A 62,983-nucleotide genomic window follows, 5' to 3' on the forward strand; every position below is an offset into this window, starting at 1 on the left:
GTAAGGTTTTTTGTTGCCTTAACCAGGGATCTGAATTTATACTCTTACTTTAACCTCTGCTGCTCAGCAGGCAGGAGTGGGACTTTAGTTTAATGAACACAACATGCAGCCAATCACATGCAAGAATAGACTAGGACTTTGAGATTATGTGAAAGAAGGAAGGGAGTACACTGAGGACTGTGAGTATAATGGTACGGGTCCAGTTCACAGACTGACAGAGATAATTAGGAAACCGGATTCAAATGTAAGTTAACAGAGATTACAAAACACAGAAATTATAAAATGTATAGAAAGGTAAAAGGGTGGTACATGAAACTGAAATCTTTTTTTTAAAAAAAAAGTATGTAGATCTTAGGCAAATAATGAACTGGGGATTTTCTACAACTAACTAGTCATAATGTAAAATATTAGGCAAATTTGGTGAAAGTAAATGGTCAATAGTGCTTTTTTTTATCAACAACTTACTTGGGAAGATCCTACACTTTATGCCTTTAATCGCTGTTGCACAAACCTATTTTAATGATGATGAAAAAAACTTGCTTGCACAGTCGTCTCATTTGGTGGTTTTACAACCTCGTCATAAAACGTAAACAGTTTGGACAGATATTCCATCCATCCATTTTCTTCCGCTTATCCTGAGTCGGGTCGCAGGGGCAGCTGCCTAAGCAGGGAAACCCAGACTTCCCTCCCCCCTGCCACATTCACCAGCTCATCTGGAGGGATCCCAAGGCGTTCCCTGGCCAGCCAAGAGATGTAGTCCGTCCAACGTGTCCTAGGTCTTCCCCGGGGCCTCTTTCCAGTGAGACGTGCCTGGAACACCTCACCAGGGAGGCGTCCAGGAGGCATCCTAACCAGATGCCCGAGCCACCTCATCTGGCTCCTCTCAATGTGGAGGAGAAGGGGCTCTACTCTGAGCCCCTCCCGGATCACCGAGCTTCTCACCCTATCTCTAAGGGAGAGCCCGGCCACCCTGCAGAGAAAACTCATTTCGGCCGCTTGTATTCGCGATCTCGTTCTTTCTGTCACTACCCACAGCTCATGACCATAGGTGAGGGTAGGAACGTAGATGGACCGGTAAAACGAGAGCTTTGCCTTTTGGCTCAGCTCCCTCTTCACCACGACAGACCGATGCAGAGTCTGCATAAATGCAGACGCCGCACCGATCCGCCTGTCGATCTCCCGCTCCATCCTCCCCCCACTCGTGAGCAGGACCCCGAGATACGTGAACTCCTCCACTTGGGGCAGGACCCGGAGAGAGCACTCCACCCTTTTTTCAGCTGAGGACCATGGTCTCGGATTTGGAGGTGCTGATTCTCATCCCAGCCGCTTCACACTTGGCTGCGAATTTCTCCAGTGAGAGCTGAAGATCCCTGCCCGATGAAGCCAGCAGAACCACATCATCCGCAAAGAGCAGAGACCCAATCCCGAGGCCACTGAACTGGATCCCCTCGACACCTCTGCTGCGCCTAGAAATTCTGTCCATAAAAGTTATGAACAGAATTGGTGACAGGGCAGCCTTGGTTGAGTCCAACCCTCACTGGAAACGATTCTGATTTACTGCCGGCAATGCGGACCAAGCTCTGACACCGGTCGTACAGGGACCGGACTGCTGGTACAAGCGACTCCGGCACTCCATACTCCCAGAGTACCCCCCACAGGAGTCCCCAGGGAACACGGTCGAATGCCTTCTCCAAATCCACAAAACACATGTAGATTGGTTGGGCAAACTCTCATGCCCCCTCAAAGACCCCGAAGAGGGTGTAGAGCTGGTCCACTGTTCCACGACAGGGACGAAAACCACACTGCTCCTCCTCAATCCGAGGTTCGACTATCCGACGGACCCTCCTCTCAAGCACCCCTGAATAGACCTTACCGGGGAGGCTGAGGAGTGTGATCCCCCTGTAGTTGGAGCACACCCTCCGGTCTCCCTTTTTGAAGAGGGAGACCACCACCCCAGTCTGCCAGTCCAGGGGGACTGTCCCCGATGTCCACGCAATGCTGCAGAGGCGTGTCAACCAAGACAGCCCTACAGCATCCAGAGCCTTAAGGAACTCTGGGCGGACCTCATCCACCCCTGGGGCCTTGCCACCGAGGAGCTCTGGTGGACAGATATTATCACTCATATAGGCAGTTGGTGAGGTGATGCTGTATGAATGCTGCATATGATCAAGAACATGGTGATGTTGATGTAGAACAACATATAGTAGACATACGTAACACGCTACATTCACATGCATATTAAGGTTCACCTGAATAAGGGTCAGTTCATGCTAAATATTTGTTCAATTTCATTGCCTATATTTGTGGTGTCACCTGGCAGGGCCAGATAGAGTTCAGAGTTGTGCTTGCTCTTTCAATCAAACCCTCTGGCCCCATCCTTACATCCTGGGTGACAGTTGGAAGTCATCATTTCAGTCTGTGCTCATTACTTAATGATGACTTCAAGATAAATGTGTAGCCTCCAACACAGTCACATCAAATTCAATATGAAGAACTAAAAATTCATGCCTGAGTTATAGCTGTTAGTAACAAATTGTGCTCCCTTTAAAACATACAAACAACAAATACCAGAAATGCACTTGGATCCAAACCAGTTGGATTTAACTTTAACTTTCAAAATAACATTATGGTTTACAAAGAATAGCTGGTTTTCATGTGTTAGAAAAATGTGTACAATTTTCTACTTTTTCTTTTTTAACTTTTTTTTAAAACTGTAAATCAGACATGATTACCAACATGAACTTCTTAAAGTGTGTTTTATATTTTAAAAAATCAATGTTATGTAACTGAATTACATGTTTTGGTCTAAACTGATAAATTTGTTGACATATTAATGAATGTTTGAATTAACAGTGAATTATTGTTCATGAATATATGATCTGTTAAGGCTGAAGAAGTCACATGAATCCACATTGAAATCAACATTAGTTCATGATAAGCAACAGGAATTAATGATAGTGATCATGGATTAATGATCCAGCACTAATTAGTGCATTAGCTCATCATTAGTTACACATTAGTTACATATATGATTTGCAACATTATTGTAAAATGTTACCAGATAAACCATTTAATGGCATCAACATTCAAATGTTTTTTTTTTTTTTTTTTTTGTAGAAATGTATATTATACAATTGAGAATTGTCTTGTTGCCTGAAAGAACTTAGTCAAAATGCATAAGTGAGAATGAAGACAAGGGCAGAACAACAAGCTGAAAAATAAATCTGAAACACTGAGTCAGAGAAACTGAAAGACAAGAGCCAGCACAGAGTAAAAGAGCAGTTGAGGTTGTTACTCATTCATCCAGCCTCACAAACAATAGAGTTACAGACTCTGAGACAGACGAGGCAGATGTGAAAGAAGAAGACAGAGCAAGGAGGATCTTATTCGACAGAGAAATCACAGCTACACAGATCTACTTACAGATTAGTAATGGCTCTGACAGTGTGTGCATAGTGTAGATGAGTGTACTGCAGGCACCAGCGATAACGATGTCACACACCTGCTCCTGCCTCACCTAGACTTGCACAAGCAAAGCACACATACCTTTGCCCAGTTATGTTCATGTCTTCTAAGAACAACAAATGGACACATGGCAGTTTGTGGTTACTTGACCGCAGGAGTTTTTGTGCTATCTATAGGTGAGAGTTTGAACACAAGAGTTTTAGTTTTATATTTGGGTTCAAGATGCACATACTAACTCTAGCTTGAGCAACAAAGGGAACACATGAAAAAAGAGAGAGAAAAAAAGGTAATTGCAAAACCAATAGTAAATTTTGAAATGATTTTTTTTTAAAGCATTGTGTGTGTGTATGGGGGAAATGGACAGTCAAAAAGAAAAACAAGATGATAGACAATCCAGAGACATATGAATCAATAATGCTGATGAGGAAACAATAAGATATAATACAACCATCTCGCCACAAAAAATATTCTCTTAAAATAAGCAAAAGCAAGAATTAAATCAACAATGAGGGTATTATCTCTGGATATTGTGGGCTGCGTTAGGTACACAGAGGCTTGGTTGAGCAAGAGTTGGCAGAGTTTCAGTTCTTCTATTTATGATCTGCAAGGTATTTGTTTTTATCGCTTAAAAATCGCCTCCCCAAATTAATTTTTTTTCTTTTTTTTTTTTTATTTGGTAATGTTCTTGCCTGTTGGAGGCAAAATATTAATAATACATATATATGCTGCTAAATGAAGGTTTCTTGGTGCATTTCATCTAATTGCAGTATGTTATGAAACTCCTATTTCATCACAAACAAACATGTTATCAACCACATGCGGGCTTTGAATACACACAGTTTATTACAGTAACTGTTTAATAATTGCATTCACTCATTTTCATGTATTTTTGGCTCTTCACAGAAGATTTTTGTTTCATTTCAGGATATGCCAAATCTGTATGACTGAAGTCGTGCGATGCAGAAATGGATGTGCAAGCCAGAGTAAAAAAAAAAACACAATAATTATGTTATGCACACATGATCATTTAGACATTGTGTGCTGTTGACTACACTCTACAATTTTGAGAACATCAGCAACACAGCAGGCAAATAGATGTGTTTATGCTGTAAATCAAGACTTTCATCTGTTTCTTTGTCATAACCAGATAGTAAATTTCATATTAGATTATAATAGCCATCATCACAACTCCCAGATCTTTTCACCACCAATTTTTGTGATTCTTGTTGCAGAGAGATTTTTTTTTAGACTTGACGCACAAGAAAAAAATAGATGCTATTGTGCTGTAGCTGCAGAGATGAATACAGGTTAGATGCAATATCAACCCAGAATAGATTTGCTGCTTTTTTTTTTTTTTTTTTTTTTTTTTGGCTGGAAAAAGTCATTTAGTCTTCTTCCCCTGCCTTGGGTGCTGCCTCCAGGGTCTACTGCTGAGTTTCCTGTGTCACCAGTTTGTTCATCTGCCCTGCATAAATAGACTTCCTCTCAAATACTACGTTAGGACAAAGTATAATTGTGACCTACATCTCTAACTGCTGAATATTGTGTTGTTTTGAATAATACCAGATTATTCAATGATTTCAGTACTTACAAGACTGCTCAACAGGTAAGGCCAAGCAGTGTGTAACATACATCATACAAGCAGCACTAAAACCTCTTAAAGTAAACAAAGATTAATTATGCACAACACAAGGGATTACACAATTGTTGTACGTGCAAGAGTGTGTCACCAAACAAATATGAGCTTGATAATTCTCCTGCTACTTAAACAGATGGACTGAAGTGGATATAACTTGCAAATGTATAAACTTTTAATGCTTTAAGTTTTGCATTAAGCAGTTTCTTTAAAAAAAATGAACATATTGCTCCAGCTCTCTCCAATAATCTAAAGACATGCAGGTTAAATTAAGTGAAGATCATTCATGGTGATCATGTTGGCCTTGTGGTGGACTGGCTCACCTTTCCAGCATACACATCTCTCATCAAATGACGGCTGGGATGAACTCCTTTAAAACCATGTGTAGGTACAGAGAATGGATGGATGGAGTGATGAATATTCTACTGATTTAGGATTTTAATGACAGAATTTTGATGCTTTTTGGTTTGCATTCTTTTGGAGAAAGAGATCTCCTGAAGTGTGCACCTAGTGGAGTCACTTCACTGGCTCATTTCTAATAGAATAACAATATTCATCTTTTATATACAGTTTATGCTTTGACTAAAAAGGGTTTATTGACTTTTTTTTGGCTTCTTTTTTTTATTTTTACTAATTCCTTATTTTGGATGTTTCTCTGAAATGTAAGCAAATGTGTGGCATGTGGCAGGACGTGATCTTGCATTCGCTCATACTGTAGTACAGCTAATAAGGATCCTGCCAGTTGAAAAAGACCTTTGATTTTCCAGCATTTGTCATCAGAGGTTTCTATGAGTGAAAGCGGAGCCAAGAGGAGGAACTGACATCCAGTTTAATCTCAGATCCCTTATACAGTGAACTAAAAGATTTTTTATGACATTGTCACCCAGTAATCTGAAAAAAATATTACTTGTTTGAAGCGTGTTTGCATATGGAAGACATTTTTATATTGCTTTTGTTACTATATGTTATGTAATGCCAAAATCCTTTGAAAAGAGGTTGTTGAATGGAAGTTTTCTGAACATGAATAATTCAGTTTGGTAAAAAAAAAAAAAAAAAAAAAAGAGTATAAAATAATGCTATTGGACAAATAATAAATTACTGAACACAAAAAAAATGAACATTAAGTCAACAGGAGACAAAGTGTTTTGGTCATTGTGTAAAATATTACACAGGGGGCTGTGTGGGAGTGCAAGATTAATTCATTCTCTACTGGTTAAGACCTGGATCAAGCAGTTGTAAGTCTTAATCTGATGGAAGCCTATTCAGCAGTTGTCTGAAATTTCAATCTTTTGAGAAGTTATTTTCAAGTTAGCATTGCTCTCGTTTATCTGTTGGCTGGGTGGGAGTTGGGCTGGGTTGCTGAAGCGATCACTCTCCTCCCCAAACTGCTCAAAAAGATAAGAGCTGAGCAACCGCAAATGTGTCAGAAGACACCACAGTTCGCACACATCTTTACAGAGACATGCTTATTTACAATGACAGATTCACAGTCACCGTAGATCCAGGCTTATTCTCTGTTTTTTTAGTATAATTGAACAATCTAAATTTACTGTTTTTAAAATACAGGACTATAACTGCAGGGTTGGAAATGTCTTCCAGTGATGAGAAGCTGAGAGATGAAGAAAGTGGGAGTCTTACAAAAAGCAAAAAGAATCAAAAGGGAGGGAAAGGAGAAGATGCTTGGAGGCCAAAAGGACCCAAAGACCCATTTGCCATGGTTTGTGTCTTTGTATGAGCGAAAACTGCTTCTTCTCTCTGTTTTTTTTTCTGCTGGTTGGTAGATAACTCCTAAAAACTGACATTTTTGCAAAATGAAACAGTCAAATGTTTACTCTTCACTTTACTCGAGCTGATGTACGCTGCTGCTGTGTGCTACCTTGGACAATTTATGGTAAGCTGCCCTTTCTATTCCTGTTTTGTGCCAGCTGGACAGTCTGCCGGAGAAAAAACAGCAAGAGATCCAGAGAGCCCTTCATCTCTTTTGGGGGGGGCAAAATCTGCCTAAGACCTTGCAACAGGCCAAAAAACACACCTACCGCTTCTGGGACACACAACCTGTTCCCAAACTGGGTAAGTAGAAAATAATCCTAAAGTAATATAAAAAATGTTCTTTTCTTTACACTGAGTTTGAAGTCCTGAAAGGACTGATCAATAGACATTTCTTGAGAGGGAATATTTGTATTTACGATTAAGAAGCAATACTCCATGAGACAACAACTTGGTGCTCAGTGATCAGTACCTTTATTATTGAAGTATAAAAATAATAATAATAATATAACAAGAAAGTTTCTGGAACAATGGTGGTGGAATTGAAGAGGTTTGAACCAGCCTTTTTGTGTTGAACGGGTTCTTTCCATGTGATTTGATTTCCTTATACAGTCCAAAGATATGCATATTTGGTTAATCTGCATTTTTAAATTTTCCAGAGGAGTAAGTGTGAGTGTTTGTTTGTTTCTATTGGTCATGCAGTCGACTGGCAACCTGTCCAGGGCATAACCTGCTTCTCATCTAGTAGCTGGTGGGATAGGTTCCAGCCACCATGACCTTGCTTTGAAATTAGCTGGTATGAAAAAAAATATATAAAAACAGATGGATAGATTGTTAACATTTCACCCTTCACCCATTCATTTCTATCAGAAATGTGTTCTTTGTATTTGTACTGATAACTATCTAACCAAATGCAAATGTCAACAAAGTGCAAAACTCAGAAGAGGATGTGACTCACATTTCCATGCATCCATCCTGTAATTTTAACAGCAAGTATGGTTATGGTACTCATCAAAGTGGGAGAACATCAGCACAGAGGCTCTATGCTAGTGCTTAAGCAATTATATTGTAAGCAGTGAATGGGGATAAAATGCTCCCTGGAGACCCACCACTAACACACACATTGATTAATCACTACTGCAGACCTCCTGTTTTGAGAGTGTGCTAGCTACATTCTTAGCTGAGGATGAAACTGTACGTTCCCCAGTCAGTTTCTTCTTCTTTTTTTTGTGTCCTCAGGTGACAGTCCTACTACTCATGGTCCAATTGCAGAGGGTGAAACCAGTTGTCGAAATGAGCCCTACTCACTACCTCAGGGTTTCTCCTGGGATACTCTGGACCTGAGCAGCCCTCTTGTGGTAAGCTATTCCCTGTATATAGAAGATATTGATAGAAAACAACAAAGTTTTCTCCTGATACTAGACTGCAAATCTGTCAACTTAAGTGTTTAATTTCAGTGTGACAGTTCCTGAAACCTAATTGATTTCTGTTCAGAAGAGTATTTGATTTTTTCCCAACCAATCGCTAGTAATTAACATATCTAAATAGAAGTTAATGTCATTTTAATTTGTGACTGATGGATAGACATGCAAACATATCTGTTCACTAAATTTTAGCAAAGTAAACTGAGAAGAGTCTGGCATATACTTTCATTTGCCGACCTGAAGCCAGGCCTCCAGAGCGCTGAAAAAAATTAGCACTTCTGAAAACATTAACAACAAAGTCATCCTTGCCTGTGGTGTTCATTGGCTAATCAATAGTTTTCCACCTGGGCTTGTGTGCAATGGTAAAACAGTTGTCACTATGCCAAACTGAGTATTCAGCTTACTGGAGTGGACTGATTGATGAGGTTTAGACCCTGGCAAGTAAAGTACAGGATTAATGCATGTTTTAAATTTTTATTTTTTCTTTTCTTTCCTTTTTTTATCGTTTCAGCTGAAAGAGCTTTGCTGTCTATTAAATGAGAACTATATGGAAGAAGATGACAACACCATCAGATTTGATTTCTCTCCGGAGTATCTGCAATGGTAAGCTCCAAAAACATGCTTTTTTTTTTTTTTTTGCAGATTGTCAATATTAATACATATTCTGACTTTTTCTTAATGTACTGGACATGAAGGGTATTTATTTAGCTTCAGCAAAACCCTGATTAATGTTCAATAAGTTTGCAGATTCAGCTCTTGAGGTGTAATCATTGTCCATTGCTTTTAGCCTCTGTGTTAAAGCTTGGCGTTTTATAAAAGGACAGAATTTTTTTCTTTCTTTAATCTGACTCAGTGCATGATATAAGTAACAAGCCAGCTACTCTAATATCTCTATTTATCTTTGCAACTTGTTTTGAACTCCATAAATGATGCAACCTTTCTTAGGGACACTTTCATCAAACATAACATTTTGAATAATGAATAATTAACATAGCTTTCCATGGCTCTGAGAATAAAGAAAACTACTGATTTCATTTTGGAAATTTGATTAATCAGAATGTATTATTCAGAGTCATGCTACAGTGTCAATGCTTTCCTCCTAAGGGCTTTCCAACCTCCAAATTGGCTGCTTCAGTGGAACTGTGGTGTGAGAGTAGACACCAATAAGAAGTTAGTCGGCTTCATCGCTGCCATTCCTGCAGAAGCTCGCATTTATGAGACGTGAGTGGCTCATAAATATATGCAAAGATGTGTGTTGTGTAAAATCTGATGAGCAATATTAAAACTCATGCATAAAAGTAAAGCAGTTTCCCAGTCAACGTCCCAAAGGTAAGACTCAACATGTTTTGCACAGGAAGAAGCAGATAGTGCAGGTCAAATTCCTTTGTGTTCACAAGAAGCTGCGCCTCAAACGGATGACTCCAGTTCTGATCCGAGAACTCACCCGGCGTGTCAACCAGGAGGGTGTCTACCAGGCGGTCTACACAGCTGACGTAATACTTCCTACACCACTAAGCTCCTGCAGGTAGTAGCTTCTATACACAGTCAATTTGCATTCAGCTTTGCTTCAAACATCAGATTTAGCCTGATGCATAAGTACCTAAATACCTTCAAGAATTTTCTTATCTGTGTACATGGTTCATTTCTAGTAACACCATTACAATGAGGTCTATAAATTATATGTGGTTGATTAAATAAAATGAACAGAATTGTAATTTTTCAATCACAAAAACTAAAACGATTTAACCGTGCACACTGACAATGTGATATGTTGTCATGTTGTTCCAAATGAGATTATATATTGTGCAGAAAGACTAATGTTAGGTACCTTTTCCCTTTTTGTTGTTTAGTATTTTTTGTTTTCCCCAGAGGTAACTCTTGTCCTTGTTCCTTCCAAATAAACAATCTAATCCTTTTAGTCAGTGGCATCGCCCTCTGAATCCCCGTAAGCTGATGGAGGTCAACTACCCAGGTTTAAGACTGAACATGAACCTGCAGAGAGCTCTGAAAGTCAACCGCTTGCCAAAGGTTAGTGTGTGCTGCCACCTGGAGACAGGAAGTTATTACTGCTTCTGCTGTGTGACTCTGCCTTGTGACCAAATATTTATTGATATATGCATAAAAACTTTATGGAAAGACATTGAATTTTCTAAAGGAATTTGTTCTCTTTCTTTTCCAAGGTGACAAAAGTGCAAGGTCTGCGTCCTATGACCAGGGAAGATACCCCAGGAATCTATTTGCTACTCCAGAAAAACTTCTGCAAGTTTCACCTCAGCCCTCTCTTATCTCTGCCAGAAGTGGAGCACTGGTTGTTGCCAAAGGAAAATATGATTTACACCTATGTGGTGGAGGTCTGACCCTATTGTATTTCTTACTTTAAGTTTCTTTAAAGCGGAAAAAAGTTTCCTGTGTTTGATGAATTGATTAAAATCAGTTGACTTTCCTTCCTCACTCACAGGGTGATGATGGCACTCTGACAGATGTGGTGAGTTTCTATAGCATCTCCTCCAGGGTGCTAAATCACCCCGTCCACACTGGTCTTAGAGCAGCTCATCTTCTTTATGTTGCCACGACTACCACAGATCTGACAGAACTCATGGAGGACACGTTGGTCTTGGCTAAATCTGTAAGTATTTCTTAATACAATTTAATAAATTAACGAGATTTTTGAGCAAACAAACTAAATACATTTATTTATTATACCCAAACATGATAGAGGTTAAAGCTAGTAAAGTTAATGTTGTGTATGTTGAATTAAAACATATCTTTTTATCAACAAGAAGATTCACACATCACCTGAAATCCATCAGTTATTTTTGAATGACATTTCCTCCAAACAGCATGCCTCATGAGAGCAGATTATTATAGATCCTTTAGAAAGAATTGCAGATTTGATTTTTGTTCATTTAATATAAATGTTCCTCATCTCTCATAAACAGAATGGTTTTGACATCTTCTCTGCTCTCAATGTGATGGATAACATGACTTTTTTGGAAAAGCTCAAGTTTACTGTCAGTGACAAGATCGTCCATTACTATCTGTACAACTGGATGTGCCCTCCCATCAGCCCAGACAAGGTACTCAGATTAGCAATATCCATATGTTGAGAGACATTGCTGTTTGTCTGCACAGTCAAAGATCTTCCATTTTCCACCCCTCTACTAGTTGTGCCTGCAGCTGATAAAATACTCTGCCAAAATTTGATTCATGTGTCTGAACACTTATGAATTTGGATTTTTTTTTTTCAAATGATACTGATTTAAGTCACCAGGAGATGATATTAATGGGTGTTTGTTTCACAGATCGGCTTGGTGTTACCTAACTAACTTGAAGTGCTGAAGATGAACAGACCAGAGGAACTTGCAGGACAGAGGATGTGAACATTAATGAACATAAAAGTTATAAACTAAAAAACAAATTAAGAAAAAAAATGGTTTTTACAATCACCTTAATGGCTGTTAAGTGTCCCACCATTTGTTTTATCATGAGAGTGTTGGGTAAACAGATTAAAGCAGTTCACCTTGTGCATCCTAATTTCCGTGTGTGATGACATGACACTTATACTTATGAAGAGTGCAAAAAACTAATCAAAGGATTACATGCACATGCAATGCAGTATTGCATGTGCATGTAATAATGCAGTGGACATGCAGCAGATGATAATGCAAAGTGGAAATGCAATTAAATAAAATCTCATGCAGACATAATGGTGTTATAAGTGTTTTAAAAGTAAAAAAGACTATATTTCAGTTTAATTTAATTTAGACCCCAACAGTGAATCACGCTGTATAAACTATAAACTAACATATACTTATACTTTAGTTTATAGTATAAAGTATACAAAAGGCAATAAAGTATTTTTCTTACAAATATAAGATATCTGGAACATGGCATTCTTTTATCCTAAAAAAAACTAATAATATTACAGGAACATCATTCTCAGTATCAACTTATTCAGCCTTGCCATTTATTAGAACAGTCACACATTCTTTGGTTTAGGCCTGGAAACAGCCAATAAATGTCATAACTAAACTTACCACTGTGTTTCAGTCATACAGTATAGGCCTATTTTAAAACCAAGGGGTATAAAAGTATTTGCACAGTTTAAATTTTAGCAGTAGGAGGCGCTGCAGCAACACATTGTTGCAAAAACTTACACCGGAAACAACTACAAAGCTGGCCTGTTTGAGAACAGATTATATGATATACAAGAAAAATCCTTAACATAAATCATTTTTTTTGTTTGTATGTGTGATAAACAGTATCACATAAAGACAAGACAAAGAAATACTGAGAGAATGCCAATATTTTTTTTTACAAACATCATTCATAAAGGTAAAGCAATTTTACGGCAATTGAAAACAATCCTTGCTGTTACACAATTATTAGCAATTAAAAACAGATATTAAGAAAATTATCTGCAGCATCACTTTTAAAAAAATCTCTTATAACTAACAAGCAAGTAACATGAATTTATCTGTTAGCAGATGGCAAACTTAAACCCTGTTGTTGAGAAAATGGGTGACCCTCAAATGCCTAAAAGGGTTGTAAGAGCTAAAACAAACTTAAATTCTTTCTTTCTTTCTTTCTTTCTTTCTTTCTGAAATTTTGTGATGTGCAGAAGGAAATAACTACTTTTATGGACTATTCAGGAAGTCAGGCTGATCATACATTATTCTCGTGTTTAAAATGATGAATATTTGGGAATCTATGACTGCTGTACATTGAAAATATTAATTTACTATTTTAATTATATTCGTGTACTGCATTAGTATAAGTAGCTCAAACACGTGATACTAAAAAGAGTACAAGTAAGCGTTTATGTAGAGTATTTCTGTTCTAAATGTATCTAATACGTTTTCATTTAATTTTGGCCAGAAAATCCGCAAAATACTGACGTCACAATTTACACTTCTCGGACCGTCATCATGGAAGAGAGAATTTACCGGGAACACGTGAACGCAACGCCCTGTTGAGCTCCGACCAATCAGAATCGAGAAGGCATTTTAAGTTTGAAGAGACCGGACCTGCCTGTAGCAGTCGTTGCTGTCTTAGCAGTCTGTTCGAGCAGTACGGAGTTTTGCGTGTCCTCTAAATTTCAGTAGAGAATAAATAGTAAAAGCCGGACTGTCTTCTGAAGAAGACAAGTATAGATTTTGCTTCCTTTTATTGCCGTCGAGAACAGGCGCAAGGTTTGACTGACGCCGCGACGTGCTTAGGTTAACGTTAGCTCAGTCACGAACTTTCCAAAACACGATTGAAGTGCTTTTAAACTGTTGTGGTTTCGTCACTTTTACGTAAGCAACTGCCTCATGGGCGTCTCATGATATTAACTTCGTTTATGGTGTATTTGCTGATGCTGTAGGGGACCTCTACAAAGCACTGCAGGTATGTTGTGGCACTATTATACATTTTTGTTTATAAGTAGTTTATTGCGCTGTGACGTTTGTATATTTGTGTGAATGCTGTTAAGCATTCACACACTAGTTGCAACATTGAAGCCCATGTTGTGCGCTTCCTATTACACTTTTTTGTATTAGTTAAACTGGTTTAAAGTACTGAATGCAATTTTTAACCCCTATCAGTTATCGTTTTCTTACAAATGTTGATATGATGTTTTGTTTACTGCGAAACAATGTAATGAGCACACGCCGCAGCTGTCAGTGTAGTTTCCTTCTCTAATCATTGACGTTGACAATTTGCTTTTTGTATCAATTTGTTACAGTTTTGTACACTTTTATATAGACGTTAAGACAGATAAAATGACAGCCAACTGATCTTCTCCTTTCACCCCACTGTCATAGTTTAGAGGATCGGTCATCATGTTGAGTGAAGTTCCCCTGCCCTCTTTCCACAGCCTGCACCCTTTTCCTCAACAGCCCCTTTGCAAACAGAGGAGCAAACATGTGGAGATGTGCTGTGCAAAAACAGCTGTGAAAACAGAGTGATTGTAAAAACAAAATGAGGAAAGCTGAAATAGCATCAGGACCCAGTTCTGTAGTGGAAACAGTTGCAGTAATACCAACGCAGATAAAAAAAAACGTTTGCTGCAACTCGTTTTGAATCAGTGTTTATCTGTGTCAGTGTGTCATGGTTAAAAACTTTTTTTTTTTTTCATTTTACCTCTACATAGTTGAAAATGATATACTTTTAGGAAGCAAAGGCATATATCCAGAAGTTGATATTGCTACAACTTCTAATTTTAGTTTGCAAAACGCTATCTCCTTTACCTACCATACTCACAATCTCCCAAAAGGGCTATTATTTCTTTTAGCTGAACCATCTATACCTTCAGGAGTTCATATCCAAGGGTTATGTTATTTAAGGCTTTCCAGACAAGTCTTAATTGTTTGTGTCAGAACAGGCTTCCCAAGACCATCTTGATCCAAATGGTGTTGAGCAAGGCAGGAAAGGAAAACTAAAACACGCCTTAATAAGACTGTCAGCACAGAGCATGACAGCACATGTTGAAGGCACCCTTCACCTCATTAATAACAATATGCTCATTTGTAAAGCTGTGATTGTATTGGGAAATAACAGAAAGTTTGTGGACAATACAAAGTAGTCAATGAGTAATAGCTACCCCATGTAGTACACTGAGGACCTGGAACAGGGGGTGTCCATACAGGAAATGACTTTTCCATGTCTCATCTACATAATTTTGCAATTCTGCTCTTTACCTGCCTTTTCTTTAGACCATGTAAAGACTCTAAACAAAGAGACTATTGTTGTTGAGCCAGTGTTAGTGTTATGTGGTTGTAGTTGTTATTCACCTACACGGCTTGTGTAAGCCGGTGGGCAGTGTTGCTTCGCCCTTGTGAGGATCCCATTTCTAAACATACTCAAGGGTGCCTTCAGAGGGTGGATGACTTAGTCTTGGTTGAAGGCTTTTGTTGCAGAAACATACCTTGCTATTTCCAGGAACAGTATTTTTCTTTTTCCTTTAAAACAAGTTATGTCGACTTTATAAAAGAATTTAGTTGCAATTCCTGCATCACTAGTACAAGATGTGCAGGGTTCTGAATAATTGGTTTGTTCCTATAATGATTCTGAAAATATGAAAATCACCATTTTATGTTTTTGCCACACAAGCCACTGTACTCCATATAATTACTTCACTCTTACCAGATCAGTTGCTTCTGTTCACATGCATGTTTACATTGTCCTGCATTTAACTTTCAAGTGTTGCGCATCTTGTTCATATGAAAAAAGTTGACATAATGCTGTGACATGCATGGTATACATTACATTTAGTTATTACTGCAGATATTGTTCTGTCTGCTCACTAAGATCTAACGATAAGCATTCTAGGTGCAGGTTGCACATTGCTTAATAATTTAGTACCATGTAGCAGCTGAACTGTAAAAGTTGGTTGCAGTTTGTCAGGTCTTTTCACCCAACCCCATCTCTTCCCTCTTTTTGGGTCTGACCTATCTTCTCCCCTCAGTGCTCAGTTGGAGTTTGATCTTAGCTGCACAGCCAAGAAGTTCTGCAGTACAAATATTTATATAAAGCAAAAGGATGTGACAGTGCGAGCAATGGGAACTCCACATGGAAGAGTGTGAGGGGTTACCCTCAGGCTAATCTCTGCTAAGACATATTTATAAACTTAGCTAGCTGTTGCTGTTAGAATGGACTGGTTCTAGCTTCATCTTCAAACTGCCAACTGTATTTGTTCAGTTACTTTGCCACCAACTAAGGCCCAGTACCATGGCATCTTTAAAACATTAAACTAGCTTGATACTTTCAAGGCATTTAAACACATGGTTACATTTCCGATTTTTTGTTTGATGATACATGATAGTTTCCATGTGAAGAGGCAATATATGAACTTTCTCCATATTGCATTTATCTTTGTTTTAGCTTTGTGCCAGAGGAGAATTTCATCTGACTGTCAAGCCTGGATACTTATCCACACACAAGTTACTGAAGTCTTTTAAGTAAGTCTGTTGACAGAAAACAAAGCGTTAGAGTAAAACTGTGTTTTTAGTTTGTACTCAAAGCAAGCAAATTAGAGGTACCAAGCTCTGTGCTTGTCTTCTAATTTTTTATTGCCTTCATGCTCACACGAGTGACAGATGTTGCCCTGAAGCATCCATGAATAAAACATGCATACTCTAATGTATAATTGGCAAACCATATGTTGTGACTGTGTTTAAAAACACCGACTCTTTAGAAAGCATATAGAAAAAAAGTGGTTATATCAGTAATGGAACAAGTTTACAAAGGAAATTTAAATACCGGCATTATTGGGATATTATTCTTGACTTTAAAATTAAACATTCATTCTTTTTTTTTTTTGTGCAGTTGTGTCAATATGAGCCGGGCTTATAATTTGTAGTTTGAAAAATGTGACTTAAACTAAGCAACCAATTGTATTTTAGGTTGAATCCATATATCTGTTAAAGAGAGTGATTAGATTATTTTCCCATTAAAGGGAAAACATCAGTTATATCACTGAAATAATCTAATGCAAATGTTATATAATGAAAAACCAAACCAAATGCTCTTTGGTGGACCTTAAGACTTGACAAGAAGTTTGATACCACAATTCTGTGGTTTCTTTTGCTTTGAAGAGTTTTGATTGTCTGGCGTGAAATGGTTAATGCTGCTACTGTTAATACTCTATGTCACGGCCATTACCCATCCCCCTGCAGGACAGCAAACCCCTTAACTCCTCCACCCCCTGCTCAGTTGCATTCCAGCTAGCCAGATGGTGTCTGCTCTGCACAGTGGACACCAGAGAGCTAAGAGGAAGAATCCCCACAAGCAGGACTTTAGATGAGACATTCCACCCCACTGATTTTAACTCATGTTGGCCTTCTCTCTCTGTGTTCAGCTTTGTTTGTGCATGTATTTTACAGGCTGTCATTCTGGGAATGAAGTCCGTGTTGATAAGTTGTTGGCAAGTGGTAAAATCTCATTATAGTTTCTACAGGATTACAACTCTGTAGGTACTATGTAGTCCACTGTGAGAATGATAGTAGAAGTAAAAACATCTCTCTGTGTCCATGACAGAGTTCCTCCCTGATGCTATAAGCATAGACGTGTGTGCATACACAGGTGATCCCACTGGATATTAACTGTGTTTTTTTTTTGTTTTTTGTTTTTTATTATCAAAGCATTTCTGGCTGTGAACTTGGAAGAAACACTGACTGGTAAATGTAGACAACAATCTTTCAAATATCGTATTTCAGACATGTATGTAGACATGTCAGATCTGATTATTACAATTATCTGAGTGCTCTCATTTATCTGATTTTGGACCCTGGAAAATCCTTGAATGGCACATGGAAGAGAAAGGATGTACATCACTACATCAGTATGCGTCAGTGGTGTAACTGTAAGTGCTTTAACTGTAACTTTTCCTGTACATATGTCTTCTAACAGCCTGTGTGGGTGTTTGCCTCTGGCCTGCATGCTGCTTCAGACAAGGATCCAAATCTCCACATGTGTGTTTTGTACATGCATGCATATGATCCCCCTGGTTAGATAAAGCACCATAAACCCAACCCTTCCTTCTCACCACTCTGGCTTCCATGATTGCAGGCCTGTTGGAGAGTACTGTGTATTTCTCTTTGTGTATTTTTGTGGTTTTCCTGTTGTAAGTCAGTCAGTGTGTACTACAGTGTGATTGTGTGGTTGTTTGTTTGCTTTCCCATACGTCACATTTAATAGTTCCCTTGAATTCAGTAAATGGAAAGCCGGAAGACTGGCACAAAGGCTGAACCTGTAAATAGAGGAAAAGGCAAACATGTTCTTCTGTGTTTACTTTTTAAGGCCAAATTGAAGGCACTTTCTTTGTCTTTTTGGTGACAGAGGTAGCTCAGGCCAGAGCAGATCAGTAGGTTTTTACAGTGTCGGTTACAAATTCAAAGCAGAAAGCAGGCACGAATACACCAGGGGTTATTATGTCAACTGCCTTTTGGGTGACTGGTTATAGTCAGCAGATCTTCTGGTAAAAGGGATTTGAGGGAGTTTTTGTGAGACAGAGAAGGGGGGGAGGGAGGGAGATAGATTAGTCTCGGGCCCTGTTTTTGCCCATCCTCCTCCTTGTCTACAGTGCCAGATCTTGTCCCCCTCCTCCATAGAGGCTAGAGCCCTTTGGCACCCAGAAAATGTATGCCCTACAAAGCCATCACATCCACCCCTACTAAAGCTAGTTCTATCTAGCTTTTTTTTTTCTTTCTCCCTTCTCTGACCTCTGCAGTTCTCTTCATTTTCTAGTTCTTTGGACCTTACTCTTTTCTCTAAACTCTTTTTATTCTCTGTTGTTTGCTGTGTTATTTTTCTTTCTGTGTTACTTCAGTCCTGTCACCCCCTTTTTTCCCCTTAACAGCTCAAAGCTAGGGGAAAGTTGAATCATGTCAATGAAGAGCTTGTGCCATGTTAGACAAACACACCCTCCTGTCAGGATCATCCTTTGAAGCTCTCTATTAGTGGAGGCACATTTCTTTCAATGGGATGGAGTGTTGTGAGACCCAACAATTGCAATTAAAACTTAATTTTGCCAGTTGTTGGTGGCAGGGTACTTAAACCGCCTTAAGTACTGAAAGATTGCTTTTTAATGAGAAGCATGTTGGCCACTCAGTATGTGGCTGATTGTTGTACGTGGGTTGCTTAAATATATGACGCTCTACATCAGCCCCAGCCTGGTTATTTTCTGATGCAATTGTTTTGTTTTGTTTTTTTTCCTGCTAGGATAAATCTATTTAAAGCCAGTTCTTAATATACAGTATTTAAGCTAGAGTTATTGGATTGGGGACTGATGATCCATACTCAGGTCTGCCTGCTTTCAAATGGTAGTCACATAACCTGATTAAAGCCTTACCCATGCAGACAATCACGTGAATACTGTTTACAGAACAAATCACTGGATGCACGCCTCTTTATGTTTCCTAGCAGTGTTGTGATGATAGTAAAGAGTGATATGATATTTCAATTTCTCATGTTTTTAAACAGGAAAAAGGTAAGAAAATATGTCTTTGTTTTGTAGCTGCCTCTATAATGCAGGATTTGCCCCAAAATTGTACACAGTGTTGCCATTTCTGAAACCAGCTAAAAATTCTCAGAGCTGCACCAGCTGACATTTCCTTTTTAAAAATGGATGTCCAGTTTGTTTTTGGACTGGCACCTGGTTTTCTCAGCAAAGCAAAGTTTCCACTCTCTCCACCCTGTTCCCTCAGGAAGAAAGTGTGTCAGCAGCTGGCTCTCTCTCAAACTGCCTCCTGCCTCTTTGTCCAGTGACGGAAAGTTGTTTTTTAATGTTTCCCTGATGCTTGTGGCTACTTTATTTGGATTTCTTGAAGGTTGTCAGTGGCAAAATGTTGTAATGATACAAATAATATATAAATTGTGTTTTAGCCATTTCAAGGGGTAGAGCAGCTCTGCATTGGCGCACATTTTAAACCTAAAATGTGGCAAAAGGCTGAAGACTTGATCCATGGAGGGTTAAACTTAACCAGTGCTGAAAAATGACTGTTTGTATCTGCTCTGATTGTTTGTTTAACATATGCCATTAGTGTCATGACTGATATCATTAAATTGATGACTGACTTTTCACTGTTTGCTTTACAATGCTTGCTGGTGCATCGCTTGGTTGTAGGCTAGTGGAGTGTTTGCGTTGTGACTCTGCTTTCAGGCTGTATCGTGGTTGGTGCTTACTTTGTGTCTAAGTCCTCAATTCTTTCTTTATTTTTTGTATTTGAAATCCCTAGCCACGTCCTTGTGAATCCACTGTTTATAAGGAGGGTGTCGACCACATTCCTGTTCTGTGATTTCTGAAAAACATACACAGTCTGTTGGGCCATAGGTCAGCATTTGCCTTTGAGGCAGCTTTCTATCAAGCCTTTATCCTGGAATCAATCAGAGTTGGTGTGTTAAGCCTTGTTCCCAACAACGGGTGCAGGTCGTGACGGGTAGGGTACAGATATGGTTTGTAAACTGTAATCTCGTTGCGTTTCCACAGCCAACCATAACCTTTCTTGAGAGATGGAGTATCAGTCGGATAGCGATAGATGCCTCAGCTATGTAGTAACATGACGTCATTGAAGCACCTTCCTTAAAGTATAACCAAAACATGACTCAGAAACAATGGAGGAGAATGGCGGTCATCAAACAGTTTGTGTTCTTTCTTCTTGGCGGTGCTTTGTAATGCCATTTTAAACAGAGATTTAATCAACAAAAGGAAAATCTGTAGCTCTAAACAAGGAGCCATTCCTGCTTTGTTTTTATGCCAGGTCGCACGTGAAGTGACTTTTCTTTTCTCAACCAATCAACAGATTGCAGTGTGTCAAACTCCACCCTTTCAGGTCGGGTCGGTTAGATTTGTACCCCAATGAAAGGGTACTAACAAAGTAGGACAGGTTGGGTCAGATATTAGGGTACCCTTTCCTAGTTTTCACGTGTGAAAACACAAAAAAATATGTCCTGACCTGCACCCGTTGGTAGAAACGGGGCTTTAGTGGGTTCTACGGATCTGAATGACAGGTATTTTTTTCCCATACAAACTCTGGTTATGTTTCACACCTGTACATAATGACATCAGCAAATTATAACAAAGACTTAACTTTAACTAAGTGACGCCGAAAAGCTTTAGTTAACTCAAATCAAAATTCTATAACAAACTGTAAATGTCAACATTACCATCCAGTGGCACATGCTCTTTAATTGTATTCAGCATATTTTACACAATGAATAGTATTTTATGACATAAGTGAAGTGTTGCAGTTTCTCCCTTAATGTTGACTAAGATCTGAATAATTCATGTCTCTGTAGTACAAGTACGTATCAGAATTTGCATGATAAAATTCTCATTATGCTTTAAAATGGTTTAGATGTAGTCACTTAAAAGGTAGGCTAAAGTCATTGTGTTGAAGAATTAACTGCTGTAAAATGAACTGTTTTTGCAAACTAGATTCTTTTTTAACTTTTTCCAAAGATTCCCCACCAATATTACTTCATAAACAATTCATTCAGAACAGAAGATGCTTTTACGTGTTCACAAATGTGTCAGTATCAAATGTTAAAGTTCATACTTATAATACTAAAAATACTTTATTACTCTTTTTGCATGTGTCTGACAATACATCTGTGCTTTCTTTTTGAAATGATGAACTATTTTTACACTCATCTACTTCTGTGTTGTGTGGTGGTAAATTCAGTTTATAATATTGAGTGATTACCCTACGCATGTGGCTGCTTATGACAAATTATGTTGTCTGATGCTAAATACTACTACCAAACAACTTTGGGGATGAATGGCACATCAGACTGAATATGTTCAAAAAGTCAAGACATAATTTTATGTGCATATGTGTATTTATTGTTATGAAACATACCACAGCATTAAAACACAGCAAAAGCTTAACTTCATGTATTTTGATTAATGTATTTGTATATTTAACTTGAGAAAAGATGTTGTAAATCTGCTTAAACATAAATGATGTTGACTACAAAAGGTTAAATCATTTTATCTAACCGAACTGTTGGCGTTCAACAAATTAAGCTGGATTTGCACTACTACATTATCGCCATGTCTAAACTATCTGGGGGTTTGCAACTTCTGCATTTGTGATATGTTGCTGCTGGTAAGCCTATACAGTTATTATGTAATCTTAAGTAATTGTGTGTAATCACTTGTGGTTTTTTCACAGAAGTAAATATTTACTCTATGCAAGGCCTGGTGATATCTTTATTTTTTTCTGGTCTCTGGTCTATTTCTGAGGATTTATAAAACATGTTTTTCTGGTCCGTTGCCTCCACCATTGGTGAAAACTGTGACAGAAACATCTATTAAACTTTCCACATCCACACCGAGGTCAGGAGGTGGAGAACAGGTGATTACTCCTGGGTGAAGCTGTAGCTAGCTTCGGGGTTACCTCCCTTCACTTTACCCAGCAGTGGTGAAGCAGACACGGGACTCTGCTGTATTAATTCTGCAAGGTGTCGTTACTTGTTCCGAGTCTGAGTTCTCCAAAAAAAAAAAAAAAAACCCAGCTCCTATTAAATGACATTAATCGATAAAATCAGTTTATCACCCAGCCCCAACTCTATGACCACTTTTAGACTGAAAAGAAGAAATACTAGCATTTAATGTAATTTTAAATGTAAAGATGCTTTGCAGTTAACAATAATTCCTCGCCGTCTTATTGCCTTTACCAATCCCAATGCTCGAGAATATTTTTTTGAACATTTGCTTGTTTCAAGAGCACCTGCTCTATTTAAGTTTTTATGAAGAAGGATTTTTGGTCGGGAAGTGACACATTTGGCCTTTGTTGAGACAGATCTTCCTCTCATAGCCAGCAGCAACTCCCAGTGGAGCAACAAAAGTCAAGAGTTCACTCTCGTGATCGGAAACTGAGGATTTAGTTTGTTTGCATACCCTAAAGGAGCAGAAATAAAATCACCTATATGAGCTGGCAGGTAGAACTGGTGTGACGACATAGCATGCAAAACAACTTCGACAAAAGCTAAACTTGTTCAAAGATATTTTCTTCCTTATCAGCATTACCTTTCTCATTAAATGCAATGCTGAATGCTTTTTTGCTTGCTCAGGTTTAACCAGTTAATTTACCCTTTCTAACGTTATGCAGAAAGAAGCAGGTGGTTTTTTTTTGTGTGTTTGTTTTTTCCCTGTCCAATTGCACATCATTTGCAATGTAACCTACCTTGATATTTTTTAAACTGCATGTTTTACTGTCTGCATTTAGGAACAGATGATCTTAAATAGGTATCAGCAATATTTAGTGTTTTGGTGACATGAATCAACTAAAAAAACAAATATCCTGAGTTTGTCTTCAATACTGATAGCAGTGATGATATTTAATGTATGACTCATGGCTGTGGCTTGAAATAACAGTGACAGCTTCCAAACAAAGCACTCTGATGTTCTGGGACCACATGAACAAGCTTAAGTGTGCTGTGTATCAGTCCTTTTATAGGTAGAGACCAAAGTGATTATGTAAGTGTGTGCAATGTGCATAGTCCTGAAATCAACAACCCAACTTGGAACGTTTTGCCTTCATAAGGCAGTTCGCTGACTTTTTTTTGGAGTGCCCATCAGTTCTCAGTTTTGCTCTTCAAATATTGCAATTAGTTTTTTGATGAGGAAAATTACATTTGTCCAAGACCAGTCAGGGGCCAAAGTTTATTTGCCCTAATTTTATTTTATTTTTCTTTAACATATGCAAATTATTGACTATATTCTAAAGCCAAAAAAAAAAAGATCCCTTAAAGGAGAAATTTCAGCTTCCATAGTCTCTTATTGTTAAACTGTGGGGCTCCAGAGAGCTACTGGCTTGGTAATAGTGAATTTAGTGCCTGTATATTTAATTGACCATGTGGTTTTCATAGTATGTAGTAAACTTAACTTAAAAGCTTTAGCCTCATCTAAGAATCTGTTCTAGTTCTAATTTTGTCTGAGTTTAATAGTTATAGATGTTTGTCCCTTAAAATAAAAAGGAGTTCAACTGTGTTGATTTGTCATTTTAACAAATGGTGGGTGTTTTTGGGGGGAAGGTGGGTAGACATGGTATAAAACATACATTTCTATTATCAAATGACTCATAGACATATTCAAAACCGTATTTAAATGTACACATGAGCGGCACTCTGACTCTTCAGTGTTTAGCCAAGCACTTTTATTTAATGGATGGATGGGAAGAGAGCTTACGTAACATTCTTTCTCTTCCACACCCACATTCATTCATGGACACACACTAATCTATGTTATGTTTTTAAGCTGTATTTTGTTTTTTAAAGGAGCTGAGAATCCGGCTTCTGGATCAGTATTTATGGACTAGATATGGTCATAAAGAGTCCATTTGAAGTTTCTTCAAGATTTTGTTGCAAAATAGTTTCTTTCATTGACCCAATTTATTCAAACTTATTTGTCATTTTATTATATATTCTTTATTTTCTCTTTTTCACCTCAACCTCTTCATTAGTAACACTGTCTACAGTACACAGTTCTCACTTATTTTTTGTTCTATCCTTTGAATGTGAGTGGTATGTGCTAAGTTAACTCCTGCCCTGTAATTTGAGGGAAACCAGGGGGCTACATTAAACTTCTCTGTTCCTCTGTATAAATAAAGCTGTCTCTTCTCCGTGACTGTCCTAAAACATCATAAAAATACTTATCCTGTGAGAAACGTCTGCAGAAAAGCCCCTGTGCTTGATGTGTAGAGGGTTCGAAAACGACACATAATGATTATTGCTGTTGTCAGCTGGCATGCAGTTAAGTGAGTACAGTTTTCAAACTTCTTCTTCTGAGCCCTTTTGTGGTTTCTGCTCTGAGAATATTTAATGGAATAAAGTGACTTCAACGCTGCCTTCTAATTTTTTTTTTTTTTTTTTTTTTACTTCATGAGTGAAACTCTTTTAGTGCAGTTTTCACTGTGCTAAAATATGTGACAATGGGATGTTTTTTTTTTATCAGTTTTTATTAACAGAAGTACATGACGGATGTGTAGGTCTGATAGTCAATATTACCTGTGACAGGGTGCAAGCCTGTGACTTGGATAACATGTACACAGAAATACATTTAGTTTAGTGTTTTCTGTAGTGAATTTTATGTAGTATATTGAGAATAAAAAAAAAGGTTTTGCCTAGATACAAATCCTCTACTAAGTAGGAATTAAAATGGGATGAAGAGTTGTTTTGATGTGTGTTTCTCACTTTCACCCCCTGCTTTCTCTCTTTTTATCACCTCACTAAAAGTGAGTCAGTGGAATAAAGCTTATGAGTCTCACTGCTGTGGTTGGTTGTTGTTTTTTTGAGCTGGTTGACATCATTTTTATGAGGGAAGTAGGGGGGTTGAAAGTGTAGGGCTTGGCTTTTGGGATCTCTAGCTAAGCCCGTTTCCTATAAAATCTGCAGAAGCATATATCCTGCTCAATCAGGTTGACACAGCTGTTTGGTCATTCATCAAAGCTTATAGCAAACTAATGATGTCTTCCTCTGTTTGTTTTCAGTGCTGCAATGCTTTCAAAGAAGTGATACAGTGCTTTGAAGGGCGCATCTGCAATTAAAGTTGGAAACCATATCTGTTGGAGGAAAAGCTTTAAGTTTGATCTCTTGAACAGCGTTGACCTGCATAATGGACGGAATAGACACCTTGCAGAGCTCTGCACCAGAGACAAAAGCTGAGAGAATTGCTCGCTACAAGGCAGAAAGAAGAAGGGAGCTGGCCGAGCGCTACGGCAACACAGATGAATTCACTTCCAAATATGTCAAAAAGGACAAGAAAATTGCAGAGACATCTGAAATGGCATCATCAGCAACCGGGGAGACAGAAAAACATGAGGATAATGCATCAGAGCCATCATGTACCAGGAGGGGCTTCAGGAATAAAGTGGCAGACACTGTGGAGAATGTTGGTGATGATCTTGCCCAGGAAAAAGAGAAAACTACTCGCCTCAGAATAGACACAGCTTCATCCTCAAAATCTGAGATTGTCTCCTCCACAAAGATTTCTTCTCATTTAACGTGAGTTCATTTACAAAGTTTAAAACAAACACACACTTCTTTTGGCCATTGTTTGTACAGAACAGTCTGTGTATCAAAAAGTTATCAGTAGACAAAACAGAGCTGCAGCAGGCGCTGGGTTTGAGAAGGCAAGTGCAGACGTTTCTCCTAAGAATCATGTGTTATTTAAATATACTGATATCTATCTCTTGCTTGCTTCCTCCCAGTTAGTGAAGAGGAGACACATTCTGGCCTGTTCAGGGCACACTTAGTGCTACTTTTAAGTAAACACAGAGGCAAACTCTTCCAAAGTTGGCCTTGCATGGAACGGAGAGGAGCACCACTTTCTTTTTCTTTTTTTTTTTCTTCATGTTATATTTTAATGTGATGTAGTGACTGCTTGTTTGTCTTAGATTTTTAACTTTTAACCGTCTTGTTATTTTTTCACATACAACAAGACGGTAAGGGTGACTTGGAAGACCTAAAAGTATGCTATTTGTTAACAGGATTGCTCCTCTGAGAATTGTACCTACATGGAGGAAAACATGTCCAGTCGAAGGTCTGTGGATGTTTGGGTAGTAATGAAGCTGAGGATTGCGTTGTGTGCACATAGCTGGACGTGTCTGTTCCTGAAGATACTGCCAGAGGGACTGACAACAGAGAGACCAGAACTGAGATTGACAGAATGTTGAGATAATGTCAAAGTTAGGGGCTTGGAGGCAAATAGTTATTAGCCCAGCTATGTTTTAATGCCTGTTACTTAATGAAGCAAGATGCAAAGATACTTGTGAGTGATTGCCTGCTAGATTTTATGCATTGATTATTTTATGGGTTTAGCACAGACATGTCTTGTATTATAGTAGACCTTTTAGAGTACATTCAACAAGCATTTTTCAGCTAGTCTGATCAGTCAAGCCATTTGCTGAACCTATTTAAACTTTTTATTTTTTTTTTTCTAATTGGCAGTGCTATTGTTAAACAGCATGATTACAAAGGTCTATCATTAGATTGATTCAGACTAAAAAAATATATTTCTAGCAATAATAAAATTAGATGTTTATGTTTAATTGTATATATTTGGATAAAATGTCTTTCATCAGATCACTGGTTCAACACACTATAAGGATATTTTGCATTATACAGTCCCACACAAAGTTCTAGACTAATAATTAGACGTGTTATTTCTGGCATGCATGCCAGTCATTTTTACTACTGAAGTTGTCAATGTTACGATGACATGAACTGCATGCCACAGTCCTGTTTTTGCAAATTACAGAAGAGACAGAACGCTATTGTTTTTAGTCATCAGCTGATGCTAGACATTACTCGTTCTAGGTGGCAATTGGAGTTGTGTCAAAATATTCTTATAAATCATTCTAATTTCTTCAATAAGAGTATGTTAAATGATGTGTAGCTTTGCATGCATTCACAGACCTTTTATTAGAAACTTGTCTGTCTGTTAAAGAAATAGCTTACAGGAACCGGACCCCAGCTGTCACAGTGATAATAAAACTGTCAACGAATCTATCTGCGTCAGACAGTTACCCTTCCCTTGTAAAGTTAAAGCTGAAGGGTGACATTCCAAAAAAAAGGCTAAGACTTGGTGCCAAAATGAAAAGCAAGATCAGTTATCTGAAATTATTACAGCTACAATAAGAATGGTAGCCGAAATGTGTATTCTGTGTTGACAGTGCCACAACGAGAGGTAACGCAACTAATTTGTTTGACCATTTACATCGGCAACACACAGCTCAGTATGACAAATGCAAAGCCAGATCTGAGTGTTGTCCAAAACAAACAAAAAATAAAAAACTTGAAAGCCTTTGCAAGTGTTACACCTAATGAAAAAGGTTCCAAATGGCAGAAAGAAATACCAGATGCTATCACGTTTCACCTGGCTAAAGACATAGCATCCATTTATGCTGTTTTCAAAGATGGTCAAGAAAAATGATCAGCTATATTGACAAATGGTATGTTATACCAGCGGTTCCCAACCTGTTTTCCTTGGGTACCCCCTTCATGCAAATACTAAAAAGCCATGGACCCCCTGCCCCACCCCCTGCTGAAACCTTGCTCTGTCGTATGCTTTCAAAAGTGAGCTTATTCTGGCTGAGTTCTGTCCTTCTATAAAGCCTAAGTTAAATTAATAACATGTGGCCATACTTTTTATTTTTTAAAATGGGTACACTGTGTTGACATTAATCACAATGGCTCTGAATGTGTGCTCCCCCTGTGCTCTGTAGGGGACCCCCTGTGCTCTTTAGGGGACCCCCTTGGTCATGCACTGCTGCTAATGAAAGCTGCCGCTGTCAGTGAGTGTTAAGCTGGGTGCATAGAAGCAAGGATCCTGGATTTCCCCATCATAACATTGCACTGAAACAAAAATGATCCATGTTACAATTGTAACTGCTGGTTTTGCTGTCAAATACCACTATTTGAAGTAATTTGTAGGTGCAATACTAATGTGTGTGATTGTTTCTTTGGAGATACCTGCATGTAAGGCCTTTGCCAGCCAAGAAATTTGAGCAATGGCCACAAAAGCTGAAGATGATGAAATGATATCAAAGAAAACTATTGTGCTATCTCAGTGATGTGGAAATAATGCAACGCTAAAAACGAAAAGGATCACATAACGCAAGATTTATTGGAACTAAGAGTCCTGTTAAGCTTTAGAGACAAAAATCTGCAGTGGAATGTGAGACTCTTCACTGGTGTCAGGTTGCATGACAAGACAGGGCTTGAAAGAAACGATAGGATTGTCTGTGTTTCATATCTGGGTTTTTAAGATGTTTAGTAATATACTAAATGTGTCCCACAAAAACAGAAATACACCCAACTATTTATCCAATGAAACACATGTTAGAAAATACTACAATATATTGTGAGAAGGAGTTCTTTTACTCTACAGCTTGTCATCATGACTGGTCTCCAACTATTTTTGAATAAAGTGTCATTTTAAATGAACAGATTCACTAAAGAGGTTTAGTTTTTTAAATAAACTTGGTTCTATGCAAGCAATGCCAATCACGCAGTGCCCAGCTGGACCCATGTCGACTGTGCAGCTTGCCACTGTCTGCCCTTCCTCAATAACCTTTGACCCTTCCCCAATGTCCTTTTTGATTCTCTATTGTGCGTAATATAGCAGTCTCCCCTCCTCCTGTTACATCATCACTGCTAACCCACAGGCAGCCGCTGTCTACATCCATTTTTAACACCCATTACTTAGAGATGAATGGCCACCTTCAGATACTACACAGGCGTTGCTGTTTCATCACAGCACATTTGCAACTAGAAGAGAAATGTGTGTAAATGTTGTATGATTCATATCATGTGAGGCACAGTAAGTGGCTAGCTGCTTTTCTCCTGTTACAAGCTTACATGGGATCATTTATATTAAATGAGTGTGAATGCATTTTTAGACTTTAATGGTTCAAAACTTTTTTTTTTTTTCTTTTTCTTGTTTTACAAGCGTTAGTTGTAACAGACATATAATTTAATTACTTAATTATGTTTGCGAATGACCTCATTTGTCTCTGTCTTTCTCTGCTAGGCTGCTGGAAACTGATGACACAGAGGAGCCTATGGGTAAGATGAACCCTCCACTTTCACTGCACTCAGGTCATCTATTGTTCTACAGAATGCTTTCTAATTCAAGAGCTTTCGATTACTCCCTCTCAAAGGAATACTGAGCTCATTGTTGATGTCGGATCACCTATTTGGTTTATTGATGTTGGCTTTTTAATACTCGTGTACAGAGGAGTAATGGAAGAAAATAAATGTAGCTCTGTGCTTGACTCAGTTTTGCTGTTGAGAAATCATCAGAAGTGAAGGATTTAACCCCTATCTAAAGTTTCGTATGAGAAAATTAACATGAAGAGTTACACAGTCAGCTTAATTTACAGACTGGGAGCTGCAAGTGTGAGTCTAATTTATTGTAAATCCGTTTATATTATAATTGAACTTAAAAGCATAGATGTATTTGTGTGGTATTTTGTTTGTTCTAAGACAAGATCACAGTTTCCTATAGTCTTAATGGGAGGCTTTTCATTCACTATTTTTATAATGGTAGCAGAAACCTAAAAAAATCAATGATGGCTTGTACCCAAATTCTGTAATCTGGCATTTTTATTTAAGATATGTACAGACTTTTCAAACGACAGACCTATTGTGTCATGTGTAAATAAATTAAAGTCTAACCAAATGCTGAGCGTTTGATTATGGTGCTTACACACCAACTTGAATAGCTTATTCATTGCAGTAACTCTGGTTCCAGCTTCTTTCCAAAAAAAAGCTATGATGAGGACATGTAATGTAAAACAGCAAAGACAGAATTGGACAGTCAGTGCCTTTTAAAGCAAATTAAACTAAATAAAGTAGCTGACATTTGTCAGGTGACCTACAGTAAGTGCAGCGTGTCCAAGTTAATATTCCATCTGACTTTTGTTTGTGTTGGAAAAACATCTCCTTTGATCTAAGTCTTGCCATGCAGATTTGATGTGTTGCACCATTCTTCAGGGCCTCTTTGCTTATATTTACATTTGGTTGTTGCCAGGTCAAAGGTCCATCCCATAAGCGCTTACCAGCTTTAAGAAAGACGGATGCAAACCCTTACAGAATAGTCTATGAACTTAAGAGGGTTTTTTCCATCTCAAGTTTCTTCTTTTGCTGACTGTCTCTAGTTTTGACCTTGGATGGTTGATGATGTGAAAATATTGGACTGAAGTCAAAACTGTGAGTGCAGCCTGAGTTGAGTCACCAGTCTGCAATGCTTAGTGTTTCATCACTTAAACTAAATCATGCTAAGTTCTGGACAGCAGGGATTCTTTAAAACATAAAACAAAATGGGAGCTTTTGTTTTTTCTTCCATTGGAAACAAGCTATTATTTAGGCAAGAAATTTCACATTGTCGAGGCAATAAAAACAGATTTATGGGGGAGAGTGGATTCAAGTGGGATGACTGAAGAAATTTGTGTTGTTTTGGAATACCATCAAATGTAGTGGTTTCCTCTTGTTCAGATTAGAAGATTATATTCTCAGGTCTGTTTTTCATTAGACAGTTCACATGAGACTTCATTCTCCTTTTCTCTAGCACAGATGTTAAACATGATGAGAATTAAATCTTCCATACAAAAAGTCAAATATGTCTCTGTTGATCTATTGCAGTGACGACTTACTGAATCCACTGTTGCTAAGCAACTTTCCAGATGCTACCAGAAGCCAGTGGACACATTTAACGTTTCATTAACCTTCTAGTTCCAAAGACGTTTCTGAAAAGCTAGTGAAGCTAATAAAATAATTAGCTTCATTGCCTAGCTTTTAAAAACTGTAGTCCCTCATACCGTCACTTAATCTCTTGAAAAGCATTTGTGTCTTTTTACATACGTTTGCATTTGTGTGTAATTCATTGTCATTTTTAGTGCATCATATTCTGAGAGGCAGATTAGTGAGGAGGAGTTTGCCAGAATATGTTTGCATTATGTGCTTTTGTGTGATCAGTGTTTGTGCTAATATTGCATAAACATGTGGGTACCATCCATCTGTGATCCATCATAGATGGATGGATGGAACAAAGCACACTAATAATAATTAGTCTGTTTTGACTCTTCAATTTCACATGTGTAACTTACAGGCTTAATAAACAGAATGTGAATAACCTTAAAATCAGCTCTGCTAAGTCATGTATTCATCAATTCTAGCCGTAACCTACCCATATCATACGGTGTGAGTATGACATGTTTGGTAATAACATAATTATTTAAACTTCATGTAAAAGCTACGCTAAGCTGTAAAGTCACATTGAATTTCCAAACTTCTTCGCAGACCTATTTTTCATAAATGACCTAAATGCAATGGTAAACAGTTTTTAAATGTCCTGATGAAGACTGTTTCATTCAGTGGAGTTGCTCTAAATATTCTTAAAATTCAGGTTTCAGATAATGTGTGGATGTTAATAAAACCTACAAAGAATATTGGATCCATTTTAAGCCGTAATATGACTCAGAAAATGATAAAATGATGGTAGATTCTGCCTGTTTAGTTGTGCATGCTACCATGATGGACATGATGTTCTCTGTGTAAAACCAACTTGTGACAGCACTGTATAAAAACCCAGATCAAAATAAATGAAAGTGACGTTCTAGTGGGGCGTGGGTCTTGTTGGGGTCGCCGGGGAAACACTGATGTTTAATATTGTGTATGTGTTCTTTTCAGCTGATAAGAAGCCTGTGGACTTGGGCAACAAAGGTGTCACTTCCAAGAAGTCTCATTTTAAGGTACAGCAGTTTATTTTGTTTCACTTCTCTTTGTGACTGTGACTAATGTGTCTGTGTTTGTTTTCCCATAACAGGGTTATTGTAATTACAATCTTTTGTGCTCCCTGATGAGGACCAAAATCACTTTTTTGGGCAAAACACAATCATTTACTCAATGTAAATCATTATAGTGGGTGTAAACTCTTGGTTTACAGTCAAGCTAAGGCTAAATTTAATTTAGATTTTGGATTCTATCTTCAGTATAGAATTATGAATCTAAAATGCTTTTCTGGTGCTTTTTGGTTGTGATTGTCAAGTCAGGATTGCTTTTCTCACTACTGTCCTCCAACCTTGTTGCAAATATTTCATTAGTTTACTCAAAGTCCAGTTAGCATACAAGAGGTCAGGATGATGGGGGGTTTTTAAAGTTCCCTCAGCTGGATCTTTAGGTAAAAGTATTACAACACGTCACTTGTTTTTATTGATGATTTGAATTTTGATTTAAATGTAAATGTGATTACACTTCTATTTATTTACCACATTTGGACAAATATTTGAATTTAGAATGAAAAAGAAAAAAATATAGCCTCATGAGAAACTTTTCCAACCCTGTCCTATCCAAGCTTGTGTTTACTTTAACTACAATAACTCCAAAAGCATCAAGGTGACAGCCAAAACCCAAGCTTCCAAACTTGAATTTACTCATTTCCAGGGGATGTCACAGTTGGTACATTTTTCTATAGTCTGCGGTTAATTCGTTCATTTTGCGTGCAGACTTACTCAAAGCCTTTTCCAGTGCAGCTGGTGCACACTTCAGTTCCTTTCTGGAAGTTTGCTCCATTAATAACAAATTGAGCCATTCCTTACAGCTCTGAGCTGTCCTGCACCTGGATGCAAGCCTGGCCAAAGTCATGAGTTCAGCACACACAGTCCATGGAAGTCTTAAACCAATTGTGGGAAGAAAAGTTTTCAGCCTATAAGATGGACTCTGGAACAGAGACTGGAGAATGTCCCTGATCCAAAGGGAGATCTTCACATCTGAGCTTACAAATGAAGAATCTGGTTTTCCCAGGCTGCTTAGGTTTCAGAAGTGGTTAGGTTTCGTAATGTTAGATGTAAATAGCTGTTCTAATATGGCATTTGCAGGCCAGGACCAGTGCCAACTTGGCCAAGTGAACCCAGATGGTAGCAAGTTGCTCCAACCAACAACCTTCTGGGAAAACAAGCTCTCACTGAGACTGACTGAAGTTTGTTGACATTCTACATCTCACAACCTTTCAAATGATATCTTACACTTACAACCACAATACTCCTTCCTATACATCTTTTATTCTAACCTCAATCTCTTATTTAAAGGTCTTTTATTCAACCGTCAACAGCAGCCACATATATATTTTTTCTGTCTTCACTTTTCCCCAATCACTCATTTCCCCTCCACATTCTCCGTTTAAAACCGGTGAGTCAAAGTCTCCATCAATACAGATGGAGTAAGAGTGAGGTTACAGTACGTCTGCTTTCCACCAAGAGATTTGGGCAATAAAACAAGTACTAGAAGACTTTATGAGAGAGACACAGCTCATTTATATGTCAAATTTCCTGACTGAATTTCTCTATGCAAAGGAGAATAAATCCTGCTGGGTGGAAAATAAGTTCCTTCTTTATGATCAGTGAGCATCACTTAATTCATTAGAGGCTTCTCTAAATTTTGGGAAATGTTTGCTGTGTTCCTCACAACTGGAGATCCAATTACTTTCACTAGGTCACCTCAAGGGGTCCATTACAGTGTTTACTCACAAACATGTTTTACTCTGTACACTGATTGGAAGATTTCTCACTAGTACAATCTATACAACACAAAGTTTAAGTCAGATGTATGGTGTCTGGCTTTTGTTTAGTTTCTTTTTAAACAAATTATGCTGTTTTTAAAAAAAATAAAAATACTATTTCTATTAAGTTAAGTAGTTGAAGAACTGAGTACACTATCAGTCGGCTTGTTATTATTATTTTAACCTGTTGTCATCCATGGAGATTTAGCTGCATATTAAATGTCTTGTTAGACTTATGATGTGTGGATCACTATTATTGGATAATGATTTGACAGGAACGACTAGGTAATGCACTTGTCAAAACTTTGTAAATGTTGTCTAGAGATAAACTCTTGCCCAAAAAGTATTAGAAGGTTTCAAGCTAGATAAATTGTATGAAAGTGTGTTCATGTAACTGTTCCTCTGGGTCATTTAATTGAGAAATGGTGGTTATGCTTAAGAAGAAATTGATAAATTGTTGTAGACCAAGAAAACTTCCTGAGGAATGTGCTTAGAGAATTGTCAGAAAGCAAAGCAAACTCGCAGTTTGACTGAAGAAAACCTCTAGGAGGATTTTGTTTACTTTAGGGTGGCAGAGACACCCGCACAGAAACGACTTTCACCAAAGATTCATCAATAGACAAAGTCTACTATGCCCTCATCACAAAATTCAGCAATATGAGTTTATATAGGGCTTATGGTGGGTGAATCTTGCATGCTCTTCTATCTCTCACACTTACTCTTTTCCAGCTACATCCTACCTCACAGTCACACAACACCACCCTGAGCTCTAAACAGCTCTGATAAAGTGTTGCAAGGGTTAACTGCTTTTCTTAAATGGGTGGAGCCTTATTTATTCACTTCCCTGATCAAGAAATCCTTTACAGCTGGTGTTGTAAGGCTTCAGCAAGATTTCTATTAAACTTAAGCATAATACATAAGTTCAGGTCTCTCTCTCTCTTTCTCTCTCTCTCGCTCTCTCTTTCTCTCTCTCTTCCCCTCTTTATTTGTAGGAATTTGAGGGGATGGATGACGGAAGCAGCGGCCAGCCTGGCGATGAAAGAGTAAAACATCAGCTAATTAGCAATGATGAAGAGGAAAATCATACCAGGTGAATGATTCTGACTGATTCCCTTGCTAGCATGCTCGGATCATTTTGTTAGACTGTATTAACGTATTTTGCTCGCCTGCAATGAAACCTGTTGACTTTATTGCACACAAAACAAGCAATCAGATTGCTACTAGCAGACACGTGTAATTACAGATCACTTGAAAGGGTGTTGAACATTGTAAACAGCTGCAGAGATAAACTAGATAAACCTGCAAAGCTCGCCTTTAGCAACACACATTTCTTATTCACACACACATAGACATACAGACACTCAGGTGCCTGTTGTAGTAGTAGTTGTATCCATAATATTTCAAACCAGACAGTGAGAGTTGGAGGTTACTTAGCACTGTAAACTTGGTAGAGTGTGCATCTGACTTTTGAGATTGTGTGGTTACATTAAAGATGTGACTGGTAATATTATTGTCTGCATAGAGTGTGGATGTCTGCAAATTGTTCTCAGTTTCCTCACAAATCAGTCAACTCAAAATCAAGATCACAAGATAAGCAGGAGCTCATCATTTTCCAGTTTTAATGTCCAAGTATCTCTGGGTAAGATGCTGAAACTAATTGCTCTCAGTCTTTAGTGTATTATGGACAGACAGAAGTGCTGTATAGATGTGTGTGAATGTGGATCATGCTGTAAGTGTACTGAGTGGTCGATGAGACTGGAAAAGCTCTGGATAAATGCATTCTATTTCCCATTAGAAAATCTTTTGTTAGTTGTTGGGTAAGATTATGCTGTGCGATTTCCCACATGAATTAGAAATAAAAACCCTTTATAATAGATGCAATGACGGAATTGTCTTTGCATTAATATTTTACATATTGTTTCCATCTTTGTGTCTTTCCACAATCTTTGTCCATTTTTGCTGACATATCAGCTGCCCTAAAGCCAGTATCAGAAAGGTAACAGAGAAGTCCACAGATGAATCTTCCTGGAAGGAGACACTTGGACATTCTGCCACCACAGAGGAAAAGGTCAGCTTTCCCTTAAAGTGATGTATTTTGCAGAACAAAAGCTCTGAAACTTATCATCAGGATAAGAATCGGTTTTCATAAATCAGTTGGCTTGTCTGTATAAAATGTCTCTGTGGCTTTTGTTTTCTACCGCTGCTGTTACACTGAAAAACACCATATGTAAGCTAATTCCAAACCTCTTACTCATCTTACCTTTGGCTTTGTTTTTCTTCAGTCTGCTTTAGTTTTAGTTTTCTGCTTTTGAACTCTACTTACAGATTATAATTCATGACACTAACATCGGGTTGGAGGATTGACACACACACGCACGCACATGCTCTTTTCCTGTCCGGACAAAATATTATTACTTTACCCAAAACTTAAACCAATCTCCACAGGTAATAAAATTATCACCACATACTTTTCTTTCCACACAAATGCCTAGATGCATTATGCACTCTGGTGCTCATTAAAGCAGACCACCAGGTTACCATGCTCTGTCACACCCAGCCTGGCCTCACAATCTGCTTCTCCTTCTAAATCAGCACGCCTCCCCAACCTTTGGCCTGTCAGTGAGATGCCTGATGCTGCTCCAGCTGCTGTTGTTTCTTTTAAGTGATAACACATTGAACACACACAACACATACATCATTCAGAGTGTATTTTGAAGAAAGTAATACTATTTTAAATGCGTGATTACAGCTTCAGTGTTGGATATTTTCAGTTAGTTTGGTTTGGAAGCATCTGTAAGCTATTAAAGACCCTAAACATGTCTTACAGATTTCCTGACAAATGGAAAATCCTTTTTTAATCCTTCTTGACACAATATTAGTTTTTTTTTCTTTTCACTTATTAAATCTTAGAATAAATGAGTGTAATCTTTTCTGCCTTTTTTATGGCTTTACTGTGTCTAACCCATTTTTCTCATTCAACACATTCACATAGTCTCTTGTTAACAGCAGTGGGTCACTGAAAGTAAAAGCAGCAGTTGTGAATGGAAGTTTTTTTTTGTATATGTGAAATATGAAAATGTGTTTTAATTGTTTTTGTGGAAACTAATAGTAAAACCAATTTTAAAAATGGTCTTTTTGAAGAGTAACTTGCATTAATCCAGTATCCACTTCCAAGTTTGTGTTAGACTTGGTAATAAATTTAAAAAAGTGTTTTCCAAATAATAAAACTGTAATGGTCTCTGCTTCCTCCTCCCTCTTAGCCTTCCAGTATCCTGTCAGATAAAGCTCTTTCCTTCACAAAGAACAGCGACTACTCCCCCCCTCCTAGTTCTCCCTGCCATTCTCTGCCCTCCCTGCAGCGCCAAGACTCTGGGCCTCAAGGCATCAAGGGAATCCTAAAGAAAAGCCGCTCTACCAGTGTGGAATCAGAGCACAGCGAGTGCTCGATGTCTGAACATGTGCCAACCCGGCAAAGCGGTGTAACCCTGAGCCACTCTGAGAGCAGGGAGGAAGAGGATGAGAAGGAGGAGGAGGGGGAGGAAGAGGTGGAGGAAGAAATCAACGGGCAAAGTGACAAAGAGGATGAGTCATTAGCTGATGATATCACAGACGGTGGGAGCTTCAGCATGGACAGAGAACAGGGGGATGGTGGCAGCAGCACTAGCAGCAGAGGGAGTTTTGAGGAGATGCGGAGCCCCTCGCCCGATGAGAGCCTGGAGAAGACTTCCACAATGTCAGAGGATGTCGACGAACTAGAGAGCAGTTTGGATGGAAGTCTGGGCTCGTCACTTAAACAGAGGTCAGGATGTACACAAATGGGAGCATAGTAATAAGGCACTAAGTCTAAAGCCTAAATGGGCAATAAAACAAAGAGAACAGAAACATCAAATATCTAAAATGTCAAGTTTCACAAAAACTCATGTAAGCTGGCAAATGGCATGCATATGATCAGTACTGCAAACAAAGTAAAATAAAAAGATAATCTCCTTGTTTTTTGTTTACTTTCATAGGGGTTACTTATAAGACCAGATTCAATAAATAAACAACAAACAAATACATTTGATATAATGACAAAGACTAAAAATTCACTTTAAAAAATCCTCTGAATCTTTCCAAATGTATATAAAGATTTTTTTTCTCCCCCCAAAAGTGAACAAATCATTTGGAAGTGGGTGTATGAAGTGAAGTGTTTTTTTTATTTTTTACAAGAAAAAAATGAGAACATACTTCCCTGAGAGCTAAGTAGGTTAACTAGTTCCAAAAAGGACTCTGATCTATCCTTGAATAACTGAAAAGTTCAAAAGTGAGAACCTGAGCTTATTAAGTCTGAAATGGAAAAGAATCTCCTCTAACCAGCAGGCATGTGTTGTGGGAGACTGTTAAACTTCGATCAAGAAAGACCAGTCTCTGGGCTAGCTGGGTTGGAAGGCTAATTTTTAAAAAAAAAGGCTAATTTAGTGTTTGTATAGCAATTCTGAATTCTGTGGAGGGACACCTGAGGCGAGATTAAACCAAAGGTAGTTTCCCCTTATAATTCATATTTAGGTCACACTCCCACGCTGTCTTTATAAGGGTAAGGTATGTTGAGCTGACCATAGACAGTTCTATAAAACATAGATGCATTTCTTTTGTTTTGATTCCGTAGCCTCTGGATCTTTATCTCTCTGAAAGTATGTCAGACATATCTGCTGACTGCTTTCTGTTTAACTCCATTACAGTGCAGCTGTTGACGAGTGGCCATGTTAGCAATACATATCTGTCTATGATAATGTCCACAATCTTAATGTGTGGAAAATGTCACATGGTTTAGCTCGTTCCTCCTAACCTACAACACAATCTCAATTCTGTGTCCATGTTTACAATATTATAATGAAACTCTGATCAACTTATAGACAAGCTCAGAAATACTACTTTCACCCCTACACTTAAATCCAAAGTAAAGATAGTAAATTCATTAATTATCTGTACTGCTTTGTTCATTAGTGGGAGGAAGCCGGAGTACCCAGAGAGAACCCATGTAAATACGGGGAGAACATGCAAACTCCACACAGCAAGGCCACCTGCCCCCAGTTTGAACCTCCCCACAGCCGAGGCTCGAACCAGTGACCTTCTTGCCAGGAGGCCACAGTGCTAACCACCACACCACTGTGTAGCCAAGGTTGTAAAGTTGTTCATTTATTTATTAACAGACTGGCAGAGGTGACGGGTGAAGAGAGTAGGAGCAGAGAAGGACTGAAGAAGCAAAAGCATTCTGAGGTGATCCAAACATCATTGGCTGATCGCTTCAGCCAGCTCCAAGATGCTGAAAATTCCTGGAAAAAAAAGGTTAGTTCTGTGTACTCAGCTCACGTTTGTGTTCTGCTGCAGAGTTGAAGACTTGGTATATTTTAACACTTGTGTTAATTTCCTTCTAACTACATGTTAGAGAATCATTTTAAAAGAACAAAATTTCAATCAAATAATTTGATGCTGGTTAACTTTACAAACGTTCATTTGGATACATAGAAAAACTTTAGTTGCATGTGAACTCAAGTCATTTGCAGTGCTAGTAAAGCTAATTTCGGCTGATCTGAGTGCTATCAATTGGCATCTTGTGGGAACATGCCTGCAAGCTGTCAAACCAGAGACATTTTTTTCAGGATTTTAAAATCAAATTTAAACTTTGCCATATTCTAAATCATTCCCATCATGCTGGGTGGTTATTTTTCTGCAATTTGACAAACCCAAACCACATATGTATCACAGTCTTACAGAGAGAGATAAAAGCCACTTTTATTGATGGAGCATTGCTTTTAAATCAGCCACAAAATAAAGAGTTATCTGTTTTTGGGGGGTTGGAGATGTGGCAGTAATGAGGTAAGAAACTAATATTGTTGCTTCTCCTCAGCTTTGTGTTGAGCTGAGGAAAGAAATTGGCTGCAGACACATTTCTTTCTCTGCTGAATCAGCTTACTTCCCGGGGTTGCTGCCAAGAGGGTGTGTGGTTAGGAAGGCTTGGGGGTTGCAGCAGATTTGGGACTAAAGATCCAGAGCTTAGTTAGCCTCCCAAAGAGAATCAAAGACACACCTACTCGCTTGTAAAAACAAAATCCTACACCATGACCAAACACCTGCAAGCTTTCCAAGCTAATGCTTCCTTCTTTTATTGGTTTTTGTACTCCCTTTTTCTTTTCTCATCTCAAAGCTGCAAAAATAAACAAATCCATAAGCAAACGGTCATGTTGATCATAGTTTTCTTTGTAACAACTGTACCTGAACATGTGCGTCACACAAATTTCCACAGGTCACCATAGGTGATCAGAGTGTGTAAAGACAACTGAAATACTACCTGCACAATGGAACACTAGGTTATAACCTCTCCATGGATAGCACCCCTGTGTTCCACATGGAGATCCCAAAAACATTTAGTTGGGGTGATGTCATGTATTTAAACAGAGCATCTTCTGGCCTGATGTCTGTCAAGTTCAGTGAACCTCCTTGGGGATTTCTGGTTTGAGTTCATACTTCATCCCAAGATGAGCTAACCTCAGACTCACTCAAGACTGGAAAAAGCCCCTCTATAAAATTAGAGCAATTCCTCAGTCAAATACTGATGTATGATGTCATTCTATATTTGTGTGGTCTATCTTCGTAACATTTAATCAGCAAAAAGACCATAAAGATTTACTGCATTTCCATTAATGGCACATAAACTACATCTTCTACACTTGCACACAAAAACAAGAGCCAAGCTGTTATCTACATGTATCTATAGTGGTTCTAGCTATTTCCTATGAAGTGGAAACAGATATTTGCTGTAGTTGCTTCTGTACAGGTTTGGGAAACTTGTTACTAATGTGGGAAATGCATAGTTTGGCTAAATTACAGCTATTAATGCCATGTCTGCATAAAATCAATCTTGTTCTTTTTTTTTGTTTTGTTTTGCTTATTTGTTTGTTTTTATTTGCTTTGTTGTTGTTAGATTTTAGGAACAGCAATTGGTTTTCATATTATCTTTTCGGAGTTTGCACATTGAAGTGAGATGACTGCATTTTGGTAGAGATGTGAGAGAGTGTTGAATGTAACCTGTATGGTTCAACCAATGATCATGTCCAGATGTTTCCTGTCAAGCCTGCAAAACCTTTCTGTGCACCATGGTGTTGTAAAGTGATACCTTGCTGTAAATTTGATTTAAAGAGAGTTGGCTGTGTCCTGAGGAATGGCTGTTAGTCATAAGTTGTGTTGACCAATGTCAGCTTTCTCCTTGTTAACAAAAAAAAAAAAAAAAAAAATTCCTGCTTTGTGTGCATTAATACAGCTCTTGGATAACACTAGGTTGCACTCTTTTTTAGTTCCCTTTACTAAATCCAACGTTTAAATAAATAATTAAGAAATTCCTTCCAGTCTTTGAAGAGTGCTAAATGTCTGGGTTTCATATTCCAGTGATGTCTCAACAAAGAATTTGTCATCTCTTCAAAAGTTAGAAAAATTCACAGTGCAGCTCCCACGCAGAGACTGAAGTGTGTTCATTATTAGTTGAAAACATTGGTCTTGGTGTGGTCATTTCCAGTACGTGAATTGTATATATTTAGCTGAAGTTAAGTTTAATATTTTGAAGTAAATTGTCAATGTAGCCTTAATCAGAACCTTATCTGGGGGACTTTTTTTCTTTTTCTTTTTTTTTTTCTTGGGGAGGGGATTCCCAACATCAAATATACCAATGGGAAAATGTATGTTTAATTAACTAAATGGGAAGGTCACTTTTAGACCCATACACTTCAAATATGAATGATTTATTTGTGCTCATTGCACTCTGTAATTATTTGCATCTCCTTTTTAAAGCATTGATATAAACATTCTCATTCCAGCCACTTTTTCATCTTCTGTTCTATTTACACTCAGCAAATGACCTAGAGATCCTTTGGTCACAGTAACTCCAGCTGCTAGAGTCTAATGCTGCCCTGCTTCGTCCCTATTTTCCGCTTGTAATTCTCCTGTTTTCTTCTTCTCTTCTTGTATTCCCTCTTCTGTTTACCGCTGTCTCAGTTTCTACTGTCCTCTGCGTTCCTATGGCCTCTATATACACTTGCAGACTCCTCCCCTTTCTTTGACACCTGCCTGTCTTTCCCCATTCCTTCAGGTGAGTGTGTACACATGCGTGTTGCATGTGCTTGTTTTGCATGGGCTTAATTTCTGACAATGTTTTTAATCTTCCAACATGTTTCCTGAACAGTATCTCACCTTTTTTTGTTTCCCACTAAGCCAGAGCTCACCTGGTGTTGCCCCAGGAATGATTTTTCTTTTTTTTTTTTTTTTGCTGGTTCACAGGTGGTTGATATCTGTGTCAGTGGTTCAGCTGAGGAGCTGTTTACACTGTACAGTACTGCAGGGTTGAAAAAAAATGGTTTTCTGGTGGTTTGGGGCTTTTTCCTCCCCTCTCTCTGGGGTCCTGTCAGGCCAAAGTATTTCCCCTGTCTGATTGACTCCAGAGACAGGCTTCTTGCTTGATGGACTCTTAACAGAATATTATTGCGTGAGAGGGCTTCAGGACAAGTACATGTGTTAAGAGACTGTAGTATAATGTAGAACAAAACTGGTGTGTTTTTGTTTTTTGTTTAAGTATTCAAAGGTAAATTAAATGGGATTCAACCAATCCTGGTGTAAAAAAAAATAATACTGGTACTCAGTAGGTGGAGAAGGTTGATCATGGAAGCTTTGTTTCCATTGGTGTAAGAGAGTGTATGTGTGTATAAAGGAGTGACAGCAATTTGCAGTCTTTCTTTGTGCATACAAGCCCTCTTAAATAGAATTCCTTTAACTTTTGTCCCATATCTGACCATCAATGCAACATGTTTGACATTTAAGTAAAAAAGAAAAGATGTTTGCACAGAGTGAGGGAGACATGGAGAAATAGTATCTGCTCTCCACAAAGATTGTGCGTTTTCCGTATAATGAATATATAGTTTAACTGCTACTTGCTTCTGCTTAACAGGCTTAACAGTTAATCCTTCTTAAAATGAACTTGACACATGAAAGCTCAGAGCTTTTTGTTTTTTTTTTTTGTTCTGTGGACACATGGGAAGAAATGAGTACAAGGTAAAAACACATGCAGACAAAACATTTGCCAGTTAATTGAATCACTGGTTTTAGGTTCTGGCTTCACATATTCTTGGTAATGAGTCAAACGTCGTTTCGTTTGTTTGTTTTGTTTTGTTCTTGTCTGTTTTGTGTTTAGTAAGTAAAACTTGTGGAGAAAACTTCCTAGAGGTAAAATATCACCCTCTTAGTGTAAATTACATTATGCTTGGGACATCTAATTTGGCTGAGTACTCAGCTGACTTAGAGATATAGCTAAAGATAATTATAACCTTAACTCTGTGTTAAGGATGAGCAACTTATTTTTTCTTCTGATTTCTCAAGCTACACCGCTGCTCAGCAAAGTTTCAGCCAGACATCTTTTTCTCTTTAAAGCCACTGACATCTGTAAATGTTTAAATTGACTCTACGGAGCGTGAAGATGACGACAGCCAGCAGATTACACAGATCATCATTCATCCACAAGGAAAAATCCACCATAGCTTCACTGAGCCGTTTGGTTAAGGGATTCCCTGCCATTTGTTTGTCTTTTACATAAACCCAGTGCTGTAGGATGCACATCACAATTGCCACAAGAATTTGCTGCAAGGATTACAATTTGTGTCAAAATAGCCTTTCTTTCACTTGAGTTGACATTTTTTTACAACTGTCTGCAACAAACTCTTTTATTTTTGTTAGAATTGATTTCTGCAGTCATAATATAAAGATACGCCGATTTTGCTTGAGTATGTGAAAGTTGCCACTCGTGGTGATTTAGCCACACTGAAAAGCTCATTATTTGTCAAAGAGGAATCAGTGGCTGCAAAATTCTTTGTTGGAACATAAAATGCTTCAGATATTTAGGACCATTATTTACTGTAACACAGTTCCAGTGGGACAGGGGGGCAGTAAAAAGTCACTGGTTCATTTTTACAGTTGAGTTCAGGTGTGAAATTGGCAGCAGGAGTAAATCACACAAGGAACACTATTTAACTCTACGGATGGATGGTAGTGATACATAAAAACTGTCTAACCATCAGGATTCAAGGTTCTCCGTGTTTTGTGTTTATATAAATACAGTCATAAATAAAATCGCCTCAATATGGTTGCTTTTGGACAGAGCCAAGCTTCTGCAAAATAAATTAGAAAGTCATGGGACCATGCATCCTTCTAACTGTTCCTGTGTCCCGTATAGCTTGTTAATAACACTGTTGCAAAGTTTTACAGTGGTTTTGTATTTAAATCCAACAGAAGTCCGGATTTGATCTGGAGCCCAAGATGTCATTGGCTGAAAGGATGAAGACCCTCAAAGACAAGGAGGAACAGTGGAAGAGCCGTGGCAAAGGAGCCGCCAATGACTCAGTCCAGTTCACTGTGGCTGGACGAATGGCTAAAAGAGGTGAAGTTTTAGTTGCTCTGAGTGTATTCTACCCAGGTCAAGGAAGCGTATTAGTTAGTAATGACAGATGTAAACATTTGCTTTCAGCTGGTCTTTGTTTAAATAAAAATGATTGTTTTTCATCACTTTTTTTTCTTTTGTGGGCTCTACCAGGTCTCGTGTCCGATACTGGAAAGGAAGAATCCCCCATTATATCTCTTAAGAAGTCTAATGCCACACCTGTGAAACCACATGAAGGTATTGTTTGTGTAGAAGTACAGCAGATGTTAATTGTTCAGATTGTTCAGATAAAATTGTGTATTTACAGAAATCCACAGCCATCATTATGTAAATGAATATGTGTCTGTCTTCCACAGGAATCTCCAACAGAACCGATGTCAAAGTGGAAGGAGATAAACGTCTTGACAAGCTGGAATGTTTCCTGGACAGGCTACACAATAAAGGTACAATCCTACTCTGGTAATAATAGTGATATTTCCACATTTTGTTATTCAAGACCTTTTAAACTTGCCTTTGTGCAAATGTTATTCCACACTTGTTGCAATAAGATCATAAGTCACTCTTATTTCAGATATTTTGATCTTGACTTAACATTACACAGATTCTTTTGAGTCATGTTATCCAACAATTGTTTACATCAGAATCTTCTTCTTGTGGTTTTTGGTCTCATTACTGAAAGCACAAGTCAGTAAAAAAAGCCTCAGTAAGAAGAGAGATGTTCTGTGAACCTTTTCCTGTTACATTTTTCCTGTTTCCTGCCATTATGGTGGTGGGCGTCAGGCGTGAGCAAAAGCAAGACCTCTACCATCGAGGTGACAGCAGAGATGGAGAAGGAAGTGATGACGCTGGATGATGAAGAGACGTTTGGGAACTTCTACAAATCCGTCTCACCCTCGGCAATCCTGGACTCCAGTGTGGTTTTGACAGAAGAGGACCTCAGCCAGATCCAGCCTGATACACCCAAGTTAGTTTAAAATTAATCCAATTGTTCTATTTTGTTTCTTACAGACAGAAGTGTGCAGTTGTGTATTTGGCAGTGTTTATTTTTCTGTCTATTAGCAACATAACTCAAAAAGTTGTGGACAGATTTTGATAACATTTTTAGGAAATCTCAGAAATTAAATAAGGAACAAGTGATTCGATTTTGGGGGTGATCCAGATCACGGCCTAGATCCAGGAATTTTTTTAAAGGGTTCTTTACTATGGAGAGATAGGGATCATTTTGCCATTTGAGCTTTTTACTCAAAAATATTGCCCACAGTCACTGGCAAATAAACAAACAAACAAATAAACATTAAAATAAAATGAATCAGAAATAAATGTCTTATTTATTTTTTGTCATTAGGCTCACCTCAGCTGTAGCAGAACACAAGCGAGCAGTACGGCCAGCCAGAAGAAATCAGGGCTCCAGGAACCCTGTGCGGGCTCTAGCAGCCCGTAACGACATCCGACAGGTCTACACCGAACAGAGGCTCAATGTGGCCACGGTGGAGACCAAAAGGATCCAAGTGGAGAGGAGTAAGATTACTTAAACTTGGGGGAAAGAATTTTACTCAACCTGTGTGCAAATTTAGACAGACAATCACAGGAAAACATGACGCAGGGTAAAAAATAGATTATGTAAATCTTTCAATATTTGAAAATCACATGTTTTAAACTAAGCTTCCTGTAAGTTCCTGCTGTGCATAAGACAGCTTGTTGTAGAGCAAATTTCTCCTTTTTATAAGAGGTTTAAGGCGTCATATTACATCAGAAAGAAACTTAGTGGTAATGTAGCTTCTTACTAATTTTCAAAGTGAACACATTCAAAGTAAGATACAGCAGGATGAAAACTGGTTTAACTAAAGAACTGAAAATAATATGAAGGTACCAGCAGCTGTGTTGGTCACTAGTTTATCATCAGTTTATTCTGCTGCTTGCTTATTTTCTACATTGAGTTCCTCTTTGTGGATACTCCTCGGTCATTTATGACCTTGGTGAGCTTTTCAGTTTACACAAGAGGAAGTAGACACTGCAGCACATATGTGCCTTTTAGTAGCTTTTAAATGAATCAGGAATCACAAAGTGTTTCATGTCTCTTATAGTCTGTTTAAGGTTTGTTAAGAATAAAGAACACGTATCAGTTCATTGTTTGGAGAGTAAATGTTGTGTCCCTAAACTTCTTCCTAATCTTCCATGTAGTGGCAAAACATTCCAACCTAGCCGACGTGGCCTTGGCAGGACTTGCCAGCAAGGAGAACTTTCGTAAGGTCAGCCTGCGCAGCGTGAAGTCCACAGATGTCGTTACCAACAACAGTGCTGTGCCTTTCAATAAGCTCATGCTTATTCGCATCAAAGGTCAGAAAACACAAGAGACATTACTTTGTTAATGTTTGTTACATGCTCTAGAAATGGATTATAATGAAGAGTTGATGGAAAAATGCCTAAATTTCACTTTCCTGTCATTCTTAAAGAATAGAAAGTTGCTCAACCACAAAAAGAAGATTTTCTTTTACATATTTATCAGTGGTTAATGTTGCAGTAAATTAAAAGCTGTGGATGTTTGCAGGTCGGAGGCACATCCAGGTGCGCTTGATGGAGCCTACAGCTCGTTCCTTAAATAGTGGGGACTGCTTCCTTCTTATAACACCGAAACACTGCTTTATGTGGAGCGGAGAGTTTGCCAATGTCATTGAAAAAGCCAAGGTACTTAAAAATCACACACAGAATGAGAAGTTAGACTCTTGCATGCAGCATATCGGCCCTTCAGAACTTGTGTTTGCATGTTTAGACAGGTGCTTGTACCAACAACCTATATTATAAACAAACCTCATATTTGTTAATGAGACTGTATCATGCTGCAAGATGTGATTTATACAATAATTTTACATACTTTTAAATAGATATTGAAACCTATGTGGTATCTGTTTATCATGTGAACAGATACTGGCCAATGAATATCCAAAATCTGCAAGGTTAAAGAATTTCCTTGAAGCTTTCTGATTTTGAATATTCAGCCAAGCTCATTTTACCAGGTCTTAGCTGCATACAGGTCACTGGTCATGTGGATAACAAAAAAAAGGCAAAATGCATTGGTTTAAATAAAATCTCACAACCAGATGAGAGATTGTGATTTATTCTTTGTAAATACTTGCTGTGACAGGAGAACCGAGACATTGTCCTTTACACCAAAAGACTGGCAGTGCAACAGCTGAACAGTTCGTAGTATGCATAACATGGCATGTTAATCAGTGTCCAGATTGTCCTGAGACATTTTACCAGTTTTGGGCTTTAAAAGCAATTACAAAAAAAAAAAAACAGCTGTTTCCGCAGCAAACAAAAAAACAGCAAATTTCCACATTCTGTTGGAAATTTAACTTTCTTATCAATCTGTAACAGATTTTATTTCCTAGAGGAAACTTTGCTGAGCTGCATTTTCCAAACATAAGGGCAGCACGGAAGGATTACATGAGCTGCAGATGTGGCTGTACACTCATGATTTTATTTTCACTACAATCAACACACACTCACTGCCTCAAAGTGATAGAAGACCGTCTGTTGTTCATTTAGACCCATATTTCAGTAGATCTTTCACAGAGCACTCTAAAGACACTTTATTTATAATTGGTAAAATTTTTACCGACATACAAGTATAACATACAATATGCTTCATATTAACAGGCATCAGAGATGGCATCATTTGTTCAGGCAAAGAGGGACCTTGGTTGTAAGGCCCCTCAAGTAACTGTTCTGGAGGAGGGCATCAACACTGAGAGCAGATGGGCCAAAGAGTTCTGGAGCCTCCTGGGAGGAAAGACCCAATACAGAGGTACAAATCTACATCTTTACTACACAGGCTGACACCTTTTTACCTCTAATAATACTAAAATACTTAAGTTCTGTTCCACCCATACAAATTCAGTTGTATTGATCCTGTCTAACACACAGTCCACCCTGCCACACTGTACATATTATGACCCTGATAAATTTACTGTGGCCGTGTTACAGGAGCAGGAGAGCCAGAGGAGGATGAGCTGTATGAGAGTGGGGTGGTCGACTCTATTGGAGTGTATAGACTCCAGGGAGACAAACTGGTGCCTCATGAAGATGCCTGGGCCTCCATCCCAAGTGTATCCCTTCTCAACTCTAAGGAGGTAACATTACTTATATGCTTAAGACGTTATATTAAATGTGAAAAACAATTTTGATTCATTTTACATTAAGAAATAACAACCCAAACTTCTTAAATGTTGTCTCTTTCTTTCTCCTGTTACTACTTGCACACACCAGGTCTTAGTGTTTGACTTTGGCAGTGAAGTGTACGTATGGCATGGGAAAGATGTGCCCTTGGGTGACAGAAAAGTAGCTGTTAAACTGGGCAAACAGCTTTACAGCGGCAGCTATGACTACAGCAACTGCAGAGTCAACCCTTTAGATGCCTCCTGCACAAACAAGGACGTGCCGCAGTGAGTATTAGGTGTAACTCCTACCAAAGCAGCTAACTCTGCACACGTTTTGCCTCATGCTGTAATTTGACTTTTATGTTTTGTACTTCACATTTAATAAATGAACAGAAAGTGGGCAGAAAAATTTGCTACATTATATCTTGTGTTGATGCAGCCCCCTAGTGGATTTACTAGAGCAACACAGTTACACAGATGAGGCATTTTGTGTGTGTACGTGAGTGTGTGATATGTGTTATTTGCAGGAAAGGAGAGGGACGTCCAAGCTGGGCTTTGTTTGGCCGGCTGTCGGAGCACAATGAGACGTCCCTGTTTAGGGAGAAGTTCCTGGACTGGGCTGAGAGGAAAAAAGAGGAAGCAGCTCCCACAGAGGAACTCAAGGTAGATTAGATTAAACCGAGGGAGTTTCTGTGTTGAATGCATCATCCGTGACAGCTGTCGAGTGTTTGTTTAGTATTTTTTTTGTAGATATCAGGATAGTTTTTCACATTAATAAATTTAGTATATAATAAATGAATAACTACAGCCCTGACCCTTTCAAATTTCCCACGTTGCCCACAAACTTAAAATAACTTACATTTGTGTCATCATTCTACTCACAGTAGACAAAGCATGAACAGGTTTTTGAAGTGTGTTGTTAAGTTATTAATAATAAAAACTAAAATAACCTATTTAAAATAAGACTTCTGATTCTTTGACAGTCATCCTGGCGGAGCTTCAACAACTTTACTGGAGCACACTTGTATCTATTAAATTAATTAGACATAATTAAGATGAGACAAATTTATTTTAGGGTGAAGCAGGATTGTGTGGGATTGTGTCACAGCAAAGATCTGGGGAAGGATATAAGAACATTTTAAGTTCCTTAAATTACAGCAGCTCCATTTCAAAGAAAACAAATTTGGATTTTACTTTATTACACCTGGCTGCCCAGTTACACACAGTAATTGGAGATAAAAGGCTTTGATCAAACAGTAATCCAATGTTCACAATGAGTGAGATCCACACTTCTATAGTAGAGATGGGAGAAACCTGCAGCAGGAAAACCATTGATGCTGCAATCCACCACTTAGGCCTTTATGTTAGAGCGGCTAAACAGAAGCCTGTGTTCACTAAAATGCTCATGACAACCTGCTAGAAATTTGCCCAAAAAAAAGCCAAATGACTCTTAGATCATAAAAAGCTAAATTCTATCTGAGAAAGAATTGAAGGAACTATCTGAACATGATGCCAAAAAATGAGTGTGATGGAAACCAGATGGTGAGCATGACCCCATTAAAACATCCCTTTGTTTAAACATGATAATAGCAGCATCATACTGTGGACTTTTTTATACTGGCATACTAGTCAGAATAAAGAGAATAATAAACACAATAAAAATACACAGTATTCCTGAATGAAAACATTTTCCTGGGTCTTCCTAACTTTAGGCTGGGTAGGAATTTAACATTTCTATAAATCTCTGCAGAAGTCCGAGCTGAGTCGGCATCTAAACAATCAAACTTCTAAAAGAAAAATTTGTAGCGCTTGTAGTTTAATTTTCAAAAATACTTGAAACTATTATCACTTCAGATGTGCCTAAGCTACCTGAGAACTAAGTTAAGGGTCTGAATACATAGTAACTAATACAAGTGACTACGTGACTAAGAAAGAAAAGTGTCAAGATTATTTTGAAACATGAAGAAAGGAAACATTTTAATAGAAAAAATTACATGAACAATGTACATATACTGTGTAAAGTAACAAATACAAACCAACCAATAGCACTCTCTTTTTACTCAAGAGTCCAGACCGCTCCACCCCACGTTCCCCTCTGGATTTGGACCTGCAGCCATGTGATGCCAAAGCCCTGCTGAACAATGAGCCAGAGCCAGTGAAGACAGTTCTGGAGGGGGTTGATGTCCAGCGGGGGAACGGTCTGGTGAGGATTGAGGATGGAAGACAGGCAGCTTTGGACACGGTGGCTGTGGAAGCCTGGCATATCAAAGAGCATGGAGAGGAGGAATTACCCCAGGAGAGTTTGGGCCACCTGCATGAGGGCGATGCTTACATCATCCGCTGGAAGTACTCTATCACCACTCTTGGTAAGTCATACAAAAATAAGTAAATGTGGGGGTTGCTGGTTAGATGTAAAATGATTTCAAGGTTAAGTCTGTTAAGTGAAAGCACTTCTGAGTCTTCTGTGGTTCTGTTTTGTCAGTGGGGAAGCGGCAGAAACCAGGGGAGTGGAGTACTGGAGGTCCTGGCCGAGAGAGGATCGCTTGTTTTTTTTGGCAGGGCCGTCACTCCAGTGTCAGTGAGAAAGGAACTTCAGCTCTGATGACTGTGGAGCTGGGCAGCCACCGGGGCTCACAAGTGGGTTTCTGTTCATAACCGACACATGATCACTACTGTGTAACTGAAAATATTCATTTTAGGCTGTTACTATTACATCAGTCCAAATGAAATTTTTCATTCAACCAAGGTGCTAGTGAGTCAAGGAAAAGAGCCCCCGTGCTTCCTGCAGCTCTTCCAGGGTGGTTTGATCATCCACAAAGGAAGTAGAGAAAACAGTACCAACAACACAGGTACAAATGATGTAAAATACTGTTCCAAACACACCATGATTAACACATTACTCTCTGATCATATTTTGAATTTTGTTTTGAAAGAGCATATTCTGTTATTGTGATAACAGTCTTGCAGAGCACACTTTACACCGTGTCTGCTTCCTGTCTGTAGGGAGCTGGAGGTTGTTTTGTGTCCGTGGTGAGGCAGAGGTGGAGGCCTCTCTGGTGGAAGTTGACTGCCAGTGTGTCAGTCTGCGCTCTCGTGCCAGCATGGTGCTGCTGGAAGCTCAGAAAGGCCAACTCTACTTATGGCATGGGTGCAAAGCAAATGCAGGTGCTAAGCTGGTGGCCAAAAGGGCAGTGGACAAACTGACCCAGAGGTGAGGCACATACTGCATATGCAGGCGGAAAAGTGGTTAAAGGATGTCTGGCTATCGCTGACTGACAGTTATCTGTGTTTTCAAGGTGTCCCTCAGAGTTAGGACTGAGTAGCACCAGCAAGCTGAAAGTTGAAGAGGTGGAGGAAGGATCTGAACCCACAGAGTTTGTGAAGGCTTTAGGCTCGCAGGACAAAAAGGCTTATGACTGCATGCTGCAAGGTATGATCCAGAAGGCTGCTTAGACGCTCTTAGCAACTCAGTAGACCTAAGAGTGAGGATCATTGGTGAGTCTTTGTGTGGGTGTGCCATCTGTAGATCCAGGAAAGTACAACTTTACACCCCGACTCTTCCGGCTGAGCGCCAGCTCTGGAGTGTTTGAAGGGGAGGAGCGGCTGTATCCTGCCAGGGTGGCAGAGGGCGTCATGGCCATGCCTTTCCTGCAGGAGAACCTCTACAACACACAACAGCCAGGTATCACAAAACCCAAGCAGACACTTAACCAGGGATTTATTTATATGTTTTCAAACAATACAAACAGTTCTAAATGAATGATGCATCCTCCTCAAAGGTCAATGAATATCACAACACCTTTTTTCTTATACATCTGGCATTGTACCACAGAACTCTGATCTTTGCTCTCTGGATTCATCCTTTAACCTTAAAAGTTATATTTTGTTACAGTAGATTTTATTGTACAACTTTGAAGCCTTTTCAACAACCTCAAAAGATGACACCCTTATCTGTTGCTACTGGAAACTATCTTATTAAATTCTTGTGTTAATACCTTTCAGCCTTATTCATGCTGGACAACCACATGGAGGTGTATCTGTGGCAGGGCTGGCAGCCTGAAGATGCTGGGTGCACCGGCTCTGCGAAGATGCGCTGGGACAACGAGAGAAAGTGCGCCATGGAGACTGTGCTGCAGTACTGCAAAGGTTGAAGTGTTTCTCCCGTATTTTCTCATTTACGATGTTGATTTATTCATTCATTTTCACATTTTTTGATTTTTTTTAATTCACACAGTAGTGAAAAGAAGAAAATAATTAAAGTGGGAAAGGAGGCCAAACTCTGAATTATAGGTAATAATGCAGAATTGGGGATGTTAGAACCTGATGTGAGGAGAGATTGCAGTAAACATGTGAGCAGTTTCTTTTTCTTATGAGTAGTAATCCAGTTTATCAAGTAATCGTCTTTCTTAGCCACAAGGTGTAAGCCATTTTTTCCACTCAACATGAGTAGCTGGCAAGTTGTGTTTTTTTTTATTTGTATTAAATGTATGTTTTAATTGCTTCTAAAACTGTGTTATACTTGACTTACAGAGAAGAATCCTCGGCGTCCTCCTCAAGCTTATCTGGTCCTTGCAGGCAGTGAACCCCTGACGTTCACCAACATCTTCCCGTACTGGGAAGAGGACACCAGTATCCCTTCTCAGGTGGCTGACCTCTTTCTTTTTTTTTTCTACTTAAATTGTCTGACTAAGCAGCTTCTTCTTGAGTTTTGTATTTGCCTAACGTTAACTTGAATGTGTTTTCAGGGTGAGAACTCCAAAAACAAAGTGGTCATGGTGAAAGAGGCGCTGTCTAAACTCAGTAAGGAGCAGTACTCCATTGAAGAGCTGACCAGGAAGCCTCTGCCTGAGGGAGTGGACCCTCTACGCCTGGAGGACTACCTGTCTGACCAGGACTTCAAGGTAGGACATGCTTACTAAATCCCTTAAATGAGCCTGTTGTCATAAATGGAAGATTCTTGGCAGAACATTTTATCCTGATATTCAAAAAGAAACAATAAAAACCCACAATTAAAGAAGCTAGGACATATATGACAGCCCATTAAAGCAGATGTACTTAGATGTGCTAAATATTCCAAACACACCGATACAGCCTACAGATAAAGGCAGTTCTGAGATATTTGTGTAATAAAATGTTACAGTAATTGACCACATTCACCTAGAACCTATAGAAACCATGTACAGAGGTGCATTTATTCTCTTTCTTTATTGTTCTACAGACATTTTTTGAGATGAGTCGAGTTGAGTTCAATGCCCTGCCAAACTGGAAACAGAAGAATCTGAAGAAGAGCAAGGGTTTGTTTTAAAAACAAAACTCATTTTGTACACAAATATATTGTTTTTTATCCTGCTCAAACACTTTGATTTTTTTTTTTCATTTTATTGAAAAAGAACAAAAAAGTTATGCCCTCATTTTGTAAAAGCTTATAAAAAAAAAAACATACAATTTTGTTGAACTGTTGATCTATTTTTAACAGCAGTGCCATTTTTATGTTACACTGTAACGGAAAACTTTCAGCCTACACTTGTGTGCAATTATTACTCTCTTTTTTTTCTATGGTTAAAAAAAGGTTACTTTCATATTTTAATTATGTAACATACCGATATGTGTGTTTGTTTACTCAGTTACGCTGATTTTTGTGTAAGAAAGTCGAGGGAGTGATTCATCTTTTTTTACATTTAATGGAAAGAGCCAGCTCCGTGCACAGAGGAGTGCAGAAGCTTAGACTTTGACGTTAACAAAGAAAAGTGAAACAAACCAAAGTTCAGATCAAAGTTCCCTGAATTTTTTTTTAGCTGTTTTATGATCTCAGATCATAAGTCTGGGCCAGAAATCTGACTTTTCAGTTGTAACTACTGCAGAAACATATTCAGTCTTTTTTATTGATGGAAATCAGAATTAAAAAGAAAAATCCAACTTCCTGATGAACTTAATTAATTGAAGGCAATTGAAACCTAAAAGCTTGGTACTGAATATTTCTGGTTCTGTTAAATAATTGCCTCTGTGCCACTGATGGCATCCCTCTGGTTGTTTGGGACCAAATCCAATCTTGTTTTTTTCTGGTAAATGCACAACTTTAAAAGTATTAAGTGTGTGTCTGTGTGTGCGTGTATGAGACTGTGAGAAAGAAACTGCCTTCGTAGTGAAACCTGTGTTCCTCACCTGTAAAGGTCATGTTTATCTGCCTGTGATGTCTGAATTAGGAAAGTCTGCAATCATGTATTCATTTGTTGCAATATGCATCTTGTTTGTAATAAAAAAGATATGTATTATAAGTGGAGACAGTAGTGAGAATAAGATACTAATACTCAGTATTCCTTTTGAAATAAAAAATAAAATAAAAAAATCTCTGGTCTTTGGTTTTGGGTATTTTTTCCTAGAAGACAATTTTTTTCACAACAGGGAAAAAAACAAGTGTGAACAATAATCACGAAACACGTTTTGGGCCGGTGCTTACAAGATATGTTGTTAGAGGAGGGCTGTCAATAAAGTTACAGCTGTGCATCTGCAGTGAAAGTCCTTGTTTTTAGATGCTTTACTACACATACAAAAACATCTAAAAGTTTGTCATCATGCAGGTAGCATAGCTGGTGTTTAAACCTAATGTTTTAAAATATGAATCTTTATAGATTTTGGAACCAGTTCCTGTTAAGCAGAACTGACAGAGAACGCAGGTGAAACTATTAATGTTAACAATGGGTCTGTCATAGGTCTGCCAGTGACCCAACAGGCAGACTTAAAACTGATCCAGCTTATAGAGTTAAAGTAGCCAGTATTAGTCATGTTATTAAAATTCTTGTATTTGTGAATTCACTTTCTCTAAATGGAGATTTTAGTCATCGTGGGTGCAGTTCTGGTTTGAAGTAGATGTCTGAATAAATAAATAAAAAAACAGCAGAGTATCAAAGCATTAAGGGGGTGGGCAAGAAAATGTAGATCTGGAGCTGCTGTTGCTGAAATGCTCAGCAAGGCTGAGGAAAATTGCAGAAATCAATGTGATCCATGGAGCAATTTGAAATCACAGCATGCACAATTCAAGTACATTTTTTATTCTACTGGGGAAAAAAAAAAAAAAACATAAGTTACAAAGCAGTGAACCTGAATATGCTGCTGTGTGATAAATGGAGAATCATGTCTGATTCAGCTCAGGCTGTCCTGAAGCTTTGGCACAGCAGTGTTCACAAGAAACCACCAGATGGTGTTATCACTTCAGCCTTCAGTCCATAGCGCTTCCTTCAAATCTGTGCTGCCTTTTGGACAATTATAATTAATGAGAACTTTTAAAGAAAGTTGTAACTCTTTCTTATGAATTAAGGATTTGAAAATGTATCAAATACTCTCAATAATAGTCATGAGTATAAGTTGGGTTCAGCCTGACTCATGCATTGTAATATATGTTTTAAGCAGCACCTGCTTATTTATGCAGCACATCTGTGCTTCACACACTTCAAGTCTTCCACATTCTGCAGGCATACACAGGAGTGTATAACACACTTATTTAAAAATCACGAGCTCTCTCTGTACCTTCATGTCAGATTGATGTCGACTAACATGCAGCAGCAAAGTTATTTCCACAACAGATGGCAGGAGGCAGTCGATGCTTCCTCGAACATCAACTGGGCGGCTAGATTGTTTGTTTATCATACATCAACTCTGTCCTGCCAGCATTAATCACCGGCATTGCTCTGGCTGCTGGCTCAGGTGGCACAGCAACACTGCGTGGCCGAACATGCAGGCAGACAATGAGGATACTAATACAAGGCAGTATCACTTGAATGATGACTTGAATGATAACTTGAGATGAATAAGCTAGAAATGTAGATTCTGCAGGGAGAAGATTAAACCACTTTGATCAGACAACAAACTGACTAAAATAGTTTTGAAGAGTTTGTGGACAAATACTTTATGAATATATCTCTTAAAAAGTTTGTTACTTTTAATACCCAGACTACACAGACGGCTGTTGTAGCCTTTAATCTTAATGTGACACATCTGTTTTTCATGCAAAGGTGGTGTGGGCTGTGTGATATTTTAGATTTTGAATTTGTTAATAAGGACTGCATGTATTAGAATGAATCAGGGTTGCTTTAGTTTCATCTCGGAGACACAAAATAACCAGATGCAAATAAACACCCAGAATGATAGCGTGTCACATCGACAATTATGACCAATAAGAGGCAGAACGAGATATTTTTTGTTTTGTTTTGTTTTTTTCTAAGCGAATTTTCACTGGGTGCTTCAGCTTCTTCCCACAAGCCAAAAACAAGCCCAGTGTTTCTAAATTAGTCATCGGTGGGAGTATATCTGTGTTAGCTCCTAATGGACTGGTAACCTACCCACAGATGTGCCCCACCTCCAGTCCAGTGACAGCTTGGCTAAACCCCCCAGCATAGATAATAGATGGATGTCCATAAGGTCTGAATGGCTAAAAGTGGATGTGAAACAAGCAGAGATGCAAATTATCTAAAAAGAAACATCTGCAGACAAGTAGAAGACAGCCATTATAGAATCGTTACAGTGTGAAGTTATTGATAAAACGGTCCTTGCCAGCCTCTTCCAGCACTCTGTGCTTTCTTCAGACAGCTCCAGAGTTATTTGGTTTTTCTCTTTCTATCACACATGTTTACTTCAAATGCTAAAAGATGTTATGAAGTCATAATTCTTCAGCAGAAGATGAAAACAAACAAGACAGCTGAATAACAAAATGGTGTGTTCATGTGCTACACCCTGCTTTTAAAGGGCCTTCTAAAACTATGAGTTGATGGTTTTATTGGCAAGAAGAGATAACTTGGTTTTGATGCAGAGTAACTCACAAAGTAATACAGCCTAGCTTGCCTGCAAAGAAGGATAACAACAATAATATTAATAAAAAAATAAATAAAAACAAATCTTGTTTCATGCGAGAAATCCAAGGCCTTGAAAAATTCATTGAGTGGTCTGTGCGCAGCAGTCAGTATTGAACTGAATAAAATCCTGCAGTAACCTTGGATGCCTGCATGTGTCAATGAGTTTGCACTGAGGACGGTCGGTAGGTGATAATGTTGTTAATCAATGCTGCTCCCTGGCTTCCTTCCCAGCAACACTCTGACTTGGAATCTCTGCTGCTGGAATAAGTGCATCAAGTTCTCCAACACTTTGAAGAGCTGCAGCAGGGTTAACACTCCGAGCTGTGCATGTTCTCACCAGAACATGTATTGATCTATGAATCCTGTCAACAGTATCTCAAGGCTTCTGCAAGTTTTTCTTTATGTTTTCCCCTCTGTTTTTGTCTCAGAGGAACATTTCTTGCATCAAAGTTGCACTCGACCGACCTAGATGCTTTAATCTTTGTTGCATATATTTGAATATACTTAGAGTAATATTACCACCATCAATGTTTAGCATAACATTGATTCATCCGTTCATTCATTCATTTATTTCTTTTCTGAAGCTGCGGTTTGCCAGAAGCTAAGAAGTGTAGTGACTAATTTTCTAGCCATCATCCTCAAAATTACTTTCACTCTGAAAGTTAAGGAGGATTGTTACAAGCTGAAATCAAGACTCATCAGGCAACTTGTTTATAATTGTCCAGCTTTGCTGAGTCTGTGTGAAATGTTGCCTTAGCTGTTCTTAGCTGACAGCAGTGGCACTTGGTGTGGTTGTTTCCTGCTTTGAGGTCCAGCATATTGTGTCTTCAGAGGTGGTCTTCTGCATACCATGGAGTTACTGTTGCCTTTCTATCATATCAAACCAGTCTGCCCATTCTCCTTCCATCTCTAAAATCAACAAGGCATGTTTGTCTAGAGGTCTTCAACGTTTGTTGGGCTAAGGACCCCTGTATAAATGGAAAGACTATCATACCTCTATATGGCATGTGTTTTGCGACTTTGCATAGAACTGCTAAGTTTGTTTAGCCTAGCAAAAATGTCAGTATGATATAGGTGAATCAAAACTTCAGATCATTTTAATGATTTTTTTCAGATCTTTTCTAGTTTGCGCTCATCCTTATCAGCTACTACATCAGCAGCAGGTGTTGCCTCAGCACTTGCATTTTCACCAGTGGTTTCTGATATGGAAATGTAGGAAGTAAAACGCCAAAATGGAAAGAAGTGATTCAATTTTTGGGGGTGATCCGGATAACTGCCTGGATCCACACATTTTTTTAAAGGCTTCTTTACAGTATTTTTTAAAAAAGTGTTCATTTGTATGATCTCTATATCTGGCATTATTTATCAACCTAATGGCCCTTTTGTGCATTTTATTTATTGTTTGTATAATACTTTTGTATGTATTTCCCCACACCTTTACACAGTAACTCATGTATGGTAAAACTAATGAACAATATAATTTCATTTAAGTTCACAATATTTAGTATGTGCCTTGTTTTTCCCAAGACAGCAATGCTCCGTGCCAACGTCCCCCGAACATAACTAATGTGTGGTTTCCAACAGATTTTGTAGTCTAAGATCACACCGAGAGATTTAATTTCATTAACTCTATCAATAGTTAATTTTACTTCAACATTTTTCTTATAATTTCCAAACATCATAAAACTAGTTTTATTCAAATTTAATGACAATTTATTTATATCAAACCACATTTTTAGTCGTGACCACCTCCACAAGCTGCTGCAGTTTCACACCTGAACAAAATATATTTGTGTCATCTGCAAATAACACAAACCTGTTTGTATTTGATACTTTGTAAATATCATTATTATACATAATAAATATTTTTGGACCTAACACTGATCTTTGAGGTACCCCACATATAATATTCTTCAGTCCAGACTTTTATTGATTTATCTGTACAAATTGTTGCCTGTTATGTAAATAGCTCTTTAAACGAGTCCAGAACAATACCTCAGAAGCCATACTTCTCCATTTTTTTAAACAATATGTCATGGTTGACAGTGTCAAATGCTTTCCCCAGATCAAGAAATAGTCCAAGTGCATATCTCTTTGTATTAATAAATTTAGTTATTTCTTCTACCGTCTCAATCTCAAACAAGGATGTTGATCTGCTATTTTTAAAGCCATTCTGACTGTCACTCAGCAGCTGATCTTTCTCTACAAAACTGTCAAACCTCTTTATGATCCACATTATGTTCCAATATTTTACAGAACTGGGAAAGTACTAAAATCAGCCTGTAATTGCTGTAGTGATGTTCATTTCCTGATTTGTAAATGGGAACAACTTTAGCTACTTTTGTCTTGAATTTGAAAAAAAAAACTCTGTTCTTAAAAGGCAAATTGAAGACATGCATTAAACCACTATTGACAGTGAATTTCAATACCATCCCAGTCTGCACTTCACCGCTCATTGTACAGGGCACTTTTTACAGTTGCATTGGATTCATGTTAATGTATTTAAATTTGTGAGTACAAGACATGAAACAGAGGTTATTAAGTTGTGGGCATGTGATTGGCTGATCAGCTATTTGTGTTATCATGCAACAAGTGTCCTTAAAAGTGACTAAGTATATCACGGAGACTTGCAGTGATGCTAATTTGTTTACTTGTGGGACCTGCCTGGATTTGTTTGTCCTGGAACCTGTAAATTTTAGGTGTGACAACAGTCAATAGCAGCTTCAAGAGATCAGCAATAAAAAAAATAAATAAAAGCATTTTTTTTAAACTGCAAAGATGTTTTTGCTTTGCTTCTGACTGGCATCAGCAAAAGTTAAATTTTCTGGCTCGGCTGGTAGTTAATGGTGACACAGACGGTTCATCTAATTATTTGCCAAGTAATAGTTTTTTAATCTGCCCATCCTTGTTCGGTTTCCATGGATGACTTCCCAGATGCTGTTGTGTTACAAACCATCTGATTCATGTTGTTTATACCAAGCCCCTCCATTGCATTGCTTTATTTAGTAATTTTTTTTTTCCATTAGTATTTGCACTACAGTGCACCTTCGGCTTGTGGACACAAAGCAATGCCCTTGATGACAGTTCAGTGACTCATGCATCATCAGCTTTCAGTGAGTCCATAAGTGGGTGCATACTTGTCCTTGTCATAAAACTGTCCTTGAATTTGAGTCAGGTATTTTGCAATGTGATGTCAAATATTTTTTCAAAGCACTGACTCCATTATGAGCTGATCTACAGGCAGCAGTGCCCAAAGCCGGAAAAAGCTCAAACATTTTTTTTTTCTTAACAGAATTGTAGATATTTTCTTAATACATTTTAAAGACGGCAATGAAATAAGGCTGAAATTAAAATGTGCTTTTGTTGGTCTTATAAGAACTGCTTGTTCATGATGAGTGAACACAACTAACCGACTGTGAGTGAAAGTCCAGAAAGCTGTGGACACACTGATGAGAATCTTATCTCAACTACAATATTAAAGGTCACAACTAATATTTGATCTTCTGCTTCCACAATATTGTTACACACACTATTGATTTGTACCTGATAAAGGGTGCAAACACAATGTACAAGGATAAAATAAGGAGGAAAGTTGGAAAAAATGCCTTTTTTTTGGTTTAAATAAAAAAAATACTTTTGCACTTGGAGACTAAAGGATCAGGAGAGCTGAGCTATTTGGTCTGGTGAGCATTTGTTTTGGCTGATGTGTAATATCAGCGAGTATTTCCAGGTAACAGATGTGACAGTTTGCTCAATTTACTCTCATATTCTTGTCATTAGTACACTAACTTTCATCAAACAGAGAAAACAAATTCACACACCTCTCTTTCTGATGAAAGTATGAATGCAAACACATAAACACACACATCCCCTAGTGAAAGAAACCTGCCAGTATCGACCATGACACCAGTCCTATTTCCCACGGATGAGATGGGGACTGCTGATGACAGATTGATTGAAAGATCCTCCTCCGGCTCTCATCCATCATGGCAATCTGTTTATCATCCTCTAGCTGTTCATTCCATTTACTGGAAGGAGAGGGAAAACCATTTTGGCCCTGATCATCGAGTCACCCAGACAGGCTCTGGACTACACACAGCTGGGACTCTAATACAGAAAGCAAGAGGACCAGGGTTTGTTCAGCTTGCTTTCTTTCCGAACATAAAGATGTCAAACCTGCTCTCATAATGAAGATAAGTGAACGTTAAAAATCCACCTGGTGGTTAAGCTGCTTTATAATCTAATTCCAAAAGTTCTGTGAAGGTTTTTCCAACCTCTAAAGGAGGCTGGAAGACTCCCAAAATTTAATCTTAAAACTTGATAGGATTTGTTTAAGCTCCATCGAGATAGGTCTAAGCTGATGGTGGAAGCTCGGATTTCTTTTTTCTTTGTTCTTCATAAAATAAATGAAGAACAAGGTCAAACTGTCAAGAAAGGACAATATACTGTAGGTTTCTTACAGGTTGTTCTACTTTTTTATTTTTAACTGTTATTTATTCACCAACAAACAATACAAAGACTGGTTTCGAATGATGAGAGAGATGAAACACCTACACAGCATCCTTGTGAGGACAGGAAGACAAACTGACTCAGTTAGTATGGCTTTATTTGTCATTTTAAACAATGTGTGTCATCTTTACACATTTTCAGCTTTGTGTGTGATTCAAAGATCCAGTGAGAAGAATATGGTGACATCTGGAGGTAAATCTGCAGATTGCAACAAGCTGAAAACCCACTGCTTTACCTTCCCTGGTGCATTGGCCAAACCATGTTAGTGATGACAAATGACTCACACTGGAGTCATATTGGTGTTGTTGGACAGAAAGGATTATAAGTTGAATATTGTGACATCTACAAGTAGTGAATGTCTGCAATTACTTTGACTTTGAAAGGTCCTTTCATAGATGCTAACAATGGGCAAATAAAATGCAGAAAAGCCTTGCCGGTTGCCATCAAAAGCTCATTAGAAAGTATTGCCAGGGTCAATATTGCAGGGCACAGCATTGACATGTTCATCTTTCTTTCAGATATAGAAGAAAAGGCCATTATTAAGGAGCAATAATAACAGCTTAAAGTTAAATAAGATGAGCAAAAGGGTTTTATACATAGAGAAATATTTAGCAGCTGGGATGTCATTCTCTGCTGTGCCTAATTACAAAGTTAATGCACTGATTTTCCTCCAGCATTAGTGACAGTGACTCAGTGACTTGCTTGATGGGCCAAGCAAGTCTAGCAGGTTTGGTAGAGTGAGAGATGAGGATGTAACATTTGTCCAAACATCCATTGTATAATTTTGGTCAGTTTCTAGCCTCTATAGTCTCAATTTCCAGCTTTTAGCTGAAAGCATTGCTCCCAGTGTGGTCTTCTGCTGCCATGACCCATCTGTTTCAAGGCTTGGTTGCAATCTGTGTTTTTTCATATTGCTGTTAGCTTGATCTTGTTTGGCCATTATCCTCTGTCGTTTCACAGAAATAACATACTGTCATGCAGGGAATGCCCATTTATGCTCACTGGAATTTTTTTTATTAGATTTTCAGCTTCCGAATAACTCAAATGAACCTGTCTGGCACCCATACTTTCTTCCTGACTCTGATTGCTTTACATGTAATGATGAGCTAAGTTTGCATTTGCTTTAACAAGCATTTGACCAGGTCAAAGAGAGTATTGTAATATCTGTAAAAACTGGTTA

At 38.3% G+C, this 62,983-nt stretch overlaps 2 protein-coding genes across 3 annotated transcripts; both read left to right on the forward strand.

Annotated features, from left to right (window-relative positions):
* The first annotated feature begins 6,551 nt into the window (after positions 1-6,551).
* LOC121632304 (glycylpeptide N-tetradecanoyltransferase 2-like) lies at positions 6,552-11,820 on the forward strand. The gene is made up of 11 exons (XM_041973660.1): positions 6,552-6,818; positions 7,027-7,171; positions 8,108-8,226; positions 8,804-8,895; positions 9,397-9,513; positions 9,647-9,817; positions 10,212-10,320; positions 10,473-10,643; positions 10,751-10,918; positions 11,232-11,369; positions 11,595-11,820. Exons 1-11 carry the CDS (start codon positions 6,690-6,692, stop codon positions 11,616-11,618), a joined length of 1,383 nt encoding a protein of 460 aa, XP_041829594.1. The 5' UTR covers positions 6,552-6,689; the 3' UTR covers positions 11,619-11,820.
* Positions 11,821-13,326: 1,506 nt separating this feature from the next.
* Positions 13,327-60,726, forward strand: svild (supervillin d). 2 transcript variants are annotated; one of them, XR_006008905.1, is made up of 30 exons: positions 13,327-13,680; positions 25,266-25,779; positions 29,309-29,343; positions 31,969-32,030; positions 34,828-34,925; positions 35,807-35,903; positions 37,096-37,634; positions 39,025-39,160; positions 44,141-44,288; positions 44,442-44,525; positions 44,645-44,731; positions 45,069-45,252; positions 45,634-45,806; positions 46,470-46,625; positions 46,837-46,973; positions 47,949-48,096; positions 48,276-48,421; positions 48,558-48,733; positions 48,976-49,111; positions 50,514-50,814; positions 50,931-51,085; positions 51,195-51,297; positions 51,452-51,659; positions 51,745-51,878; positions 51,975-52,130; positions 52,451-52,594; positions 52,979-53,091; positions 53,194-53,349; positions 53,667-54,105; positions 60,715-60,726. XR_006008905.1 is itself a non-coding variant. In XM_041973659.1 (29 exons), the coding sequence occupies exons 2-29, from the start codon at positions 25,391-25,393 to the stop codon at positions 53,751-53,753; spliced, it is 4,488 nt and encodes a 1,495-aa protein (XP_041829593.1). In that variant the 5' UTR covers positions 13,327-13,680; positions 25,266-25,390; the 3' UTR covers positions 53,754-54,801. The 2 variants fall into 2 exon arrangements, 1 of the variants encoding a protein (XP_041829593.1); XM_041973659.1 differs by lacking the exon at positions 60,715-60,726 and having other exon boundaries at positions 53,667-54,801.
* The last annotated feature ends 2,257 nt before the right edge of the window (positions 60,727-62,983 follow it).

The sequence above is a fragment of the Melanotaenia boesemani genome, chromosome 21 (assembly GCF_017639745.1).
Source record: "Melanotaenia boesemani isolate fMelBoe1 chromosome 21, fMelBoe1.pri, whole genome shotgun sequence".
Taxonomy (NCBI): Eukaryota; Metazoa; Chordata; class Actinopteri; order Atheriniformes; family Melanotaeniidae; genus Melanotaenia; species Melanotaenia boesemani.

Bases quoted from the DNA above. Each gene is read 5' to 3' on its own strand.
- LOC121632304 (XM_041973660.1), top strand. From the start codon at position 6,690: ATGTCTTCCAGTGATGAGAAGCTGAGAGATGAAGAAAGTGGGAGTCTT. The intron at 7,172-8,107 runs GTAAGTAGAAAA...TTGTGTCCTCAG, and splicing joins ACAACCTGTTCCCAAACTGG to GTGACAGTCCTACTACTCAT. The intron at 9,514-9,646 runs GTGAGTGGCTCA...TGTTTTGCACAG, and splicing joins GAAGCTCGCATTTATGAGAC to GAAGAAGCAGATAGTGCAGG.
- svild (XM_041973659.1), top strand. From the start codon at position 25,391: ATGGACGGAATAGACACCTTGCAGAGCTCTGCACCAGAGACAAAAGCT. The intron at 50,815-50,930 runs GTAAGTCATACA...CTGTTTTGTCAG, and splicing joins GTACTCTATCACCACTCTTG to TGGGGAAGCGGCAGAAACCA. The intron at 52,595-52,978 runs GTTGAAGTGTTT...CTTGACTTACAG, and splicing joins TGTGCTGCAGTACTGCAAAG to AGAAGAATCCTCGGCGTCCT.